Source organism: Magnolia sinica, chromosome 17 (assembly GCF_029962835.1).
Source record: "Magnolia sinica isolate HGM2019 chromosome 17, MsV1, whole genome shotgun sequence".
In the NCBI taxonomy this organism is placed as follows: domain Eukaryota; kingdom Viridiplantae; phylum Streptophyta; class Magnoliopsida; order Magnoliales; family Magnoliaceae; genus Magnolia; species Magnolia sinica.
In genome coordinates this window covers 48,809,318-48,881,406 of record NC_080589.1, presented here as the reverse complement: position 1 = coordinate 48,881,406, position 72,089 = coordinate 48,809,318, and the positions used below count along the sequence as shown (strand labels likewise).

At 41.3% G+C, this 72,089-nt stretch overlaps 1 protein-coding gene and 1 long non-coding RNA gene across 4 annotated transcripts; one reads left to right on the top strand and one right to left on the bottom strand.

Annotated features, from left to right (window-relative positions):
* Positions 1–24,062: 24,062 nt before the first annotated feature.
* LOC131230300 (uncharacterized) lies at positions 24,063–64,179 on the top strand. 3 transcript variants are annotated; one of them, XM_058226156.1, is made up of 5 exons: positions 24,063–24,269; positions 24,859–24,973; positions 25,679–25,741; positions 57,288–57,415; positions 63,849–64,179. In XM_058226156.1, exons 1-4 carry the CDS (start codon positions 24,185–24,187, stop codon positions 57,388–57,390), a joined length of 366 nt encoding a protein of 121 aa, XP_058082139.1. In that variant the 5' UTR covers positions 24,063–24,184; the 3' UTR covers positions 57,391–57,415; positions 63,849–64,179. The 3 variants fall into 3 exon arrangements, with proteins under 3 accessions (XP_058082139.1, XP_058082138.1, XP_058082137.1); XM_058226155.1 differs by lacking the exon at positions 63,849–64,179 and adding an exon at positions 58,680–58,908; XM_058226154.1 differs by lacking the exon at positions 63,849–64,179 and having other exon boundaries at positions 24,064–24,269; positions 57,288–57,612.
* LOC131230301 (uncharacterized) lies at positions 24,075–24,452 on the bottom strand. The gene is made up of 2 exons (XR_009163975.1): positions 24,337–24,452; positions 24,075–24,306 (listed from the first exon to the last, which is right to left on the bottom strand). It is a non-coding gene; the product is annotated as an uncharacterized LOC131230301 (long non-coding RNA).
* Positions 64,180–72,089: the final 7,910 nt, after the last annotated feature.

Below are 72,089 nucleotides of genomic sequence, written 5' to 3'. Positions count from 1 at the left end.
GACGTGAAAAACGTTATGGACGCCAGACAACTGAGATGGTAAGGCAAGCCGATAGGCCACAGCGCCAATGCGCTCAGTGATCTCGAAAGGTCCTATGAATCTCGGGGCAAGCTTACCCTTCGCTCCAAATCTAACTATGCCCTTCATAGGCGAGACCTTGAGATACACACGGTCCCCTACGTCAAACTCTAAGGGACGACGCCGGCGATCAGCAACACTCTTACGGCCGCTGAGCATGCGCATCCTCGCCTGATAATATCAATAACCTCGATGTCTCCTGCACAAGCTCGGGACCTGGAGACGCCGCTCTCCAACCTCGGTCCAACAACTCGGAGATCTGCACGGCTGCCATATAATGCCTCAAAAGGAGCCATGCCAATGGTCGCTGATAATTGTTATTGTATGCGAACTCGGCCAATCGCAGATGCTCATCCCAGTACCACCGAAGTCAATCACGCGGGCCGAAGCATATCCTCGAGGATCTGGTTGACCCTTTCGGCGGCCATCGGTCTGCGGATGATACGCGATGCTGGCTGCAAATCGGTGCCCATAGCTCTCTGAAAGCTCCCGAAACTGAGACGTGAATCTCGGATCTCGGTCGAAAGCGATCGAGGCCGAGTACGCCGTGCAGTCTCACAATCTCCTCAAGGAATAACCTCGCAAGCCGGTCTAAGGGCCAAGTCCCACGAATCGCAAGAAAATGTGCCGACTTCGTCAGACGGTCCACGACAACCCAGATAGCGTCATGACCTCGCTGAGTCCTCGGCAAACCCATAATAAAATCTGTAGATACGTGCTCCCACTTCCACATCGGGATGCTCAACGGCTGCAATAGACCAGGGGGTCTCTGATGATCGGCCTTGACAAGCTGGCATGTTTCACACTCGGCCACAAAACTGGCGATCTGGCGCTTCATTCCCGTTCAAAAATACTGTCTCCTCATATCGCGATACATCTTCGTCGAGCCAGGGTGGATAGAAAATCGCGATCGATGTGCCTCGGTCATAAGATCTCTGCGCAACTCAGGAATATCCGGGACACACAATCGGCCTCTAAAGCGAAGTCCACCATCAGCACCCATCTGCCAATCTGTCTGACTCTCAGATGCCGCATCTGCTCGGTAATCCTGCAACGACTCATCTGTCTGCTGAGCCTCGATCACCCTTGCGACAAGAGAGGGTTGAATCGACAGGCTCGATAACTGAACGATAGAAGACTGCAGACCAAAATCAAAGTCGTACTCTGCTATATCCTCGAGCATCTTCCATTCTTGAATCATCATATGCGCCACCAGGCCTCGTGGCTGACGGCTGAGGGCATCCGCCACCACGTTTGCCTTGCCTGGGTGGTACTGGAGGTCAAAATCATAATCCTTCAGAAGCTCCATCCAGCGTCTCTGTCTCATGTTCAGCTCAGACTGAGAGAATAAATACTTCAAGCTCTTGTGGTCAGAGAAGAGCTCGAACCTAACCCCATAGAGATAGTGTCTCCACACCTTCAGTGCGAAGACGACTGCTGCCAGCTCCAAATCGTGCGTGGGGTAGTTCAGCTCATGAACCTTGAGCTGACGAGACGCAAATGCTACAGGTCTACCGTGCTGCATCAGGACAGCACCCAATCCAATACGCGAAGCATCGGTAAATACCACGAATCCATCACTCCCAGAGGGAAGAGTGAGGACAGGAGCGGACGTCAGACGGTCCTTCAGCTCCATAAATGCTCGCTCACAGGCGTCACTCCAAATAAACTCTGCGCCCTTCCGAGTCAACCTGGTCAACGGGGCTGCAATACGGGAGAAGCCCTCCATGAAACGCCGATAATATCCCGCTAAACCAAGGAAACTGCGGATCTCAGACGCGATCGTGGATTGGCCGACGCCTTGCCTCAACCTTCGAGGGGTCCAGCTGCGACACCCTCCCTCGTCACCACGTGGCCAAGGAATCTACCTCCTCCTGCCCGAACTCACACTTCTCCGGCTTCGCATATAGGGTGGGCACGGAGGGTGCAAGGCAATCTCCGGATCTTTGCATATGGTCCTCACGGGTCCTCGAATATATCGAGAATGTCATCGATGAAGACTACAACAAAGTGATCGAGATATGGGCGAAAGACCTCGTTCATCAATCGCATGAAGACGCGGGTGCATTGGTCGATCCCAAAGGACATGACACGAAACTCAAAATGACCATAGCAGGTTATGAATGTCTTTGGGATGTCCTCCTCTCGGACACGAATCTGATGATAACCAAAACGCAGGTCAATCTTCGAAAAGAACTGTGCACCCTGCAGCTGATCGAATAAATCGTCTATCCTCGGGAGCGGGTACTTGTTCTTAATCGTGACCCGGTTGAGCTCGCGGTAATCTACGCAGAGCCTCAACGAGCCATCCTTCTTCCTAACGAAGAGTACCGGCGCTCCCCAAGGCGAACTGCTCGGACGAATAAATCCTAACTCACGCAACTCGTCCAACTGACACTGCAGCTCACGCAACTCCATCGGTGCCATACGGTACGGGGCCTTCGAGATAGGCGCAGTACCGGGCACAAGATCGATCTGAAACTCGATATGACGGCGAGGAGGCAATCCTGGAATCTCCTGGAATACGTCGGGGAAGTCGCAAACAACCGGCAACCGATCAATACAAATGGCCATAGGCTCCTCAACTGCACAGGACATCAAGCCAGACATCGGCTCTCCTCTAGGCTCGGCGATGAACTGGAACTGCGGCAAGCCTGGTATGCAGAATGTGACTGTCCTCGCAGAACAGTCCAAGATAGCGTGATACTCAGCAAGCCAATCCATGCCCAAGATAACGTCGAAATCTGTCATCGGCAGCACAAACAAGTCAGCAGGCAAAAAGATATCACCGACAAGAACCGGGCAAGATGGACAGAAATGGCCCAATACTGTGGTCCTCCCCAAGGGCGTCGATACGGTCAATCCCTCGCTAGTAGACTTTGTCTGCAATCCAGTCGATCGGCAGAAACCCTCAGACATGAATGAGTGAGAAGCGCCAGAATCAAATAATACTCGTGCGATGGATGAAGAGACGGGAAGTATACCCTCGACAACTCCTCCGGATGACTGCGGGTCCTGCTGAGCCGCGTAAAACCTAGCCTGAGCTGGCTGGGGAGGTGCCTGTCCCCTCTGAGGTCCCTGGTGCTGCTGCTGCCACTGGTGCTAGTGCTGCTCTTGCCTCTGCTGCTGCTGGGCCTCGGTGGAGGTGGTGTCATTCTTGATGGGGTCATTCTGTCTTTGGAGGCTCGAGGTCATTGTTGTCTTTGGAGGCTCTTGTGGTGCTCTCGGCGGATGTAGGTGAGGCTGCTGTGATCCTCTCGGCTGCTGAGATGAGGGCGAGGGCACTCGAACCGGCGATGCCCTGACCCACCACATCCAAAACAAGTCCTATGACGCTGGTGGTGGCGCTGGAGGTCTTCTTTGGGTCTTTGGTGCTCTAGCAGTGGGTGGCTCCTATACCTCTGTGGTCGTCGCTGCTGAGAGCTACTAGAGGGGTTTGCCTCTTTCGACCTCTCCTCTGATCTCTGTCGGCCTGCGCGCCGGCCCACTCAATCTCATAAATCAAGCCCACTACAGCCTGAAAGGTCGGAAGCTCGTGCCCAATCACACGGCCTCGAAGACCGTAACGTAAGCGGCTCTCGAAACCGGGCCTTCCGTCCCTCATCATCAACCATATATGGCGCAAACCTCGATAGCGCCACGAAGCAGGCGTATTGCGCCACGGTCATGTCTCCGCACCAAAGTCTCGAACTCTAGTGCTCTCGGATGTCGTATGTGCGGGAAAGTACTGCTCCTCGAATCGGTCTACAAAATCATCCCATGTCCGGGCGTAGTCGGAGTCTGCGACGCGGTAACCGAGGTCCACGGTGCTCGGCCTCGCCACGAAAAGAAACACGCCAACCGAACTCATTTGCTCGGTCGTACATGACATGGTATCAAAATCTTCTCCACATCGGAGCGCCACCTCTCATTTACTGGATCTGGCTCGCCCTGGAATCGTGGAGGATCAAACTGTCGAAACTCTCGAAGTAGGGCACTCGCGCGCTCCTGCTCTGCCTGGGCCGGTGAAACAACCGAGTGTCTGCTCTGCCCCTGGAGTGCGGCCGTCACAGCCTGCAGCATCTGCTGCAACTGAGAAGCACTCACAGATACGGTCGGGTCCGCACCGGTCTCTGGCGGAGGAGCAGTATCCTCAGGATGGACAGTATGAATCTCTGGTAAAGGGGCGACATCCTCAGGCTGAGCGGTAGGAATCTCTGGTGGTAGAGCAGGGGTCGTAGGTGGTAGTGCGGGAGTCGCATGTGGTGGAGCTGAAGTATCCGATGATGGTGCGGGAGTCGATCGGGTCACTCTCCTGCGCGCCATGTCCTACAGGAAAGAGCGAAGGTGCCTATCAACTTAAAGGCTCGCGAAGGCATACACGTTAAGGGTCTGGAATAAAAGATCGCTAGGCTATCCGAACTTAGGACTTAATCGTTCATAGCAGACATATAATGTTGTTCTTGGTTATTCCCGAGTTATGCTCTGATACCAACTTCTGTCACACCCCGAACTCGGAAACCGGGCTCACAAAATTCCCGATCGCCGAATCCGGCGCCGACAGCCTCCGTAGAACCCCATTTTCGGATCCCGGCACCCATTCACCAGGTTCCGATCCTGGGATACTACAAGGAGGATTTCAAATCATCAGTCTGATTCATAATGAGCATAACAAAAACATAACCCACAACTAATAACCACAAGAACACCACCACAAAATCCACTATGATCAAAAACTTTTTAGTACAATGCGATAGAAAAGGAAAATACAATGTGATAAAAGAAACAAAACTCCAGAAGCTCGTCTGCACGGTCCAACTACGGCGAGACTAAGGCTGCGACTACGCCCTGGCGTCACCTGCACGCATCAATCGTGCATAAGCTTATGGAAAGCTTAGAGGGTGGTGTAAGTGTGTGCGCAATATAAACGTGCTCAAAATGCAAGGTCAGAGTGATGCGGAATCATGGTGATGAGCACATGAATGCAATCAGCCGTACCAAGGCTATGCGGTGCAAGATATGAATGCTATCGGCCATATACAGCCATGCGATGCTAGATGCAACTCAAGCATGCCAATCCTCAACATGTATCAGTACAGTTTTCATTCTGGATAATCACCGGGGTTCAATACACTCCAAATGGCACTGTCGCTCTCCTAGCCGCACAGTCCAAATGAGCGTAAGAAACCTCACTATCCGCCTGACCAATAGTCTGCCAATACCTATCCGGCACGTCGATAGCGGACCCATTCGCGAGTGGTCAAACTCGGCCTAGTATTGCCCCTACCCTCGGGCGAGTAAGGCCACACTCCTTTCCAACCGACCACGACACGGTGGGAGACGCGGCCTCACGGTATTCGGCCCTTGTGCGCTCATATATCCACCCGGTCTCGACATTGGAGTCATCCTCAGGTACCATCGGGTTTAGGGATTTTCACCGGGGACATCTATGGTGCCGTATGCTAGAACCAAATATTTCCAGTGTTCGATCCTGCCATCCACGATGTATCTTGGAGGCTATGGCCTGATGTCGCTAGGGCATATAGTAACTATAATCACACAAATGCAAGTGCATGAGTCACATTATCAGTCATGCAACAATCTGTATGTACCATGCACTTATATGGGGCAACTCCGCCTATCAGGGAGCCCATAAACAGTTCGCCCAAAGGCATATGCTATGATCGGTCACTCCTCACACCCAGGCATACATATGATGCGAATGATCATGAACCATGGATCTATACTAAACATGCATATAGGGATGGGCTCTGCGTATCACGGAAATGGGCCTAGACGGCCTGCAGAGTATAAGTATGAACCTATCAGTGGCCTTAAGGAGTGTGACAATGCGGACATTTAACCAACATTGTCCTTACAATGTGGACGTCAAACCAACATTGTTCCCAAGGCTTAGCCCGCCATAAAGCACCATTACACATACCATAGGAAATCACACATTGCAATGGACTAATATACATCTCATTGGGCCTCGACCCATAGTGTTCAGTTACATCAAATGGGCCATCTCATATGGGCTTTATATAAGTCAAGTGGGCCGCATTAGTGGGCCTTATGTACATTGCAATGGGTCATACTCCATGAGCCTTTGAAAACATCACAATGGGTCTCGTAACATGGCCCTTATAGATATCAGAGTGGGCCTCGACATCGGGCCACCAATCCGTCGAATGGGCCTAACCTCATGGGCCTTATATATATATATATATATATATATATCATATTGTATATATAATGCATATTAAGTTATATATATTATATATATTATATAAAATATAACATATAAGTATATATATATACAAAAAAAATGCATTGGGCCCATCCAAACAGTGGATGGTGTGGATCATCACCTGTGATAGAGTGGGCCACGCCGTCTGGTGTAGATGGACGGGGGTAGATGTAGCACATATTGGTGGGATCCACACCATTACAAAGAGAGAGAAAGAGAGAGATAAAGGGAGATATACGGTGAGATAGAGGAACCCCGCCACTATGGGCCCTCTTGATTAGATCACATACATCCAAATGGGTCCCACCAACAAGTGGGCCCTCGAAATTCAAAATAATGACAAAGCACCCACCTTATCTTCCTTCTTCTTGGTCTCTTAGACTCCAATGCCCCTCAGCTTCAACTTTGATGGAGGATGATGGGCTCTTGATGGTGAGGATGAGAGATGGGAGGGTGTAGATGGATGATGGAAGGTGGGCCACACTTGAGAGGGAGAGAAAGCTTGGACGTTTGGGGCTTGGGGTTGCTTGGAGAGATATGAGAAAATGAGAGAGAAAATGAGAGGATGGGAGTGATATGAGGTGATGGAGTGATGGGTGTAATTAATGGGGCATGGGTTTGTTTGAAAAGTGAGTAAAGGAGGGATGGGTGAAGAGAGAGAGAGTTGACTTTGTGAAGAAAGAGGTATGGGTTGTTGTACTTGAGATAAGGTTGCATTTAATGATGATTGATGGGACTTATTGTGTAGAGATTCCCTCGAAATCCGCAACGCGCGGTGTTTGTTCGGAATAAACGCTGATCGGCATCTTCTTACCTGGATATCGGTTCGGTGCGCAAGTCACGGCGTTGGAACCGCGGCGACGACGCGATCGTCAAGACATAAGTTTTAGATCGAGCCGACGTCGGTGCGCGGGACCTGGCTTAGGATCGTGCGCAAACACCGAATTCGGTGCGAAGGTTGCCGAAATTTGACCGGAAGGACCGCGGAAGCTAACAGAATGATACGGATTAGGACACGGGTCTTACAGGTACTTACCATTATAGAATTATACAAAAATAATCCTTCAAAGCCACATAAGACAAATATTCAATTAAAGATACATAGGTCAAATACTAAATCAAAGCCACATAGGGCAAATGGTCCATCAAAGGATCCAATACAAAGGGACTATCCCTAAAAGCCACAAAGGTGCAAATAATCCACCAGATGGTAAGTCTACAATAACATTTCATTTAGTCTAATACACAAAATGGCCACTAGATCGAGGATCCATTGTAATTGCAATCAATTAAGTTACATTACAAATCTGGATATACGTATAAAAGTGAAGTTTTCCACTAATTGATGTAACAATTCAAGTTCATAGACAAATCCACAAGTATGAAAAGATGTTCAAGTGCAACATGTAAGTATTCATAATAGATAAATATTGAACATATGATTCAAGGATCAATTCTAATAAATAACACATGTAATCATGAAAATATAGATATTAATTATTAGTTAAATTTTAAAGGGAAACCATTACTTAAGCTAACATGAAAGCGGAAAGCTTAAGGGAAAAAGTCATCACCTTACAAGTTGAATCATCTACAAGGTTGCTAGGAAATGTGTATGCCCTTAGAGCAGAACCCTTTTAAATTGTGTCACAATCTAATATTCTTATGATGCATGTATGTTCTTTTCGATCGTGTCCTCTTGAAATGGAGTTGACTCAAATCTACTTGATCTCATGTAAACTCGAATCAAATGTAACTCAGTCTCCACTCGGCATTGACCTCGTAATTTCCCTTGTCGTGTTGACCATACACAGCTCTGGAGGATCCCTCTGGCACGACTGGAGTAGAGAAGGCCTAGATTGTTGTTGTACTTGGCAAAATGACCCCACTCAGCAAGTCGACTTAGCAGTGACTCGAACTCACTCCAATTGAACTCGCATGAGTATGATTTTCTCTTCTCTCTCTCTATTTCTACTTCTTCTTTCCTTCTTCCTTTGGATCATCTAGTAACATTCTGGACTTGAACCCAACCTTTGACTCGGCTTAGATCGTAAACTGAGTCGACTCGACGAAGTATAGACTCTTCCTCTCTTCTCTTGATCTCCCTTTCTCCTATCCTTTTTCCCTCTTCCCTTCTTTATTTCTTTTAACTGATCCATGCCCATCAAGGTGGCTGGATTAGACCAAACCCAACTCGACCCAGGTGGCTGAGCTCGAACCCTCTCTCTCTCTCTCTCTCTCTCTCTCTCTCTCTCTCTCTCTCTCTCCTCTTCTTCTCCCTACCTAACTTCTTCTATTCTCCTCCTCTTCTCCTCAAGAGACCCACCCCAAGAGCCAGACTCATACCCGATTCAGGAATAGACTCGGATTTCCTATTGAGTCAAACAGTGAGTTACGACTCAGTTATGACTTAGAGGAAATGGCGAGGTGCGGCCAGACTCGGATGCCTCCTAATCTTAACAAACTCGCTCCCCTTCTTTCTCTCTCCTCTAACTTAGGGAGGACCCTGACTGAGTCAAAACTTAGTCCAGCCATGCTTGACTTGAACCAGACTCATCGCATAACTTAGTCGACCCGTGCGGCACGAAGACATCTCCTCTCTCGATCCCTTCTTTGAATTCTTCTCCTATCTGCTCTCACCAACTCTCTCCTTCTCTTCTTCTTCTTCTTAAACACCATGTCCCTTCAAGGCTTGTTGCACCCAGACTCGAATCGGCAGTAGACTCCCAATAGCGACTCGGATCGCGTCCCTGCCTCCCGAATCCTCTCTTACTTCCTCTACTCTCTTCTTCTTATACTTCTCTCTCTCTCTCTCTCTCTCTCTCTCTCTCTCTCTCTCTCTCTCTCTATTAAAAGAAACCTAGATGAGATGTTGAACTCGGCCCGAAATCACAACGACTCGAACCAAGTCAACTCGGCTTAATGCAACATCAGAAATGGCGCTCCTTCCTTTTCTATATGACTTTCTATTTTTTAGAAAGTGTAGCCCTAAAAGACAACCCTTTAAAGGCTCTATTAACCCCTATCTAGACGATTTAGATGTCAACTAATTATTGGATTTGTTTCAAGCTAACAGTTCCGAGTCACGAGAGTTTCGAGGTGTTAACCCTGGTTTTTTATTACATGACTATAATCCACCCTTATAGATGTAATCCCAATGTTGAGGGCCACACACTGGACGTTTTAGATAAGTAAATGAGACCCACTGCCCGATTATAGGTATCTTCAGCTTGACGGGGAAGATGATCTCGCCACTAATGGTGAATCATCACCCAATGGTTGATCTTATGATCAACAACATATGGATGGTGTGGATAGGTTCAGAGATCACTGTGGGGCCCATATTTTGGAAGAACATTGTATAAATCTCAATGGTGTGTGAGATTTTGAGCAGCAACCAGTATTTCTTGAGTCGCCAATATCTCATATGAGGACTGGAAGTTGTTATGAGCGGGGCATTGATTGCCCTAAGATGGACATACTAGATACACCAATAAGGTTTTTGGCAGCTAAGGAACGATCGAGATGGCCCCAACAACCCAACAGAAAGATGCTTTCTGCCGCACTCTTTTCTTTAGTTGAGAGAGAAAACCCAAGAATGGAGTGTTAGGATATTCCGGATGGATGGTCAAGATTGAGAGAAGATTCCTCTCACCTGGACTGTCAGCAAGGCATTAAAACGGATTTCCGTTTATTTAGAAATAGCTCACGCACACTCATTCCATGGCTGGGATTGTGATCTCTCATTGGTGTACCTGTATAAACAACCTTTAGGGTTTTGGTCAGATTTACCTACCGCTCGTGATGGGCGGTTCAGATCATCAGTCCAGATGATGAGGGTGGGTCTCATTTCAAACGAATGGTCTTTGTTCACGTTGGCGGGAAAATGAAAGAAGAGGAGATTTTCTTTTTGGGTTGACGAATCAAACCCGGTTTGACCAGGTGCTATGTTCAGTGTTTTGCAGGTGTGCACTAGACTGTGTAGACAAACATGCTTAAGTGGGGCCCACATGGTTTGGTCAAGAGATCTTGTAACACCCCAGTTCCCAAAACTCGAGTACACTACTCGTTTTCCAAAAACCCAAGTGTTAACCTTTAAAGATAGCCCAAAGTTCACGTCCATTTTTTTCCTTTTCTTTATCAGAGTTAGTAATTTAGCGGAATAGAAACAAATCAAGTATAAGAGGGAGTCTAAATATACAAAACCAAATCATCGAGTGGTTACCTGAAAGCTTATAAAAACCAATGTCCTAAGTCATTACAATACATGAAAATACAAATTCAGCATAAATGAAATCTACAATCTAGAATCGCAAGGTCGTCTGACTCCTCATACTTTGCGTGAACACCAGCATGCGTATCGTTTACATCTCCTGCACTGTGAATATGGTTTGATTGCGTCAATGGCTATCACTGTGAGGTATAACCCCCAAGATTTATCAAAACATCAAGATAATTATGCATAGTTTATTAGGAACAATATATAATGAATATTTTGTAATAACCATAATAATGAGACAAAGTTCATCAGATGCACAAACATTAAATAAATTTCAAAATGGTATTATTGTTTAAATGCATGGATGCATACACATGCTCACAGACCCGGGGATGAACATCCAGCTGGTAAAAGGTCACCCAAGGAGAACTAGCTACCCAAAAAGTGCTCAAGGTACGTCCAGGGGTACTAGTTACCCGGAAAAGACCATGCAATGAGGACACCCAAGGTGAACTAACCTCCAGGAAGAGTACTCTACGGTACGTCCAAGGAGAACTAGGCACCCGAAACAGTTCATGTGAAAGGGACAACCCATGGTAGTCGAATGCACACGATGATAACTTAGGATCACTGAGTAAAGTACTTTACGATACGGCCCATAGTGACTTAAGAGAACCCCGTGTCTTATATCGACCACCCGGTAATGTCTGCATGCCATAAAATGTGATTAGGCCAATCATGCATTATTATTCCAATTACAACTAACCAAATTATGAAAGTTTAAAAGTTACTATGAGGGTTTGTCACCCAACATAGGTCAACTATTTGGTATAATATCCTATATCACCATCCTCAACTCATGGGAATCTAGCAAATATGATGTTTTAAAGGTGGCTTCATTAACTAGTGGTCAATCATTGTTCAACAAGTGAAACTTACCATCGCAAGGTTATATAAAACTAATCCATCAAAGCCATATAAGGAAATTATTCTAAAAAGGCCACAAGGGCCAAATATTCCAGCCAATGATGCATTGAGAAGGGATATTTCCCCAAAAGCCATATAGGCCCAAATTATCTACAAGATGGTAAATCCATAAAAAACATTCCATTTAATCTATTAGACAAAGCGACTTTAGTTTGAGGACTTCTAAACATTCTATCATGCAGTCATAAATGACAAATTAAATTACATGTAATATCGTGCATATGTAAAGCGTTCATTTAAAACCAGAATGGAGGTATTTAAATTTCATCACGTGTTCAAATATTTAAATTTAAATACAATTCATCAATCATTTATAAGGAATTAAATTCAATGAGAGCAATGAACAACATTAAGAAATCAATAAGAGGAATGAGCGAAGATGAATAAACAAAGCTAACTAAGATGATGTAGAAAAGCTTAAAGGGTGATCCTCACCTTGAAGTGTGGATTCTCTTCTCATTAGACTAAGAGTCTCTAAGGAGTTAAAAGCACTTGGTCTATCCTCACTAGCTTGAATTGTCTCAATTCAACTCTTAATTGAGTCCAAACTCGGGCTCAACACATTGAACCTAAAAGAGAGATTATTTCAATTTCTACTATAAGACTTAAAATGATGTAATAATAACTTGATAAAAACTTAAACAAAGATTCTAACACTAACTTACTTAAACGTATCACAATACTTCTTGATTTGGACCTGATGGACTCAACTTGGCCTGATCTGACCTGATCAACTGACTCCAAACAAGGTTAAAGGCCATAGAACAATAATTTCATGCTAGGCAAATGGCCAAAATTGGAATTTAAATCAAAATCGAATCTCACCAAATACTCGCTTTGTTAGCAAAGATGCGTAGCGATCAGGTCGTTTTTCGAATCAATTTGACTATAAACCAAGTTTTCTTCGATTCTTACAGAATCGGCAAGCTCCACTACTTACAAAACATAATCCATCCAGCTGGGCAAGGATGCACCAACAGTGGGCCAGACTCGGCCAACTCAGTGGGTTGTTGAGTCAACTCGATAATCCTGAAACAGCGAGAACCCCTTGCTTTCTCACTTCTTCCTCTCCTTTCTTCATCCTTCTTCTTGTATCATCTTCTTTCTCCTGAAAGGGTTTGGACCCAGTCCTAGCTCGCCCAGCTCAGACCGAACCTGGTCTAGACCAATGCATCGACTCAAAACGATCTCCCTCATTGAGACGACCTGCCCCACCGTTGTGATATTGTCCACTTTGGGGTCTCCCTTGCACGGCTTTAAAATGCGTCACAATAGTTAAGGGAGAGCCTCCACATATATCCAGGACTTCGAACGACTGCCCAAGCGATGTAGGACAGAGTTCCATCCACAATCACCTGCAACAGTAGCTCGCCGAGGCACCCAACCCCGCCCACATCACGCCCGCCCACATTGGAGCAGGGACCGGGGCATCACACTCATATCTTTCGATCTCCCTTCCTCCTCCTCCTTCTCTTCCTTTCCTTGCCTCTCTTCCTTCTCTCTGGAGGTCACCAGACCAGAGGTTGGGTGGTGACTTAAGGATTGGACCGAGTTACGCGAGTGAGTCGACTTGAAGCTCGACTTCAAACAAGGAAGAACCTCAAGCGATAATGGCAGACTTCCTCCCATTGCTTCTTTCTTCAATCCAATAGTGTGGGAGGATGTGGGTTGATCTAAGGAAGCTTGTGAAATGATATAATTGAAGTTCCAGTGTGATTTTTCCAGTGGGTTCAGAGCTTAAACGCTATCGCCCACAACCACAAGGACGAAGGCAACAGTCGAAAAAGCTCCCTCTCCTACTCTTGTTTTCTCCTTTCTCTTCCTCTTTTCTTCTTCTCACCCAATCGAGGCTAGACTCAGTCCAAGCTTGACTCGGACATAACTGACTCGGCCCATGGCTCGGCCGAGTCGACTCACTCTAGTGTGGCAAAAATGGCACTTTTTCTTTACTCTTTCTGGCTTTCCATTTTTGGAAAGGGATGCCCTAAAAGGCAGCCGCTTATAGGTTATATTAACATGTTTTTATACGTTTCCTTCTCAACTAATCGTTGGATTAGTTAAGAGTCAGTGTTTTAGCTTATAAGCATTTTGAAAAGATAATCCTAGCCACTGATCGCATGGGGAAATTCTAACGTTATAAATGAGTTTTTGGGGTCCTGACCCATCCAATGGACCACTCATATTAGTGATCAGGGTCCCATGCAAGGTGATGGATTTCACTAGCCAGTTGGGGAAGAAGGTTGGCTGATCATGGCAAATTCTCATCGGAGGGCTGATCTCTTAATCTGAAGCATATGGATGGTTTGGATTTGACCAGTGATCAATGTGGGGTCCATATTTTGGACAGGGATCAGCCAAATACCAACGGTTTGATTTATTTCCTCTCTCGGCTTGGTGACTCTTGAAATAGCGAGATCTCACTCTTGTCGCTAAGGAAGTAGTGTGTCACCCTTAATCTAACGTTCTTGATGAGCACATAATGTTTCTAGAAGAGGAACGAGTGGCTGTGATCATGCCAGCACACTAGCTCGTAATAAGGCGAGATTCTTTCCACCTCTCTAGTTGTGAAAGGAAGCCCTAACATGGAGGGTTGGGATTGGATAAAATTATGGGTTAAGATAAAGGGAGATAAAGTCACATGGATTGCTAGCTCGACAAGGTAAAACGGATTTCTGTTTACGAAAACAACCTCATGCACTCACCTGCTTACACTAGAGATCATGTGCATGCACACGCGTTTGCGACCCGCAAGAAGGGTGTGGGTTTGGATGGATTTGAACAATCGACGAGATGGACGGTTTAGATCATGAAAGCGGCCCGTGACGGTGGGCCATGATCGAACCTAAACGGATGTTGTTCGTTCGAATTCCATTCAATGGGAAAAGTGGGAGAAATCCTCTCCTTTTTTAACTAGACTCGGGTCAAACACGGTTTGACCTAGTCTTTTGTTTCCATTAAGTATACTTACCAAGACAAGCAGAAGTTTCTTAACGTGTCAGTTTTCATCGAAATGACAACAAGATTTAGGAAAATTGGAAAATATCCAATTCCAGCTTGGGAAGCTTGTTTTTCTTGCTTGGAAATTCGTTTAAGGATGAATTTTAGTTCATAATAAGTTTATTTGGGATTTTGAGAATTTTTCTAAAGGTACCTAAATTCATAGTATCTAAATTTCACATCTAACTTAACGTTCTCAATAGGGAACCTGAATATGGGTTTTTAATTCCTCAACTTCCTAACTCCTTTGGGAAATAATCCTAAACATATGTATTTAATTCATGATTCTATCCTAGTCGTGTAAAGCTTATGATGGTTCATGCCCACAGATCCAGTTAATCTCATTTTCATGCTCTAATACCAATTGTAATATCTCAAATTTTCGTAACCCGAATACATGCTCGTGCCTGAGAATTTCGAGTGTTAATAATATATAAATTGAATGCTTTAGAAACCGTACTATTTTTTCATTTAGATTACATCCAGTTACATTCATGAAGGTTACCATTCACAAGAATAAAATCGACTGTATTTATTATTCCATTAAAATAAAAGAATTTAACAAATTATCAAATGCCCTCTCAATAGGAGCTTATTACATTATTGAGTTTGCAGCGAAAATATTAAACTAAATCATAAAACTATCTTCTTATTCATTCAGTATAATCTTCCATAAGGAGATGGTCTTCTATGTTTTCCATCTGTACATCACCTGCATCATCTGTACGGTTGGAGAGGGTCAATGCCCTATCATAGTGATTGTTATCCTTTAAGATTAACAATAATTTAATAGATTCATAAAAGTAATGTAAGGGTTCTGATACGTCTCGTACGCCACCACTACAAGAGGTATCAGCATGCGCAACCAATATATATGAATGCATACCTAGCAAAGTGTGTGCGGCTCATCATATGCAATGATCATCACAATGTGAAATACAATTCATAGAAAATCCGGCTCACCCTGCATCTTATACTACGGAGATTCGTTGGCGTGTCCAACGTTAACATGTATTTATACGAATATCTCAAGGCGACACAATAACACGGTTGGGGGATTCACATAACACGATGTGTTTATATAGTGACTATTTGCAACATCCAATCCTGAAAAGTGATATAACCCACAGAATTATGTGCCGACCAAAAGGTCGCTACCCAGAACACATTACGTCCATGATAAATATTTGAATCACTAGTTGTGATACCTTTAACACATCACTTGCACCAAAAAGGGAATAAGTTGAATCATGGGATTTTAGAATTCCAAGACACATGCCCAAGCCATAAACAGACATAGCACAAAGCTAACATAATAAAGGAGAAGAGTAGTAATAAGTTAACTCAATGAAAGAGAAGAGTAACAATGGCTAACTCAACAAAAGAGAAGAATAGTAATGACCAACTCAACAAAAGAAGAGAGTGACAAGGGCTAACTCAATAAAATTGGTAAAGGCAAGGGCAAGGCTTGTATCCATCGCCCCATATAAATTAATAAAGATCACATATAATTAACATTATACCATAATTTCCAAAGGATAAATAATTATTAGTGGTAAATTAAACAATTGCAAAGAGAGAATCATCGTAACATGAAAGCATGTAAAAGGCAAGATAGATCATATCAACTCAAGTTAATGTAAGCTTAAAAGAATCCCTCACTTTAGCCTTAGATCCAAACCGTAGGTAGATATCTATGTAGGAAAGCTTCTACATAAAAAGCTTCCACATGAATCATGACATCGCTTGAGCAAGAGGGAGATACCATACATATGGAAAAGGAAGAGAGCGTCTAAGCTTCTCCTGCTCCTTCTCTTTCTCTTTCTCTTTCTCTTTCTTTCTTTTTCTTTTTATTTTTCTTTTTCTTTCTCTTTGTTTCTCTCCTCCTTAAACGTTGGTAGGTGTGTGAGTGGAGAAGGGCACGCGCACCCCTTTAAAAAGGAGTGGGCGTGTAAGAGGGGTGTATTTCTCATCCTACTTGGATTGGGTTTCTCTAATTTTTCCTTTTCTAATGATCTTTCTTTAAATCTAATTCGTCCATTGTATCAGGGTCGTCAAATAAGGCCAAGGTATATGATTTTCTTGGTGATCCGAAATTTGGATTGGCCTATCTTGAAAATTCTCCTAACGGGTGACAAAATGAACTTGATCTCAATTAATGGTCCGCACTTCATGATCAGGGCCCAATTTTGGAGGAAATGTGTAGTCAGGATAGTCAAATGGTTGGACAAAATTTGGTACTTGATTGATGGTGGAAAAAGCCTAAATTTAAAATTTCACTTTTTGCACCAAAAGAAATGAACTGACTTCAACCTTCAATAGTGTAGAATCATAGATCGGGGACTAAATTTTGTATAACCTCATAGTCATATGAGACCAGAGTGTGGTCTAAATTTAAGTTGCGGTGGACGGAAGTAAGTGGTTAAATCGGAAGATCCATATTTATAAGGAGTTAGTAGGCCTAACTTCGCGCCTAAAGAAAAGCCTACCAAAGTGGAGTCTTCATATTTCAAAATTGGTCCATATAATGGGTAATCCAAATTGTTCATATTAAAGAAAATATCCTACTACGACTACCCACGAGGTTTCTTAGGTCACTTTTATAATGATCTTAGTGGCGAAATTTGACATGTATAGTTAATTTATGATACATAGGTATGGTATAAAATTTTACATCAAACGGATCGTAGGAACCATATGATCTAGAATTCAGGGGTCTAGGTTAATGGAATTTTCGTAATTATTGTTGATATGAGAGTTTTGAAAAATTTGATAGTTCTACATGGGTATAAGCACGTTTCTAAGTAATTCTTACAAAATAACTTATATCTAAATCATTATGAATAAGGAATTATTCGCCAAACTAATTAAGGGAATGTACATATATCAACCAATATAATGGATGGTCAGATGATATGTTAAAAATAGAAAAAACTTCATGGTTAGTACTCTGATCATGTATGTAAGTGGGTGTATGGTCAGGTTTGTAAACGGATGATCACAAGTGAATTTTCAGAGTGATCAAGAGGTGAACATGTACACCATTATATTTAAGTGACTTGTTCACATGTGTAAGTTTCTTAAATCGTAGTTTTGATGGTGAGTTAAGCATATTCATGGGTGTTGAACAAGATGAATAGATCACAATCTCGATTTGATATGTGTATGAGTAAATGTTGAGATCAAGTAGCTAGTTTACTATGATCAGGTGGTCCAAACTCAAAGTGGACAGTCAGATATCTTTACATAGCAGTGAATAGTTAACTGAACGGTTGGTTATGATGGACAAGTGAGAATACTTGGGTATATGATGATTCTATCTCAAAATCAATAGTTAGATGGCTTGATCTATGAATGGAGATTATTCCCAACGGTCAGATTCGTGTTGAAAAATGGATGTAAGGTTATGATAACTAGATTGACATCGTACACATGTACATAATAAGTTAAATTTCACAGTAACACTCAAAAACTTTCAATGCTCGGGTATTGAAAAGTTCAGGATGTTACACTACTATCCATCCAAGTGGACTTTAATGTTTGACTAAACATTTTGATTGTTTGATTAGTGTGATTAGGTAATGGATCACTTTATAGGATGTTGTTGGCCTAATGGACAATATATTTAATGACCCAAGTCTCGATATTAAAACGAATGGTTTAATTGATGTATGGTTGAGTTACGGGCTGATTTCGACAGCAATTGCCTGATTGGACCTATTTTATGATTTTGATAAGAATTGTTCAAGTCGATTTAGGACTAAGTTGAGAGATTAGTTCATGTTTGTAACTGTATCGGTATAAAGTTTTTAGTTATGTTGTCACTTACCTTAAGTGGTGGATTTTTAGATTATGGGTTGGATCACCGTTGCTGATGTAGTCTTAGGTTGAAAAGTCAAGGGTAAATTCAAACTACCTTGTAGATATGTTGTGGGTTGTCATAGTACGAATCTAATGGTTAAGATGGACAAATTGCGGATTGCTGCCTTTTTGGATGGAGGTGTGCGTGACATAAATTTAATGTGTTCCCACAAATGCATAAATTAATTCAGGTCTCTATGGTAACACTCGAGTAGTGAAAGTACGGGGTGTTACAGATCTGCAACGATCATTTGTTTCTATAGGTCCCATTAGGACCAGTGATGGGAGAGATCCATAGCTCAGGTAGGCCACCCAAAGTGAACGTTCATTTTAAGTGTTAATCCTCGACAGTCCAACAGTTGGATCATATCCAAATTTGACCATCAACATTTTTTATGGTTCCCGAGGGAACTCTAAGTGGAATTAGGTAGTTACCTAAGTATTTGTCAGCTAGATTGCACACTTTTAAGTTTAGATTGACCATCGGGTTATTAAGGATGTAATGAGTGGTAGATCTCGTGATACAGGCATTAAAAGATGAGATGTACTACATGCATAAGTGGTTATCATAAAATGATAAAAATTCTTAGTGACGGATTTCGAAATCCCATAGTTATATTGGTTTAATTCGTTGGTCTCCATCACTTCGATGGTAAGGTAACTTCCATGCTTGAATTTAGAATGGTTATAGGGTTTTATAGTACAGTCTAGCTAGGGATCATTGGTCGGCTAATTGATCAGATGGTCAAATTATAGTAATTCGGGGTTGAATCTCCTAATACCCATTGCATATCTAATGAACGATAGATCTTGTGACTTAATCCAAATATTGATGATCTACTGATCGATTTCAAAATGACATAATTGTCCATCTTGAACATCAATGGATGGATGGTAATTGGTTCACATAATCATTAATATTGTCGGTAGCATAAAATGTTGTGTGATGATGTGGCCCAATCAAATTGTAACAAAGGGGATTTTTCTATTCATGACAAGTAGAGAATTGGATTCACTCATTAAATGATGATGCATTAAGAGAAATCATAGTTCCTATATCCTTTTTGGGCTCAGGCCAGGTCTTGTATATGTAGTCAAGGCTAGACTTTGGGCTTGTTCGGTAACACTTAAAGTTTTTACTTAATGCGGAACCCTAGAAGCACTCAACAGTAAGCGTTGTTTGTTAACTCCAAATCTAGAAAATGTTCCATCATTTTCTCAGAATATTTTCTGCGAAAGAGGTCTAATGTAATGGGGAGTACAGAATGCGCTCCACCAATTTGTCTAAAAACTTTTTTTTTTTTTGCTTCTAAAATTTCCCTTGCACATTGTCCTCTGTGTCATACATAACTCATTTTTTTTTTAATGTGTAACTTCTTTGGCCCACCATGATTTATGTGTTAGATCCATACTGTCCATCAACATTTCTAGATCATTTTAGAGCATGAGCCCAAAAAATGAGGCACATCCAAAGCTCAAGTGGACCATGCTGCATAGAGCAAGGGGAATAAAACAATTACCCTTGAAACCTTCCCATGGTCCACTGTGAGGTTTATTTGCCATCTAACCTCTTCATAAGGTCACACAGACCTGAACGAAGGGAAAGCACAAATATCACCTTGATCAAAGCCTTTTGTGGCCTCAAGAAGTTTTTAACGGTAGGCTCTCAATTCCCATTGTTTATAGTATTGTAGCCCACTTGAGCCGTAGATTTACTTCATTTTTTATCTTATGCCCTAAAATGGTATGAAAAAATGGATGGACGTTGTGAATAAAACATATAGGTCCCATGTAGCCCCCGACAGGAGCATCCATATCCATACCGGTTGGTTAGTACCCAGTCCCTATAGGATTTAGGAAACAGATTGTGCGGTGACCTCCTTGGTGTGTTAATGTCACCAAGTTTTGTGGATTCCACCATGATGTATGTGTTATATCCACATCGTTTGCCCATTTTAAGAGATACTTTTAGTGCATGGGCTAAAAAATGAGGTAGATCTAAAGCTCAAGTGGACCACACCACATAAAGTAGGGGGAATTGAACATTTACCATTGAAAACTTCTTGGGGCCACAAAAGTTTTGAAACGATACTTTTTTCCCTTCATCTTGATCTTTTTATGACCTCATGAACACATTGCGTGACAAATAAACATTATGGTGGGCCATAGGAATGTTTCAATGGTAGGAATCATTGTTCTACTTCTTTCTGTTTTGTGGCCTATGTGGCCTACTTAAGCTTTGGATCTGTCTCATTTATTGTCTCATGTACTAAAATGATGTCGCCAAATGGATGTACAGTGTGGATATAACACATACATTATGGTGGGGCTCACATAACTTCGTGCCATTGACACAAGCACACCACGCAATCCGCTTCGTGGATATGGGGGTAGGGGTGTACATCGAGCTGAGCTAGCCTCAACTCGGCTCGGCTCAGTCACCAGTCACACCCAGCTCGAACTCGGCTCGGCTTGGTGACTGAGCCAGGATCTCCAGCTCGAGCTCGTCTCGGTCAGCAATTGGACTAGTTTGAGCCGAGTTTGAGCCAGTTTTGAGCTTCGAGCTTTCGAGCTGAGTTCGACCCAAGGGAGAGAGGAGGGAGAGAGTAGGGAGAGAGAGGGAGGAAGATGGGTTATGAGAGAAGAGGGAGAGAGGAGAGAGGAGAGAGGGGGAGGAAGCTGGATTTGGGAATTGGACGAACCGAATCCAACATTGGAGATGAGATCCTCAACACTCCTCTTCTGCACGAGTTTAGTGAAGAGACCTGGCCAGTAGGATTCGACCTCGATACCAGCTGCGCTCACAACGACGGAGATCTTATTGGCCTATTGTTGAAACGATTTAAGAAAAAAATAAAATAAATTGGAAAAAACTACAAAAATACAATTTTGAGATCATATGAATACAGTGGACTAGATTGAAATAGAGTTTTTGAAGGATACCATGATGGAAATGCCATCGTCATGTAGAAGCAAGCACGCGTAGGTGCAGGCAAGTTCGCTAACAGACATTTTTCGTTGTTGCGGGAAAAGATGGATTTGTAGAAAATAGATAAACGGACGGATGGATTTGATGCAAGGTTGAGGGGATGGGTTGCGGAAAGGAGAAATGAAGGGCTGCGATAAGGTATTTTACCTCTTGGAGAGATGACAGATGGAGAATTCTCGTCAGCTGCGTGAGGGAGGGTTTTGGGGGTACGCGGTACTTATAAAGAAAGAGTCTAGGGTCTTTTTTTAAAAGGGTATTTTAGGGGCATACTGAGTCGAGCCGAGTTTGAGTTAGATTCAATCCGAGTTGAGTCAAGCTGGGGCAAGCTTGAGCTCGGCTCGAACTCATTTTCGAGCTCAAAAAATCAGCTCAGCTTAGCTCAAACTCAGTTTCGAGTTGAGTCGATTCGAGCTTTTTCGGGCCGAGTCAAGCGAGCTAACCTAGCTAGCTCGGTTCGTGTACACACCTATATGGGGGTGCGGGTTTGGTGGATCTCGGATCCAGAAGCGGATTGCCTGGTAGCCTGGTGGCTACCGGACGATGCTATATGGCCCACCATGATATATGTGTTTTATCCACACCATCTATCTATTTTTCTAGATAATTTTATGGCATGAGCCCAAAAATGAGATAGATCCAAATCTCAAGTAGACCACACCATAAGAAAACAGTGGTGATTGAATGTCCACCATTGAGAACTTCCTAGGGCCCGTTAAAAACTTCCTAGGCCCACTATAATGTTTATTTACCATCCAACCTATTGATGAAGGGAAAACACAAATATAAGCTTCATTCAAAACTTTTAACGTCACGGAGAAGCTTTTAATGGTGGGCGCTCAATCGCCACCGTTTTCTATGGTGTGGCCTGCATGAGATTTGGATCTTCCTCATTTTTTGAATCATTCCCTAAAAATATCTAGAAAAATGGATGGACCATGTGGATAAAACACACATCATGGTGTGGACAACACAACACTGTCCATCATTAGTAGACAATCTATGTTCTCGAATCCACAGAGGTAGGTGACACCTTGATTTTGGGGCCCACCATTATGTATGTGACTGCTATCAAGTTCTCCATCCATAGTGAAAGCTCATTTTAGTCCATGATCCAAAAAACGAAATAGATCCAAATCTCATATGGACCATAGTACAGGAAACAATGGTAATTGACAATATATATATATATATATATATATATATATATATATATATATATATATATATATATATATATATATATATATATATATATATATATTAGTAATTCAATTTTCTGATTGATATATGAGATTATATATATATATATATATATATATATATATATATATATATATATATATATATATATATATATATATATTTTGTGGTCTACAAAAGATTTGGATCAACATGATATCATCTAGGTTTTGTGTCCTTATGAACTGGTTGGATGGCAAAAAAAAAAAAAAAACATTCCTATGGAATCCTTGATGTTTTTAATGGTAGGTATCCAATCACCATTGTTTCCTGTGGGATAGATATGTCTAATTAATAGATTTTAGGCAATTCAGATGTTTGTTAACAAACAAGTTATTTGAGATTCAGTACTTAATTTTTCGACTTCAACATTTCTTTCAGATAGTTACTAAACAAGTTTTCCGACTTCAGATTTAAACTTTTTATTTAGATTTCAAATTCAGGCTTTTGAGTTCATAGTTAACAAATAGGGCCTTAGTTTAAAGTGTTGTGTCGCTCTAGTTGAATTTAGATGTACATTCTAAATCACGGGTTAGACTTGCAGCTTTGTCGGCCCCAACCCGGCTTGTTGACTAGAGGTGTACACGAGTTGAACCGAGTCGAGCTTGGCACAGCTCAACTCGGCTCGGCCACTAGCTGACCACAGCTCGAACTCAGCTTAGCTCGGTCCTCGAGTATGATTGGCTAGCTCGGCTCGATTTAGTCAGCAGCTTGGGCTAGTTCGAGCTAAGTTTGAGCCAAGATCAAGCCGAATTCGTCTTTATGGCATTTTCACAAATACAAAGACTGCACCTTTAAATTCTCACTATTTGTAAAACAACAGTAGCGGTTTTACAGGTATTTCACAAATACCTTGTAGGCAATATCAAAATCAATAAAAAAGGATATTTGTTTTACATACATACCTTCCTTACCACTAGCCAACACTTCGTTGGGTCATTTCATCAAACACTTGGTGAGTAACATCAATATTAAAGTACCGATTGATTGAACTGGTTTTATTCGAGTTTGATTCTAGTTGGGGTTTGATCCAAAATGAGTTAAGCCCGGCCAAGCTTAAACTCAGTTCAAAATTTTGTCGAGCCCAAAAAATCAACTCGACTTGGCTGGAACCCATTTCAAGCCAAGTAGAATAGAGCTCTTTCGAGTCGAGTTGAGCCAGCTAACCGAGATAACTCGGTTCGTGTACAGCCCCTTCACACCCCAAGTGAGGTCCGTAGGACTCCAACCCGAGTCATAGACTAGTGAGTGGCAATTGAGGCATTTCATGAACGGTCATCGGAGAAAAGTGACATTTTCCATACGTATCTTAATCGACAGATCAAAGGACACAAACGGAGGATCGCATGATTCAGATGGTCACATTTGAACACGTGGCTGCCATGGGTGAGTGCACGTCTATAAACCATCACGCTCTGCCAGACCATCTAACCACTCCCCTTTCAAAATCCCTCAACCCTCCCTCTTTCTCTCTTTCGTCTTGTTTTTCTAGGGTTTACGGAAGACGCGGTGCGGGGAGGATAGAAGAAGCAGGGAGAAACGCAGGTGCAAAAGAGAGGAAGGAAAATCAAACAAAAGAGAAAGAATGGGCGGTAAATGCCCTCACAGGAAGGTGAAGAAGCGTAGGCTCTCCCATAAATCTGCCCGCCGCGAGAAATTCCTCGTCAAAGATATCCTCTCTCTCTCTCTCTCTCTCTCTCTCTCTCTCTCTCTCTCCCTCTCCCTCTCTCTCTTTACAGAAATGCTGAGGCAGGGAGCTTGAATATGCGATTTATGGCTCATGTGCGCGTATTCTGGGCCCCTCACCAGGTGGGTCCCAGCATGGATATGCCTTCACCCCCCAAAAAATCAAGCCAGCCGACTCATCTGGTGGGCCTCACGCATCGACTGAATCTTACTGTCAGGTCCCAGCATGAAAATGCCCTGGCCTGAAAAATAAAGCTGGATTGCTCTTCAGGTGGGCCACATGTTTACATCGAATACGGACACTCGGCTGTCTCTTGCTAATTTGTGGTTTTTTTTTTCTCTTGCGTATTGGGACCCAACTGATTAGAGTGGGCCGTTGTGGTGTTTGGGCCGTGGCATATTAATGTTGGGATGCACCTGATGAGTGCTGGATCCTATATACGGTGCATGCCATGTTTGAACATGTCCCTTTTATCATCTTTCTGCAATCTGATATGATTCATGGATTTTCTTATTCATTTTTAATTCAAAATTTAGTTTCTTTAACTGAAATTTGGTGGTGACGATAATCACGCGATGACATGGTTTACTCCGAGCTTCGTAAGGTTGGTGATGGGGAGACTAATCCTCCGCGACCGTTGGATGAAGATCTCCCTGGAATGGGCCAATTCTACTGTTTGCACTGCGAGTAAGAAAGAGGAGGCATACCTCTCCCTCCCATTTAAAGAAAATGATTTTCCTTCAATGCTTAGGCTGTGTTTGGCTGTGCATTCGAATTAAATTGCAATAACTAGTTTATTTGAGAGGAAACGGGAAAGTAACTGTTGAATTGCTGCTGCATTTTTTACGGCATGACTTCCTGCTGACCTCACCCACCCACCAATCCTGCTGCTTCAAATCCATCTTGAAACTGATGTATCCCTCAATCTGATTGCTGAGGGAAAGTTTATTGCAATCTGGTCATTTCCACTTTATGGGTGTGTTTGGATATGGAGGAAAATCATGGAAATGGAAAAGGCTTCCTATTGACGTGACCTTTTTGTGTAGTTTGGATAGCAAAGAAAATGGTGGATTCCACCAAGTAATCATTAGCCTTTCCATAGTTTGGATTCTGAAGCACAAGATACAAGGTGACCATTGTGAGAGGAATATGAGATATCCACTTACCATTCAAATATGACACCTAAAAATGGAATCCATGTCTGCATGGTGCCGTGGGAAATACTCATTATACAATGATTGAGATTTCCGATCCCATACTAAGGATTCCTCCAGTCCAAACCTGGATCAAGAACTAATCATTTGAAGTCAATTTAATTGTGCATCCAAATGCAGCCCTTTTTATCATTCTGTAGGTTGAGTTTATATTTTCGTGCTAATTTTCTCCTCTCAGCCGCTACTTCGCGAACGTGTCCATTAGAGATGAGCATTTCCGAACAAAACGTCACAAGAAGCGGTATGCAGTTCCTTCCAAACTCTGGTGGCATTTTTTTAAGTTATTAGATCGAGTACGTGTTTCATCTTAATCTCCTTCAACTTAAATTGTTTACTAATTTTCTTTATTGACCTCAGCTAACAACGACTGCAAGGAGTATGCTTCAATTATAATAGACATACACACAATTGCTTGAATGTTTCTCTTACTGGAAAGAGGACAGTTGAATGGATTCAAAGATAAAAGTATCTAGAACTAAAATTTAAAAAAAATGTCGCATTGGCATTCCTCTAGGTTAGGGGAATTTTCTTTAGCAGCATTTATTTTTAGCTATAGCCCTTTTTTATTGGTGGATTTCTTTTCTTTTCTCTTCCATGTTGGTGATTTTCTTTTGGGCAAAGAAGTAATAAATTTTTAGGGTCTATTTGGTTGCATAGAATATCATGATATTTTGCACCAAACCAGACTGATCCAACATGAAATTAGAAATTTCATGATGTTTGGTTCAAACAAATGTACCCTTAAATCTCCTCACTTATAATGCCAATGAAATTACTTGGGATTATGATGTTGGTTATTTTTGAAACCACTTTGATTCAATTATGGTTAGAGGTAATCTACAATGGTTTGTGGAGAGAGAATTAAAAGACGGTTGTCATGTTACTGGATCACTACCTGGGCCCATCGAGGGTTGCGAATTATTTGAGAGAAATCTAATCATATATTCTGTCATTATCCATCTTCAGCTAGTGGCATAATTTACAGTGTTCAAGATCAACCCACACCATAAAATTGTAGCAAGAGAATATACAGACCTGATTTCTAAGTGCCTGAAACAACCCTGTTTGTCCACATGGAGCTTGGAGAGGCAGCCTCCTGACTAGTTGCATTCTATAACATGGGTGCAACTTGGGTAGGGCTCAAACTGAACCCGACTAGCCCAACTTGAAAATTTGGTTGGGTTTTCTTAGGTTGGATTGCAGTAGGGTTGGGTTTGGGCTGGAAATCCTCGGCTTAACCTCGAGTTGGGTTGGGCTTGGGTTGAGGCTTTTGGCAACCCAACAGGATTGCGGATGCTTCTAACCTTAATTTGTGGCTAACCTATCATTCTCTATGAGACGGTGTTCATGCTACTCTTTCATCAACTTCCTTTGCAAAGGACTCGTGTATTGAAGTCATTGGTGCACAATTGGTTATGCATTTTCAACTTCTACAGGAGTGGTTAGAAATCAACATGTTAGCATCCTTTACACTGTAATAGTCAAGAGGTTCCATGCCATTAGTTTCTTTTGGTGTCTTCTAACTCGTCATCTGTAATGTTCGTTGTTCACTTTATAGAAGTTGAGATTCATATATGGGTATATAGTTGTAAGGTGACATTTTCCTCCAAACTTGTAACAAGAGAAGGTGCGGCAAAATTTTTTTTTTAAATTATTTGGAAGGCAAACAAGAAATGACTATATTATTAGTAGCCCTGGGCAAAGCTTGAAATAAATATAAACCAAAAGGAAAGAGCGAATCTCTTAAAGAGAACAAAAAAAAGAAAAAAAAGAGAAAAGAAAAGCCCACAGCCCGGGCTAAGGACAAGCGCCCACACTCCGAGCTAGGGAAAGAAGGGAGAAAGGAAAAGAAAAGAAGAAGAAGAGGAGAAAGCCCACACCCCGGGCCAGAGAGGGAAGCCCACACCCTGGGCCAGGGAAGGAAGGAAAATGAAAACAACTACGATAGGTTATCTGACTAAAAGGGATAACTTGCTTACTAATGATCAAATGAGTGATGACCAATCTCATGATAAGAGTTTTCTAGCACTTTCTAATAATGCGAAAACGACATTTGAGGTGAGATATGCATGAATATGGTAAACAAGCAAACAAATGCACTTCTCATGAAGAGGTGTATGTGGTTAGATATTGCTGATAATACTTCTTCATTCTGAATTTTAACGGGGGCCTCTGAGATATAGACAATATTTAACTAAGGGATACTAACGATAAGGGTTTCAAGGCTTTTATCCTCCAACCCATGCACACCAACTTTCGAGATGACTCTCGAGGAAGAAGGGGAGCAAATGAGGCATATTCTATAATCACTAATTTTAATACAAGATAGAGTCCTCTAAGATATCTTTGCCAATGTTTTTGGAGAATGGTTGAGCTCACTTTAATGTACGGTGTAAATAGATCTCATGCATTAGAAAGAGAGCCAACAATGTTGGCAGCGATGGCTAGGCCCAAAACAAAAATGACTTGAGATCTCAAGTCATTAATGATGTCTAATAATGACTTCCTTTGAGAGGAATTTAGAATTGAAGTTGCAGTTATTTTTCTTCTTCCAAATATGCTAAGGCCGGAAAATAGAGCCTACTCAGTAAATTAAAAAAGACCCATGGAGCGTTAACAAGATTTCTAATTGATTAATAGAGGAGGGAAAAGTAGCTAAAGGAATGGAGAGCTTTAAGTGAAGCTTTTCCCAAATCCAAAGGATAAAGCCACATCTAAAGAAAAGATGATCAATTGTTTCGAGTCTAGACGAGCAGAAGGAGCATATAGTAACATCTGTAGTATTTAATTTGCTAAGCATATCCTTTGTTTTGAGATGACTCAGAAAAGCCATCCAGGCGATGATGGAGCGTCTAGGAATGCAACCCTCGAACCAAACTAGGTTAACCCAGGGGGTCAAGATCCATAAACCAGCAAGCTTTAAGAGTCAAAGGCCAAGGTAAGGGAGCCATAGGGCATAAGGTCCAAACTATATTATCATCGATGGGAACAATATGGCGATGCTTAATTTGGGTACGGAAACTACCATTCATTATCTTGGACGAAAGCACTAACAGGAGTGTCAGGATGCATGCTAAGATCTTGGACAGCTTGCGCCCCAAAACGATCAAAGAGACTTATTTTCTCCCAACCAGGGGTCATTCCCAAAATTAGTAAGATGCCCGTTGCCAACTAGGAATCTATCATGCCTTTTGGCAATGATGCGGACGCTAAGGATACTTCGCTAGGCCCATGATGCATTGGGAGAAGCTTTAAGTTGCCATGTTAATTTTGATCCAATATATTTAGTTAAGACCCATATTCCCTAGAGAGACTCTTCTTTGCAAAGAACTTTCCAAAATTGTTTAAGAAGGCAAGCCTTGATGGAGGTTTCTAACGAGGTAATTCCAAGCCCACCTTCATTCTTAGGCTTGCAGATTTGGTCCCAACCAATAGAGTGGAATTTAGAGAAACACCTAAAGAAAGTTTCTGATATGCCTTTAAATCTTTTAAACAAACAGTTAGAAATCCTGTTGACAACTCCAGGGATCATGTTTCTAACTTGCTGAGTAGGCTTTGTTTTTTTACCCTTGTTTGGTGTGTTTGGAGGGATGAAAATAACTGTATATTCAATTCTAAATCGTTGCCAATGCCACTAGTTCTCTTTTTGTCATGTGGATCTCCCCACATCATATAATAGAGCCCGCCCATCTATGCTAAAAAAAAATCTTATCAAAGTTATCTTGGATTTCGTTGGACTCTATCTTGTGCTGAAATTAATAATTCTAGAATTAATATCTTTTGCTCTCCTTCTTTCTCGAGAGCCATCCAGGGAGTTATTTTGGAAGTTGGTGTGCAGGGGCTAGGGGATAAAGCCTTGAAACCCTTTTCCTCGATATCCTTAGGTTAAATACTACTGGTATTTTAGATGCTCTCATTGAAGTTCATAATAAAGAGGTGTTCTGAATGCATCTTCATGAAAAATGCATTTGTTTGCTCTTCCGGTGCATTCTTACGTATTTTGCCCAGGATACCAGATTTGTATTATCAGAATGTGCTAGAAGTCTTTTATCGTAAAACTGGCCATCGCTCCCTTGGCGCTATCAACCGAATTATCTATTTTAGTGAGTTAGCCTATCTTATTTTATTTCCTTCCTTCCATGGCTTGGGGGTATGGGCTTCCTTCCCTGGCTCGTGGTGTGGGCTCTCATTCTGTTTTTTTCATTTTCCTATTCTCCCTACTTTCCTTGGCCCGAGATGTGGGCGCTTGTCCTTGGCCCAAGGTGCTGGCTTTTCTTTTATCTTGTTTTTTTTTTTTTGCTCTTCAGGGCTTCGACCTTTCTTTTTCGTTTATATTACTTTTGGGCTTTGCCTGAGGTTAGTAATAAGAGAGTCGTTTCTTACTCGCTTAAAAAAAAAAAAAAAAAATACAACCTCACAATCCAGAGGTAGGATCCTCTTCTTCATTCTTGTCTCTCTTCCCTCCCAAGTAAGACATAGGAGGTGAGTATTACATGTCAAATTTGCTTAGACCTATTATTACTAGTTTCTGGTGAGCCCTTTGAGCTTGAAAGGAGCGACCACAAATTACACATTATCGGTCATGTTGCACTGGCCTAAAATAATCTCCCAATGATCTTAGCCAATCGTGTAAGGCATTGGCTTGTGGCTGCCACCATTTTTCTTGTCCACTATATAAGCAATCTTAGGTGGGGACTAGTTGGTATATGATCTAGATTAATGGTCAGATCTTTTTCTTGTTATCAATCTAGATCATTCATTTTACTTGCTATTGATTGGATGATTAGATTTGTTTTATCGAAGTTATTCTTTAGTGAAGTGGATAATCCAAGGCATAGACAAGATGATTGATGTTTCAAATCAATGATTGGACATTTTCTAATGTAATCAATATAGATTGATGGTTCAAATCAATGATTGGACATTTTCTAATGTAATCAATATAGATTGATGGTTCAAATCAATGATTGGACATTTTCTAATGTAATCAATATAGACAATCAATTTTACTTACCATTGATTTGTTGATTAAGATTGTTTGATCAAGATGATTCTTGAGTGATGCCGTGGAAAGGAGCATTTGATGAATGGCTTAAATAAGTTGTTGGGCCATTTTCATTATGATCAATGTGAATTGTCCACTTTGGTCACCATTGATCGAGTGGTTAAAAATTGTTTGATAAATGATTCTTGAAGAGTCATCGTAATCCAAGGTTGGGCCACATGTTATGTTTTAGATCAATGAATGGGTCCTTTTTGTTGTAATCGATCCAGACTATCTTTTTTGTTGCTATTGATTGAGTGGTCATGATCATCGATCAAGGTGATTCTTGATAGGCGTGGGAAATGCCATTTTGGGAACAATTGATCGATGTCGTAGTTGATGATTGGACTTTTTTGTAGTGGTCAATAAGAGCTTCATTTTGCTTGCTTCTGATTGGAGCGTGTATTTGTCCAATCAAGGGTTATTCATGGGTGACTGACACGGGTCATTAGCAATGCATCCAACATGGCCGACAGTCCAATCTAATGGGAAAACCTCTTTTGTCATAATTGATTTGGACCATCAGTTTTGCTTGTCATCAATTTGGATCGTGCTTAAAAAGCTCGTGTAGCATTGTGCTAGAGATGATGTGGTATTGACGTATTGTTAGGCCAAAGTGTTGGTACAGGGAATTCATCTACAAATGCTTCTCTTGGCTCTTGCTTTCCTTGTAAGTGCCTTGTGGTGGTCGGTTGACTATTGTTGTGGCTCATAGAATCTACATGTGCTTTCAGATATAGAAGATGTTATTAGTTGGACACTTGGACACCTTGTTGCTTCCATCCTTGCTTGCAACGGAAGATGATATGCTCTGTTGCTTCTGTCATAGGGTGGCAATGGTGCTGGCGCCATTATGGATGCTTCCTAGTTGATTTAGGACCTAGATGTGCTTTTAGCTATAGAGGACGACAGCTTTAATAACTTTGCCCCCTGTAGGGGCAGTGTTGTTGCTAACATTGTGAAGGGTTGATGTCTGTTTAATCCTGATATTAGCATACGCTGGTCTTAAAGATTGAGTCATGCATTCGGATGTATCAACGACATGCTTGTTTGCAGTCCATGCTTTAAATAACAACTATTTGCAAATTTTCCTTTGGGGGCTGTGTGCACAGTTGAGCTAAGGTGCAATGTGGGGTATGACTGTGTGGCTTGTGAGTTGTGTTGGTGATCATGTTTCAATGGGTTCATTGCTGATCTGTGTAGCCAATTTATTGAAAGCGACCCTTCATGTATGCTGGCGCTTTGTGCATAGTTGTTTGCCTCGCTACTATCCCTCCATTGACCCCCCTGCTTGCTTTCTCTAGGGTGTGTGCATAATGCTAGGGGTTGATACTAGGTCGCATTGTGTTGGCATGTTAGTCATGTCAAGTTGAGCCTTTGCAATTGTCAGTTTCAAGAGCCTGGGTAAAGGGGGTTAGCTAATGTCTAGTGGGCAACTGATCAACAAACTTTCTACCAATGTGCCATTTAAAAAGGCAAGTCCAAATTGCTTGGAGAGATGCTGCTGCTGATGGTGATAATTGACATGATGGTTAGGATCATCTGGTTGAGATGAATCTTGAGAGACTTTCTATCAAAGGTGGGAACCATTTGATTAATGGCCTAGGTCGATGATTGGACCTTTTTTGTTTTAATCAATGTGGCATGTCCATTTTATTTTTCTATTTATTAGATGGTTAGAATTGTCCTATCAAATGGATTCTTGACGAGGCATGAGTAATCTATGGTGGCGGTCACACATGGTTGATGGTTCACATGGATAAATGTACCTTCCATTGTAATTAGTATAAACTATCCACTATGTTCTCCGTTAATCAGATGGTTAAAAGTCATTTGGTCAATATTATTATTGATTGGCAATTCTTGATTGGTATAAGCTGGCCTAGGTGTGGACCACTTGATTCATGATCTAGACTGGTGATTGGATAGTTTCTGGTTGCAATCAATTTGGACCATTACTTTTGTTTTCCATTGATCAGGTGGTTAATATCTTCTGATCAAATGAATTTTAGCTGCACAGACTAGTCTTATTATTATTATTATTATTATTTTTCAATAATGACAGATGATTCTAGTCTGGAAAAGGTGATTTGCTGTCTGAATCAGTGGTTGGACTTTTTTCATAGTAATTGATTTTGACCATGCATTTTCTTGCCATTGGTTGAATGGTGAAGGCCAATCAATCAAGGTCATGAGAGACAACTAATCCATGATGAGGACCACTTGATGCCTGATCTATAATAACACAAGTAAACAGCGTATCATATTAAAATGTTGGGAAAGACAGACGGCTAAATGAGAAAAACATAACATGTAAATATAGTAATTCCCATGTAATGCTAATCTACGTAAGAAAATACCTGAACAAGGATACTTGCACATCCAAATGGGCTGGATCTTTTGCTACATTTGGCACAATGACATGAGGATTTTTCATATATATATATATATTAATTAGTACTTTGTTAGGAACCCAAGATTGTAATAAACCTGTGTAATAATCTATGACATTGTGCCTGTGGGAGTTTGTGCTCTCATTGCCAATCACTAGCTCGGATAACAGAGGGTTGCGTCAGGCAGTGTGAAAAATGTTGCTGAGATTTTGAGAATCTGGCGATAATATTGCGAGATGAGAAATGCACTAAATGATATTATGGTGAGGTTTTTAAAATATTGGCAGCTTAAAATACCGGGTTTGTATTGCGATATTATCGAGAAAGTAGTAAAAATCGTAAGGAATCTGTTACATAAATATTTATTTAAAATTTAAAATTATTTCGTAATTTAGAATAAATATTTTTAAATATTTCTATTTTTAGTAGGATTTTCCAGATAATATCTTGAGAAAACATAAAAAATTTGAAAATCTCTAGGGAAAATAATAAAAATCGTAAGGAATCTATTACATAAATATATATTTACAATTATTTATTAATTTAAAATAAATATTTTTTAAATATTTCTATTTTTGGTGGGGTTTTCCCAATAATATCTTGAGAAAACATCAAAATTTGAAAATCTCCCCAGAAATTTTCGTGACGAGAACGAGATTTGTCACTATGGTGTTAGGTTGGCAACCAACATCAAACTTACGCCCTAATTTTCATCATGAATCTGACGATGACTTTATTAGAAACTCAAATGTTCCCACTTTCATGTGGACTTCAGCAATGCCCTAGTGCTTTTAAAGGGACATGTGGGACAACCAATCAATAATCCTGACTATCCAATTCTTCCGTCCATATCAATATTGACATGCGATGATTTAAAAATTGCATTAATTTAACCATCTGGTTAAGTGAAAAATGGATAGCCAAGATCTAACATATAAAAATCGTAGAAAATAGGTTCAATCATCGTCTTAGATCATCTGGTCAAGAGGTCCAATAATTATCTTAAAAAAATCTATTAAACATGGATTGGTTATAATTCTAAAGAAGCACTTAGGTCTGATCAATGTTTGCAATATTGATAATATCGGCCAATATATCGTCCAATGTTATCGGTATCACACACTGGCATTACAAAACATTCATCTAGTGTCTGTTTTCCTTGATATTGCTGAAAATATCGCAATGTATCAATAATATCATGCGATATATCACACTTATTCTTGTTAATATTTTCCTTGATATCGTCGATACCTACCGATGTCGACAGAAAGTATCAATAGCACTAGGGAGTTTGCGGCCAAGTGAAAAAAACCCCAAAATTCATTTTCCCTTCATGTTCTTCAATTATTTTCTCCTCTAATCACATTTAAGGTGGATTTTGGTCCTTCCTTTTCAATCTTTTGGGAGAAAAACAAAGATTTGGAGCCGAAATCAAGAGTTTTGTGGATTTGGGGTCAATTTTTAGTTGAGCGTATTTGCATTTCGATTCATTTTTTTAATTATTATTTATAAATCATATGAAATTATTGCCAAAAAGGTTAGAAATGCTTGATGCTTCATGTTTTGCATGGAGAATCAAGGATTTGAACTTTCGATTTCAAAATTTAAGGGTAGGTGATTTGGGGGAAATTGTGAAAAATTTGAAATTTCCACAATTTCTCCCAAATTGGTTGCAATCTTACTGTCCAAACATGAAATAAAACATGTATGAGGCTTGAGCCACCGATTCATGTAGTTTTGGAGAATTTTTAGAAAATAAAATATTATTTTTAATTAAAAATAGTTATATATATATTAAAAATAGTTATATATATATATTGAAATTCCATTTCTATTAGTGGTCAATTGGGCCCAATTTTAGAGTATGCAGGATTGTTTGACTAAATCATCATCACATACACTCTAATTTCGAGGTTTGAGGGTAGGTGGTCCGATATTGGGGGAAATTGGGGAAATTTTGAAAAATTTGCAATTTCTCCCAAATTGGTTGCAATCTTACTGTCCAAACACAAAATCAAACATGTATGAGGCCTAATCATGTAGTTTTGGTGACTTTTTGGAACAAAATATTTTTAATTAAAATAATAAAAAATTATTAAATGGTGTTCACGGTCCTGTTCGGTGGGGTCTAGTGGGTAGGTGGTCCAATATCTGGTGTTCATTCACAGTCATGGGCCCCCTCTTAATGGTGTTCATGGTCATGTTTTGGTGGGGTCTAGTGGGATAATCTCTCGAATCAATCTTCCATGCTTACATGTTTGGCACAAACCAAATTGCCCAGGAAATCCAAAGATGCTTGATCCACATCATTTTCCCTGGGTGGAGGAAAACTCAAAATGTTGAGTTCCCATCATCATTGTTGTTGCTCAAAGAATTCCTTGTGTTATTGTTTCCATTGTTATTGTTGTTTTTTTGTATGATCTCATATGGCTGAATGTTATGCTTTGTTTGCTTGTGATACTCCTTCGCAGAGAGTCGTTCTTTCGCAAGCACGATCGAATCTAACGCTTTAAATAGCTTATGCTACATAGCTTAGCTCATACTACGTAGCATAGTGTAGCCTTTACACCATGTAACTCATGAAAATAGCTCAAGTCATGCACATGTAGTTTATGCTATACACTAATGCATGCGCTACATGTCAAGTAGCCTACTTTACAAGCTACGTAGCTTACGTTACAAGTTATTATTCACTAAACATCAAAATTAATTAGAGAAGGTGATAATGAGAGATTGGAACTCGGTTTGGGAGGTGATGGATGATCGCGACTACAGCAAAGGTGAAAATGTTAAAGGAAATCATCTCCCGGGGTATGAATTCCATTCTAGGCCTGGCGGTATGAATGATACGAACGTCGATCAACGCCTGGGGGTGTCTAGGGCGGGGAGAGGTAAAGACGCATCTCTCAGAGGTAAAACGGCAGTCGTTACTTTTAGTCCAGAGGATGAAGACATTGCAGATCATGGGGGTTTCAAGTGGAACCAGGTGTCCTGTCCAAAGCGCAACTCCTCGTCTTTGTCCGCGGGAAGAAGTAAATATTCCTATCCTACTTTATTTGTCAGGGGATACCCAGAAGGTTGGCTCCCTATCAACATTTCTAGGGTTTTCGGGCGAGCAGGTGCGGTCATGGACGTCGTCATGCCGAGGGATAGAGAGACTGGTTACTATCGGGGATTCGCTCTGGTCAGAATGAGTTCTGAAACAGAGTTGGCCAGAGTAGTCGAAATGCTCCGCGGAGTCAAATATGGCCATGCTCCAATGCTCGTCCAGCGTGCGAGATTTGGACCGAAACACAGAGACCAGAACCATAAGCTAGCCAGTTCCGAACCCTTTCAGCAACCTTCTTCTCATACTCCGATTCCCCTGTCCACGCGCTCGAACAATCTCTCTTTTAGAGATGCTGTTCTCCTTCGCAAACCGTCCCCCAGGGAGCATCCTCAAAACCAACCTCAACCCGATAGGATAGATAATGCCCCGTCTGGTAAAGCCAAAGAAGACCAATGCGAAATGTAGCAGGACTATACCATTTCGGTCAGCTCGAATAGCTTCAATCGTGCCAGAGCCGAGCTTCAGGATATGGTGGTGATTATCACAACAGATGGAGCTACGCTCTCACAAGTTAAAAACTGGGTTAAGGATTGCACCGACTTCCACTCCGACAACTACATCATCAAACCCATAGGCTACAACGATTTATGGGTTAAGGTAGGTCCAGGTATTAATCACGAAATGTTAACCATGGCGGGCCACCTTCATTCGGAAGGGCCGATGGCAAGAGTCATGTCCTGGGAAGATTACTCCCGGATGGAAAATATGTGGGTCCTCATTTGGGGCATCCCTTTGGAATGCTGGAATGATGATTTCTTTATCTCGGTTGCGAAATGCATAGGCTCCCTTCTCGAGCTCGATTCGAAGACCAAGCTGGGGGAAGAACTCGGTGTCATCAGAGTTCGAGTGATAAGAAAGAAGGGCCTTCCCCTCCCCCTCCATTTGTCAGTTAACATTGATAATCGTCAAATCTTCCTCCCGTTGCAGGCAGAGATGCTCGATGCGGTGTATTTCAGGTGGGGAGATCTATGGAGGGCGAAAGAAACTTCTTCCTCGGCCTAGCTCCAGACAGAGCAGAACAGTGAAGGAGCACAAATCCCTTTCCCTTGCGGACCACCGGGAGTGGGCTCTGTCAGAATCCCTGGCCCCATCGTAGATAAAGCCTCCATCAGAGCCGTTGAAGATACAGGTGGCACATTCTTAGACTATCCGCCGCTTGTCTTTGGCACCCACGAATCTCGAGACACCTCGCGTCAACCCCAGTTGCTGGTTAAGCTTACACGTGCCTCACATTTAAAAGCGTTGCCTCGATGAGAGTCTCTCAATAAACGCTCTGACGGAGAAGCTTTTGTGCGCAGACCCAGGCACGACACGTATCCGCTCCCATCATGTTCTTTACAATCGCCCAAGGTCAGATGGCACCCTCTACTCAGGATGCCGACATGTGGAGAGATCTCCGGAATACATATCTTCAGCAATCAATTCCAGTTCTCAACATGTTACCTCCCTATCAGTTCCCATGAGAGTAGAATCGCGTGCGGATCTAGCCTGCGATTCGGGTCTGGATTCTTCTCAGGCCCTTAGTCAGCAATCTTATCTAAGCCCGGTCTGTCCCATTCCCGAATACCAACCTCTCCCTTCGATTCCTAAAACCATCTCTTTCCCTGATAACTCACTTGATCAACGCTCAACAATCTCACAAGCCCTTCTTCAGCCCTCATCCATTCAGATTCACAGGATGCATACCTCCTATGTTTCGGGTGAAATCGCTTGCAGAACTGAGGACACCGATATCCGGTTCTCAGATTCTCAAGCTTTATCATCCCTTCCTACTTCCCCTCCCAACTCCATCCCTCAATCTCTAGACTGGGTAGATATGGGGCCCATTACCCTTTTCCAGGAAGACCTCCATGACAATGTGATTGTCGTCGAACCCCTGCAGATGCGTGCTGAATTCTCCCTTCAGCAACAGGAAGCCACAGACATGATTACAGTTGTAGACAAAAGTCGGAAAGATAAGATCTACTCCTTATAAAACAAAAAATGGATTAGAGATGCTGTGGGACGTGTCGGTAGATTGCTCGGACTGACGTTTGGGGACAGACCTGAAGATTACATCTCCCTCTTTCAATGTATCGAAAACAGAGGAAGACCCCTGCCCCCTCATCACACTCTGACGAGACCCATCCCAAGGACCACCAGCAACCGGGAACTTCAGAGGCTTCAACCAAGCCCAGGCCTTCTGTCGGCCTCCATAATGAGGCAATGAAGACAGGGATCCCAGGGAAGATCGGTGCCCCAATGAGAATCCTTTCTTGGAATGTGAGGGGGGTGGGCTCCAAATAGAAGAGGTGCCCGATTAAAGACTCAATCAGCCGTAGAAATCCGGACGTTCTTTGCCTTCAGGAAACGAAGGTTCCCTTGTTCAAAGACACTCTTCTCGCTTCTCTGTGGAATGCGAAGGACGCTAAGTGGGTCACCCTCAACACCTCAGGAAGTTCTGGCGGCATTATTATAGCTTGGAAATCCTGCAAATGGGACCTTCAATCCTCCTCTGTTGGTGATTTCTCGGTTTCTATCTCTCTAAAAGATAAGTTTTCTTGCTTCTATTGTCTGATCTCGGTGGTTTACGGTCCTACTTTGGACTCTTTTAGATCGACTTTTTGGGATGAGCTAACTGCTACTAAACAATCCTTCTCAGGTCCGTGTTGCTTTGTAGGAGATTTCAATGTTATCAGATTAGCGGAGGAGCATTCTAGGTAGAGGAGAGTTTCTTCAGCTATGGAGGATTTCTCCGACTGGATCCAATCCCACGAACTGGTCAATCTCCCCCTCTCAGGGGCCAGGTTCACTGGACTAACGGGTGCCTTCATCCCTACTAATCCAGGCTCGACAGATTCCTTCTTTCCACCGATTGGCTCGAAGCTTTCCCCTCAGCGTCTCAGGTGGCTCTTCCCAGAACTACATCGGACCACTGCCCAATCTTATTGATGCTGGAAGATGATAGTTGGGGCCCAAAACCATTCAGATTCAATTCCTCCTGGATCACTCTCGATGGCTTTAACCAAAGAGTAGCCGAATGGTGGTCCTCCTTCCAGGTCGAAGGGTTTGCTGGTCACAAACTCTTATGCAAACTCAGACTTCTAAAAGAGAAGTTGAAGGAGTGGAAAGCCTGCGAGTTGGTCAAGAGAGAAGCTGAAATGGCTGTGCTTCTATCGGACCTCCAGCGGATTGACTCGGATGCAGAAGGTGCCTTGATGGTCAATGAAGGCCAGGGCGCTGCAAGACGAAACATCTTGGAAGCTAAAATCTAGAGTGAGATGGATCAATGAAGGTGACAAAAATACCAAATTCTTCCACAACATTGCCAATATGCGCGCTCATGCCAAGGCCATTTTCAGCATCACTGTCGACGACAATCGTACAGAGGACAGAAAGGAGATAGCAGATCACGCCATTCAACACTTCAAATCCCTCCTATCCTCTGAAGGTTGGCCCAGGCCTCTCCTCTATCGCATTCAATTCCAATCGCTTGATTCGATGGAAGCTTCCCTTCTGGAAATTCCTTTCTCGGAGGATGAGGTGAAATTGGCAGTTAATTCGCTGGGTAGAGATAAAGCTCCAGGCCTGGACGGCTACCCCATGGCTTTCTTCCAAGCTTTCTGGGACATCATCCATGTAGATGTCATGGATTTCATGGCCGAATTCCACAGCAGAGGCAGATTATCTAAAGGGTTAGGAGCGTCCTTCATTGCCCTTATACCCAAGGTGGCAGGAGCTAATTCTTTTTTTGATTTTAGACCCATCAGTCTGATAGGGGGTCCTTACAAAATCCTTGCCAAGGTGCTCTCTTCCTGTCTATCAAAGGTTATGGGGAAGCTCATTTCGGAGAATCAGAGTGGCTTCATTAGGGGCAGACAGATCGTTGACTGTGCTCTCATAGCCAACGAAGTCCTCCATTCCTACCACAAATCTGGAGAAAAAGCAATTTTGTGTAAATTAGATATTGAAAAGGCTTACGACCATGTAGATTGGGGTTTTCTGGAATACATGTTAGGCCGAATGGGTTTTGGCGAGAAATGGAGAAAATGGATCAGAGAATGCATCAGATTGGCTCACTTCTCTATCCTTCTGAACAACACACCTACTGGTTTTTTCAACAGTTCTAGAGGGCTTCGGCAGGGCGACCCCTTATCCCCGCTCCTATTCCTTCTCATTGGTGAAGCCCTTTTCAAAATGCTACTTAGAGGTCAGGAGGCAAGTATTCTTCGCGGAATTAAGATGCTTGGGGTATCTCCTCCTATTTCGCATATCCAGTTCGCCGACGACACTCTTATTATTTTCGTGGCGTCCTAGGAATACATTGAAAACCTTCATACTACCCTTCGATGCTTCGAGGCAGTCTCAGGTTTGAGAATCAATATGGCCAAGTCTAAACTCTATGGAGTCAACCTTTCGGATACTAAAATAATTAGTTATGCTAACCTTATCGGCTGCCATTCTGCTTCTCTCCCCTCATCTTTCGTGGGGCTTCCCCTTGCTGTTGGTATCCCTCCGAAATCGATGTGGGACAAAATCGTCGTTAAATTTCAGAAATTCCTCGCCAGATGGAAGTGCAGATATCTATCGATAGGGGGTTGCCTGACCCTTATCAAGGCAGCTATATCCAATCTCCCCACTTATTTTATGTCTCTATACAGATGCCCTCCCTCGGTGCTGTCGACCATTGATAAGTTGAGACGTGACTTCCTGTGGTGTGGTAAGGACAATCAGAAAAAATTCCATTTGCTAGATTGGCAGGAGGTCTGTAAGCATTTCCAAGATGGTGGAGCTAGCATAAAAAATCTGAAGATTATGAATAAAGCCCTCCTTGGCAAATGGATTTGGAGATTGGGTACCGAAGATGGCTCTCTCTAGAACTCTATAATTAAAGGCAAATACGGCTGTTCCCCAGGTGGCTGGTGGACCAAAGATACCATAACTTATAGGGTATCCCCCCTGTGGAAAGGTATTCTGCGCTCGAAAAAGGAATTCCTCAATAGCATAACCTTCCAACTGGGAAACGACCTTTCCATTCGTTTCTAGGAAGACCCCTGGATGGGTGACTCGCCTTTGATGTTTCGATTTCCAAACATATATTATCTGTCTCTGCGCAAAAATATTCCTGTTGCTAGCCGCTTCTCCATCATGAATGAGAATGTTGTTTAGGACGTCAAATGCGCTAGAAACCTTCATGACTGGGAGATATCCGAATTCGTCAATCTTCTTGATCTCATCTCCAAAGCTGCTCTAGATCTCTCCTCCCCCAACAAGCTGATATGGTCTCAGGATAAAAGAGGAGTCTTTTCGGTTCGCTCCTTCTACGCTCAGCTATCCCCTCCTAACTCTTTGATCCCCTCTACCCCGTTCATTTGGAAGTACGCTGCCCCTCCCAAGTTCATCTGTTTTGCTCGGCTTGTAGGAAAAAACAAAATACTTACGGTGGATAATCTGAAGAAAAGGGGCATGCGGATCGTTAATATATGCCTATGTTGCATGAAAGAGGAGGAATCTGTGGATCATCTCCTTATCCATTGCCCTTTCGCCTCGCAAATCTGGGCTGAATTTTTTTCGGTCATTTTAATATGAACTGGTGCAATCTTCCATCAGCCTGTGATCTACTTTCGGCTTGGCATGGGGTCAAGATAGGAAAAGCCACATTTGGAGGTTAACTATTCTCGCAATCTGTTGGTCAATCTGGGAGGAAAGAAACGATAGGTGTTTTAATGACAAAGCTGCTTCGGTTTAGTCCGTCTGGTCGAGAGCTAAAAATCTAATTTTTGAATGGGCAGGCATTGTACTTGGTCTTAAGGATGTTGATTTACTTTTCTTAGGTTGCTAGTTTTCTGCTATCTTAGCAGATCCTTTTCCCCCTTTTGTATCTTTTTTCTCTTATGAATGCAGTTATCCTTTAAAAAAAAAAATCAAAATTAATTGATTTTTTCAATGATTTATTTTACAATTTTCTATTATCAATCGAAATTAGTTAATGTTTTTGAGTGTTTTTTTTTTAAAAAAATAAAATAAAAATCAATTCCTTTGCTAGTTCTTTATCTTTATATTTAATTTGTCCTATTTTTCCTATTATTTTGAGGATGTGTTTGGTTGTAACAATGAAATTTCGTGATGTTTGTGAAACAAAGCACAATCTTAATTAAATATCTAGAAGTAGCATGTAGCTTACACCTCACGATTCAGAGGGGTGAATGCTACACTACATGCTATTCACTATTTAAAACACCGGGCAAAACAAAGACTCCTTTGTTGAATACTTCCTAGTGATGTCTACTCGATATATTGTCATTGGCAATCTGATTAAGAGGTTCATCGAGGGCCCGTGTGGATGTATTGTCGATCATTGATTGCCATCTATGGATGATACACTCATACACATAATATCTTACCTAAAAATCCAATGGGATTGGTTTTTGGGATCTCGTCTATTTGTCGGGTATATCATCTGGTGAGTCCCAAACCGATGACTATGGGTGGCATCCCAATAGGTTGCTCCTGATTTTTTACGTTGCCCCCAAACGGGCCCTAATATTCTGATTAGGAGGCTCCCACCACAACTTCCCTGTATGCTAGGTTATGGCTTAGAATCTTCTCTGATGGGGTAAAGAATGACTCCGATGCCATCTCTTACTAACATGTATGTGTTCTTACGACAATTATGAATCATGTTGTGATCATATTGCCATGATGTCTTAATAGGAGATAACATATGTACATTGCATCTGGGTCACATACCACTGCATCAGAGTGTTTGCTTCTAATAAAGGGTGAAAATTAGGCATCGACGGGACGCTACAATTTCAATGCCTTTAGTGAGCCATGAGAATTTGTATGGCCTTGGATGCTTCTTGACCTTGGGTTGTGTCAACTAACATGAGTCGGGCCACAATTGTGACCATCAACAAACTAAGGCCTATTGCAAGGGATCCACATTTAGATCGCTGGATTGGGGTCCAAACCAATCAACAAGATGTGTTTTAATGTGGGTCCCACTTGGGAATGGTCAATAAAGGGGTCTCTTTAGGGTCTGGACATGTTCAGGTGTGAGGTGCCAGCCAATCTGGACGTTTTAGTTGTTTTGTTGATATTTCTTGTTTGATTTCTTGCTTAAGATCTAAGCTACAATTTTGATTAGTCACTTTAGATTTTAGCTACGGTTTTGATTGGTAGCTTGTGAAAGGTGGCTTTAATTTATTGGTTGAGACTTGGGAAAAAATATTATGATTAAGTTTTAGAGATTAGTTCTGGAAAAGCTCTCTTTGAGAGATACATAGGCTTATTTTGCTAAGCTATTGTTTAAGAAATAAGAGACTGATGTTTATCCCTTCCTGTTTTATCTTCTTTGGGTACATGCTATTCACTTTGAGCTTGCCTGTGGAAAGCGTACTTAAAAAAAAAAAAAAGATTTTCCCTCACTTCCATGTTAACTCGATCTTGCTGCTGCATGTTTGTAGGAATTGAGAGTTCGATCCGTGTCATTCAGCTTCATAGGGCCAAGTGAACCATAAGGGCTTAAATAGTTGGCATCTATGTTGAATCTTATCAGAGCTGGCGATAATGCAATTTGCAGAGAGGCTGTTGATAAGTTGAATTTTACCATTATGAAATATTGATAACCTTACAGAGTGTTGTGGCTCATTAAGGGTAGCGAAATTGTCATGTCCATTCAACAGGAAGTTTTATTCTTTATGGGGAAGATCTACTCTGATGAGGTGGATTGCGACGTAGTTACAATTGACGCTTATCACCTCCTATTAAGATACCCATGGCAGTACGATCATGGTGTGATTCATGACTGTTGTAAGAACATGTACAGATGAGGCACACGGGATTAAAATGTAAAGCTCTAGTGGATAATGGAGGCTGAACAAAGCTTTTGAGTTGATCAAGGAAAAATTGTCCATTGCACCAGTACTTGTGATGCTCAATTTTTGAGAAAGTGCTTGAGGTTAATTGATGAACTTTTGAGTTGGGATTAGAGCTGTATTGAGCTAAGAATGCCATCCCATTACCTTCTATAGAAAGAAGATTAGTGGGGTAAAGACACAATACTCTACATGCAATGTCGAGTTCTACGCTATTGTTCTAGCTTCGCACTGTTGATGCAACTGGAATTTGTCCTCTACTTTGACCATGAAGCTTTGCAATACGACTGCAGGAAACTTAAGTTGAACCTTTTGGCATGTGGAATGGGCGTCCTTCCTCCAACAGTATATATCTTACAATCAAGCATGGTGCGGGAGCCCAAAATCAATTAGTGATGCCTTGAGCTGTTGAACATTCGAACCACTTTACTAATTACCTTGAAGGGAGGTGTGGTTGGTTTTGACGCATTCAAGGTATATGCATGCAGATGACCCCGATTTTGGCCATAGTGTGCAAGCAATTGAGAAAGGAGAGCACACTGAGCTTATTGTGTAGGATGGCGTCCTCTTCAAGGGAGTCCAACTGTGCATTCACTTATGTTTTTGGCGAGAGAACCATTTCAGAGTTGCATGGATAAGACTATTTTGGGTGTGAGAAATTGCTCACGCTTGTGTAGGCAAGTTACTATTGGTTGTGTTTAAAGCATGATGGTTGTTTGCTAAGTTGAAAGATGCTGAACATGCCATGCGTCAGAAAGGGCATGAAGTAAAGTTGGATTGTACATGCCCTTGACCCCACCTAACGCTGAATGGAAAGATGTTAGCATTGACTTTGTGTTTGGTCTTTCCCACTCTCAACAAGGGATGGACTCCATCATGGTGTTCATTGATAGAGTTTCAAAGATGACTCATTTTATTTTGCGTTGAGGACCGATGGATGTTTCACACGTAACCAACCTCTACTTCATGGATGTCATTCACTTGCATGAGGTTGTATTTAGCATCACATTGGACCAATATTCTATTCACGTGAATTGCTTTTGGAGATCTTTGTTGAAGAAGTTGCACATGCAGTTGTGCTTTGGTAGTGCCTACCGTCCACAAATCAATAGGTAGAGGTATTCCGTAATGGTAATGGTAGCCGTAACCTTTATGATACGAGGTGTAACGGCTCTCTCTCTCTCTCTCTCTCTCTCTCTCTCTCTCTAAATGTAAAAAAAACCAAAACCTGTATCAGCTCCGTAATGGACTGTTACGGGGTTGTTACGGCTTTTACAGTGGGCATAACGGGCCGTTAAGGGGGTTGTAATGGCCTTTACGGGTCATTTTTTCCGTTACGGCCTTTACAACCCCATAATGTGTAACGATTGGCACTGTTACCTTTATGTGACGGCTTTTATGGCACACCACTAGATGGAGGTCCTGAACCAGATCTTTAGGTAGCTTGCTACCCAGTCTAGTGGGCAGTAAACCTAAATAGTGGCATTGTCATTGAGTTAGCTTTGAACAGGTCTTGAAATCGAACTATGCATCTTAGCCCAATGAGATAGTTTATAGGGAAAATTGACTAACATGCTGGCCCTTGTGTTCATACCGAAAATGGGACTAATGCAAAGGCTAAGGACCAAGCCAAATATCTCAAGTCTTTGCAAGAGGTGCAACAGAGAATCAAGTCTGGCAATGAGAAGCATAAAACGACAGCCAATGGTAATTGCCAAAAAGTCACTTTTGACGAAGGCGATTATGGGCTGTACTAATGAAGGACTCACTCGTCCCCTGGGATAATACAGCAAGTTAAACGAGTGGAAGATGGGGCTGCATAAAATCAAGACAACACATGTCACTTATCAGTTATGACTTCCCAACCACGTCAGTACATCTGATGTGTTCAATGTCAAGCATCTCATGCCGCATACAAGAGACCCAAGCAACAAGAAAGACAAAATCACAAGGTTAAGGTTTTACCCAACCTGGGGAGAATGATGCGGTCATGGAGGCTCAAGACCATATGGAGGCACACAACAATGAGAGTCCAGGCCATGGGGCCCCAAGCCATGACATCCAAAAGTGCATCCAAATTGCTAACTTTTCATCCCATGTTTAGAAACTTGAGGTGCATGGAGGCGTGGGTCACTTAGATGCCACGAGCTGGATATGCAGAGTTGTTTTCCTCAATAATTTCCTACTCCTTAACTTCTAGTCGCAGGATTTAAGAGAGCGAGGGGGGGAGAGATTTCCTTCTTAAAGTGGTGTCTTCCTTTGAGAACAAGACAAGTGGCTTTCAGCAAGTTTCCTTTCCTATCTTTCCTTCTCCTGTAAGAGAAGCCTCTCTCAAGGCAACTCTTTGTGGTGAGAGAGGCCTACCCACATATGTAACCATTGTGGGACATTTTATGGGGGATATGTGGCTTGAAAATTTAGAAGTTATAGACTTGTGAGTCTCTTCAAATTCTAGCAAGGAACACCCCATTGTAGATTGGGTACGTGCAATCTTTGTTGAGAGTTGCTCATGGTGAGCTCATTTCTTCTTCTTGATCTTTCCTTTGTGCGGATCCTCCTGTTACTTGTTGCTGCTTCTCCGGGTGGATTGAGAGTTTTCAGGGACCTCTCTCTGCACCCTTGGATGTTAAAGAGCTGCAAAGACTGCACCCCATTTTGTAGACAACGTCACAATGAATGAAAGATGATTGATCTACTCTTCCTGTATGATTGAACAGGCTTGGCCGCAATCTTGGGTTTCGATGATGTTCTCTCTTCCCCTCCATGTTTCTCTACCTTCTCTCTACTTCATTAGTTAGGATCATGCAATTGATGCAATTTTAATTTATGGCAAATCACAGTTGTCCTATTCATTGGGCTGAGAAGTTGTGCCAATTAATCCTCTAGTGGGTAAAAAGCCAGCTCTCCCTTTTTCCTCTTTATGATGGGTAATAATGACTTGCATTAAAGGAACACCAAAGGATTCAGAAGTAATTACCAATCACAGACCTTCAAGTCCCCTCCTTGACTAGGGCGAAATCGGACTGTAAGGTAACCTTTGAGGCTACAAAAACAAGATGCTAAGCCTACCAACGAGATACCTGATTTCATTTACAGTGAAGCCCAACTATATCTGCAACCCAGTCACGTATCCAGAGGTAGCAACCCTTGTAATAAGCTGGAAACAGTTTGATGCTTTGGCTTCCACCCCCCCTAAAAAAAAAGATCGGAGAACACCCAACCCACATTACCTTGGATGTCCTTGATCATCGACCCTATCTTAGTACAACCCTTTAAAGAAGACAAGAAGCCTTCCACACTCAACTATGGCTCTCAATCACCTATCACAGTAACAATCTCTTCTATTCACAATTCTCCCAAAACCCAACCCAACAAATTGGTGGTCAACAGATTCCTCCTCTACTCTCTGCATGATGCAGATGTTAGTGAATTGAAGATCCTGGTGCTAAATGATGCAATGTGGGGATTATGTTAGCAGTTGCTGTCCGAGAAAAAGCTTGATGGGATTGGTTTGCCCTAGATGATTCCACATGGGGGGTGGACTACCTAGCTTGAGGATGATATGACAAAAAGGAAATTTTTTGCCAAAAAACTTTCTAGGAGATCATTTCAAAATCCTTTTGTTCACCTCACTACACCTAAGGGCGTGCTCATTTACATATGTAAATTCTAATTGGATTTGCAAATGGGAGTTCTTTCCCTATGAAGTTGTCTTCACATTTCTTCTTTTTCTAAGCAAATGACCATTTTATTTTCACATCCCCAAATGAGGAAACATTTTCCTATATAAAATGACTTTAAATGACCCCTGATTATGCACTTTACAGTTCTCATTCTTGTAACTCCTCCGTCCAAAGTGATTTTAGAGGGATGGGCAATCAAAGGTGGGCTCCACATGATGGATGGTCCCCATCGGGAGTGGGCTTCACATGATGGATGGTCCATAATAATGATGAGACCTTATTGAGTATAATCAATATGGTTAATCTATTTCCACAGTCATTGATTGAATGGTTAGGATCATCTGACAAAGTGATTTGAGAGGGATGGACCATCAAGGGAGAGCCCAACACATGGATCGTCGATATCAATGATCAATATAGACCATTCATTTTCATAGCCATTGATTGGATGGTTAGGATCATCTGATCAAAGTGATTTGAGAAGGATAGGGCATTAAGGGTGGGTCCTAAATGATGGATGGTCCACACTAATGATCGAACATTTTCTAGTTTTAGCAGTATGCATTTTCCCTAGCCATTGGATGGTTATGAACATCTGATAAAAGTGATTTGAGAAGGATAAATCTCTATGGGTGGGTTCCAAATGATGGATGGTCCACACCAATGATCGAACCTTTTCTAGTTTTAGAAGTGTGGATCATCCATTTTCCATAGCCATTGATTGGATGATTAAGATCATCCGATTCAAGTGATTTGAGAGAGATGGGCCCTAAATGATAGACAATCCATATCAATGATTGGACCTCTTAGTGTTTTTTTTTTTTTTGAATGATGAAAAATTTATTAGGCAGAGCAAAAATAAAAATAAAAATACAGCCACTAGAGAAAAAGAAGAAAAGAAACACAAAAGAGAAGAAGGAAACAACAAAAGAAGAAAGGAGAAAAGGAAAAGAAAAGATAACATCACTCTAAACTAAAATACAACAATAACAGTTCCATGACTGAGAATTCCCCGAGAATATAGAGAATTAGGGAGCCCAATCCTTGAAAGACAATGACTTTGTTGAAAACCCCCTCAGACGAGACATTTAAATTCTGAAAAGATCGTTTGTTTCTCTCAGCCCACACAATCCAAAGCACAAGAAGAAGAAGTCTCCATTTTTTTTTTCTTCCTAATAGATCTCTAGGATCCCCATGCCAAGATCTAAAGCAAATTCCAGCAGAAACAGAGATTCTACTCCATATATCAAAGGAGAATGGCCACTGCAGGAAAAGGTGATCGATATTTTCAACCTCTCCCAAGCAAAGCAGACACATTTGTCAAGGAGAGCTCTTTTTCGAAGATTATCAATCGTCAGCACACGACTCCTAGCCTAGCAAAAGTTGCTACTTTAGGAGGGGTCCCATAAAGCCAAAGTTGCTACTTTAAAAGGGGCCCCATAGAGCCAAATTTGCTACTTCAGAAGGGGCCCCATAGAGCTAAAGAACACTAGTGTGACAAGAACGAGCAGGAGATGGCGCTGAAGAAAGGGAACCATATAAGGACTTGACAGAGAGAGCCCGAGGTCGAATGATTCCAGGTCAGTGAGTCCTTCAGATCTAGGGAGGGAATGAATCCCTACAACTGAGACAAGAGAGCCTTGAACATATGAGATTCATAATCCGACATATTTCTCCTTGATGGAGGAAGCCACACACCACTTTCACCTTCCCTGGAAAAAACAATTGGCCACTGATATGTCCAGAGAAGAGGAAATGGTGGCAAGATTTGGATAGTCTGAAAGTAGGGGACTAGTTCCACACCAAGGATCTAACTAAAAATATATTCTTGTCCCATCACCTAGAATGAAGAATACAACATCGAAAACTTTGGGGGCCACATTAGCAATATTTTTCCAGAGATTGGATGCACAATAAAGAGTTGAAGACTTGGTCCACTAGCTGTGGTGATTCAGCCCATACATGACTGACAATACCAATCTCCACATATTTTCTTCCTCCCGCCCAAAATATGAGGCCCATTTACCCAAAAGGGCTATGTTAACGAGATCCAATCCTTTTATGCCCGCTCCACCTTCCGAGAATGGAGAGCGAACCTCTTTCCAGTTTGAGAAGCAGAAACTTCCTAAAAGAAGATCTTCCTTGCTAAAGGAACTCACGATGGAGTTTGTCAATGTGGAGAATGACAGACTTAGGGCAATGAAACAAGGACACGAAGTAAGCTCGTAAATTAGACAGAGATGCCCTAATCAAATTAATCCTTCCTCCCAGGGAAAGAAGTTGACTTTTCCACGGTGTCAATTTCCTTTCCAATCACTCTATAATTTTATCCCATAAATGTAGAGGAGTTTTGTCCACGCAAAGGGGTAGACTGAGGTAAGTGGTGGGTAGGGATCCCACATAACAACCAAAAGATTCAACCAAACGAGTGGTTGCTTCCCACTAAATGTTAAACCCAAAACATTCACTCTTAGACAGATTAACCTTTAGCCTAGGAACCACCTAAAACCAACAAATGGTCATACTCAACAAATCAACCATTGACTGATTGGCTTTGCAAAACAACAGTGTTGTTAACGAATTGAAGGTGACTGGTTTGCCGGGGGAAGTTTTCCACCTAAAAGATCCTAAACACATCAACCTCATGGCCCCTAAACATTCTACTAAGAGCTTCCGAGACAATAACAAATAGAAAAGGAGAGGAAATACCCAAAAGGCAATTTGTTTATAAGAACAAAGGAACGGGTAGAGGAAATACAAGAATGGATCTAAGCCCTCCATTTCTCATCGAAACCCAACTTGGTTAGCATGAAACCTAAAAATGGCCAATCCACATGATCATATGCCTTTCCTAGGTCCAATTTGTAGAAGATTCCCACCCTACCCGCCCGCCCTATTGCACGAGTGTAGACATTCATGGGCAATTTCCCCTAAACAAACGCACTGTGAAAAGGGGAGATAACCTTAGGGATCGCCTCTCTCAGCCTTTGGCTAAGGATTTTAGCTAAGATTTTATATGGGCTCTCAATAAGGCCGATTGGTTGAAAATCTTTAGGAATGGCAACACCTTCGCATTTTTGAATTAGAGCAATGAAAGTGCTGCCAAACTCGAAAGGCAATCTATTTGAATCAACAAAGTCGGACACAAAGTCAAACAGGTTAGCCTTGACTAGCTCCCAGAAAGATTGGAAGAAAGCCAAAGGAAAAGCGTCAGGGCCTGAAACTGTCTCTACCTAAATCATCCACCATTGCTTTAATTTCTTCAAGAGAGACGGGCTTTTCAAGCGAATCCATATCTTCTAAAGAGATGCTTGTAATGTCCAAATCATCCAAATAGGGACGAGCAACATTGTCAGATGAAAGCAACTTAAGAAAGAAATTAACCAAGGAATTGGAAATCTAGTCTTTTATCTTTATCTATAGAGATCTCTCCATCAACAAGAAGAGAGGAAATCAAGTATGTTTGCCCCCTAGCATTGGCAATACCACTAAAAAATTGTGTTACAATCTCCCTCTTTAAGACAGATGCCCCTGAAACGTTGGCGCCACTTGATTTCCTCCTCCTGCAGATGAGAAAAATAATTTGAAGATAACATATCTCTAGTTAGAACCACTTCTTCCGATAGCAACTCCCCTTCTTCCTTACATCCAACACCCGGATTTCATTATGGATGGATGGCATTTGGGCCTCTCTCTGGGCAAAGATATGATGATATCAGGCTTTTGGCTTAGATTTTAGCATATACATCTTTTTGAACAACTCAAAACCAGGACGACCATCGATCTCGAAAGATACTCATCACTTTGACACAATATAGTGGAAACCCTCAAATTCAAGCCAATCTAGTTCAAATCTAAAATGTTTAGGGTTGTAGTTGAGTTCCTTAGTTTTGAGAAGCACATGACAGTGATCCGAAATGGGTTTAGGCAAACCTCTTTGATGCAGGACAATTAACCACTTGTTTTAAAAGCTCGAACTGATAGAGCATGGTGAATTAAGTAGAGAATGATTTGATGATGATAATGTGAAGAAGAGAGGAAAATATTGAGAGAGAAGAAGAAGAAGGAGAGTTTGGGAGAGATATTGTGTTAGGCTTACTTGCCCTAACACATAATATTTTATTATAATAAAGCAAATAGTACACCGCAGGAGAAAAGGGAAGTGTGCACATGCACTTACACTAAGGGGCCACTAACCACATACACAATACACTAGCATTCTTTATAAATTAATCTCTTTATCTCATAGCCCTAGCCCCAAATCCATCGGTTAGGTCCTTGGCTGAACCCTCCTCGTGGGCCCTAAATCCATGGGTTATGGGGCCACCCACCTTGAGTATGCCCCTGCATCCCACAAGCCACCCCACTCAAGCCCGGTGGAAAAATGCCTCCGCATTAATCACCCCTGGTGAGGAGTCTCGAACATGAGACCTCCCGCTCTGATACCAATTTGACGCAGGACAATTAACCACTTGCTCTAAAAGCTCGAACTGATAGAGCATGGAAAATTAATCCCTTTAGCTCATAGCCCAGGCCCCAAATCCATGGGTTAGGTCTTCGATCGAACCCTCCTCGTGGGCCCGAAAGCCATGGGTTTTATCCTCTCGTGGTCCCCAAATCCATCGGTTCCGCCCTACACGAGCCACCCGCCTCATATGGGTTATGCGGGCCACCTACCCCGAGTGTGCCCCTGCATCTCACAGGCTACCCCACTTAAGCCTGGTGTGAAAATGCCCCCGCATTACTCTTTGGGAAGCAAACGGGAAATGTTGGATCCAGTCAAGGGAAATTAAGAACTTGTCCAACAGAGACATGGCTAGAGGGGATCTACCATTAGACTGTAAATTTAACACTGCCCATTGGCAGATCCAACAAATCGTGTTTACTTTTTCACTTAGAAAATCCTCTCGCTGAGGATGTAACTCCATTCCCATTCAATCTTTCTTGTATAAACCTCACAACATTAAAATCACCTCTTAGACACTAGGGGAGAGGCCGTCTCTTTCTCATAGCAGATAACTCTTCCCAAAAAGATAAACGGAAAGACGGTCTAGATGGGCCATAGGCTTGGGAAAAAACCTAGTGGAATCTAGGGAACCCGAAGCAATATTCAGAAAAAAGATCCACCCAACTATCTTCCTTAGACCAATAGATGGTATACCAGATAACCGGGATGCCCCTTGTTGAGTCGATCGCATCCAAAGCAATCCAATCCTTACCTTTTATATTCCTCATAGAGTTTACAATACCTCCGTTGATCGAATGGAGCTTAGATTCTTGCAACGCAATTAGTCTGGCTTTGGATCTAGAGTAGATGTTGTTAACTTGAGACCACTTATGAGGGCAACCCAAACCTCTCACGTTCCAAGATAGAATCTTCATTAGGAACCATTACTTACCCCTTTGCCCTTCCTTTCGTGCCTAAGAATCGCCTATAAAAGACCCTTCGAGTTCACTCCCAATCTTAGCAGCTCTCTGTTATTTGGGATAGAATGTGGGAACCCAAGCATCGATACCGCCTCCACTGAGACCCAAAGGCCTCCTTTTGTAACTAACTTAAATAAAGCAATATAATCTTTATCGCGGTTTTCGAATACCACCCCAAAAGTTTGCCCACATGACAAAAAGCATCCCTGACCCATTTCGCGCTCGGGGGGAGCAGCCTTGGATCAATCCACTGGAACTCCTATCCTTTTGAATGCCTACTCCAGCTGGGGGGCTCAGACTGAAAGGTTTAAGAGGGAGGGCCACAATGGTCAGAGGACCAACTTAACTAGAGAGGAGGGAAACAGAGATAAGAACCTGATCCAATAGAGAAGGGACCGCGGTGGAGGGAGGGGTATGGAAACTTTCTAAGGGGCAAAGACCTGGAGGCTACTTCAACCGGAGGAACTTCCACAACCGGATTCAACATAATCCCTCGCCTTCGTTATCTCGAGTTCAATGTCCAAAAAGGAGATATCGGTTCTCCTTGAACTTGAGATAATGAAGGCGAGGGAGCAAGAAGGCTCGGGGGATATGCCCACCTTGGGACACGTGTTCTTCAAGGGGGACACTTGTCAATATTCTAGCATTGGCCGATGCCGATGGTGTGAGGAAAGGCACAAGGGACTCACATAAGTGCCACGACTGGAAATGAGGACCGCGGGACAGAGAACCTTGTGCTATTGGGTTCATGGCTGCCGTCGTCTCTGCAAGCCGAGACGGACCATCTTCTCTCTAGCTGACTAAGCCTAGATCATTGCAGTGGCTAAACTGATCTCCCTTGACTTCATGCACCATCGGAATTTGGAACAAAAGATCTTCGATGACTACACGAAGTTTGGCATCTTCGCCGATCTCTTTCTTCGGAGATTTTCCCACTGTTCCATAGCTTGATCTATGAGAATGACTTCCCCAAAAGATGAACCTAAAGAAACGAAAAATTCTTCAAACCATAACTCCAAAGGAACACCCAACGAGGTTTGGGCGAGTGGCCATAACCATGGGTTTGCTTGCTCCCTATAGGCGTGGGTTTGACTCCTCTCCTCGGCATTACCCGAGACATGTCATTGTGGGTGATGTGTGTATCTATAGGGAATAGTCTCACCTTAAAAGGGCAAGGTCACCTTGTGCCTTAAAAAAAAACTCCAAATGAACATCCAAAAATAAGAGCTGGGCATCTTTATACCCTAAAGAAGACCACTCTACCCACTTACAGATAGCCTCCATCAGATCCACTCGATTAATGTTGCCTATAAAGACGATTTTATCAATGTTCAAAAAGGAGCAGAGAGATATCCAAAATGCAGAAGGGTTAAGATGATGAAGAAGCACACCCTCTGGGCCTAAGGAATAGTAAAATTGGAACCAATGGAATGATCTAAAATGGAAAAATCTAATCGCAAGGTTACAACCAGGCTCCATTGAAGAGTTTCCCTTGCTTTGGACATGGCAGAAGGAGGAACATTGATTGTTGGAGACCCTCCATCCTTCGGAGTTCAAGAGATGGGATCAGTATGAACTGGGGTTGGAAATGGTGGAGAAGCGGTTGCTAGGGGAGGAGGAGGAGTTGGAGGGGCAGGGCTTCCTAGAGGAGGGCGTGGGGATGCTTCCTCTTGGAGGGCTTCTTTATACAAGGACGAGGGCTTTGCAGGGATTGAGGTATCCTCCACCATCTCCGCCACATTAGAGGAAGGATGGAACTGAAAATGTACCTTTGATGGTGGCTGGTCATGGTTATGTGATGGGCATTCTCTGGGCGCTCTTGATTCACCTGCTCTAGATCAAAATGGGCGTTATTGACCCTAATCTCCTTCCCACAGAATTTGTGGCCTTGCAAACCTTTCATAGTTGTTATAAGCTCATCGTCTGAGTTCATTATGATAAAAGTGAAACCTCTAATGGCGGATGAACCTCTCTCCCTTGGGATAGCCACTTCTCTGACCTGTCTGAACTTCTCGAAAACTCTGTTGAAGTGAATTTCCATCCACTCTTTAGGAAAATGATCAACGTGTAAAGTGGGGAGTTCTCTGAGAGCGTCGAAGGCATTCAAAAGGGGTTTCAATTTTTGACCTTCCTTCGAATGGACCATAGAGACCCATCCTCTCTCTTCTTCGGGAAGATCAAAGTCAGATACCACTTCCCCAATAGTGGCTTTGGACACTGCCATTTCTTTCCCTTTTCAGGATGCTACAGAGAAAGATCTCCCTTTCGAAGAGCCAACACCTCTTCTACGTTGAGCCGAGTATTCAGGGATGAAATCTCCATTGAAACCTAAGTCTCGAGACGAGGAAGCTAGACTATTCCTGTCTTAGGAGTGCTGTGAACTCTTAGGGCAATCGCGAGAATTTGCCTCATCTACTGATCTTTGAGAAACCTTCGATAGGGCCTTACTTCTAGAAACATGAGATTTGACAACACTCGTAGGCCTTCCTTCTCTTATCCTTACCATCGATCGACCTCCGTGTGGCGCTTCCTTTTGAAGATCCATGCGACCGCCCTTTGGCTTGTGAGTTTCCTCTGGCGGGTCCGACATGGCTTCTCGAGTGTAATTCACCCCCACCCCCCACCCCCCCCACCCCCCAATCTCTTCCTGTTGAATTTCAAATTGCCATCCGCTTCACCTCCTCGATCATTTTGGAAGAGATTTCTCAAAGCAATTGACTATTTGACCTTCTCTAGTATTATCATTATGGATCATCCATTTACATAGTTGCATTGATCAAATGGTTGGTATCATCTATTCAAAGTGATTTGAAAGGTATGGGCCATTAAGGGCCCCACACAGTAGATGATCCATACAATGATTGGACCGTTTCTAGTATAATCAATATGGATAATCCATTTTCATAGCCATTGATTGGACCTCCATGTTCTTTTTTTTAGACCCATACTGTGGGTCAGGTGGTGGCAATGGGTTGTGATTGGGCTGTGTCAAGGTCAGTGCAAGCCCGAACCATTTACTAAATGGCCCAAGAATTCTTGACCAAACCCGACCAGTGACCCATATTGATCAATTCTTGCCCAAACCCTCTCACCTGACCTGGCCTGACCCACTTAAAAATTCCGACTCGACCCATTTAATTGTAAATCAGTCAGGTTCGACTGACCTGAGCCAACCCACCTTGACCCAACTCAAGTTTGAGAATGGAATATGACACTTTAAGGCTATGCACAACCCAGCCCAAACAATGGATATGTACATACATAAAAAGTCTATACTTTTCTTCTTTATTTTGTTTCGGATTTTTGGTCAGGTCATCTGGCACAACCCATTCATAATCTGTATGGGTGAGTCGTGTTTGGTAAAATTCAACCCAAGGTTGACCCATTTACTTAAATGGGTAAATATTTCTAGTCTGAGCCCGACCCACTACTTATTTGGGTTGGCCTGTTCCTGCCTCAAAAGTGGGTCGGGTCAGTTGAACTGCGGGCCAACCGGACCAATTGCTAAGTGGGTCTCATGCATGTTGGTGGGGTACATTTACTTTTGGTGCGGTGCGGTACATACAATGGACAGTGCTATGTTTACTAACGATGTGCCAGGTCAAAGATTTGGTTGGAATAGTTTTCTACACTTGTTGTAGCATAAAAAAACATGGAAAAATGAATTTCATAGGAAAAATACACGAACTGAAACAACCACGGTAAAACACTTGCATGGTAAAAACTATTATGTGCAAATGGATGCACAGGAAGATACTTGCATGTGCAAGTGCTGTTTAGACAAACAGCCCCAAAAGAGTCCTTTGGCTTCCAGTATGGTTGTAGACAGCATGAGGAACAAGCATGCATCTTTGGTGACTGAGAAAGAACACCTTATTCACGTAGCTTTTACTTCTCTTCCTGGTTATGATGTATCCATGCATTGAAAAACATATTTGCTATAAATGATGCAGACTAAGCTGAAAGTACTTCGAATTTGATACCAGGCAATGATCATAAAAAACTCTATTTGAGATTTACTCTATTTGAGATTAGTCTTGGTCATGGTTGACCTGACAATCCACATGGAAACCCTAGAGACCCTAAACTGCTGGGTGTAGGCAATGATGATGATGAGTAACTAATTAGTCTATTCTTTGGATTTATAAATTTCCTACCCTTGTGAAAGTCACAGTTTTGCCAAGCTTAGGAACTAATATAAACATTTCAAGTATTTTTCTAAGGCATATTTTCCAATGAAAGTTTATCTGGAATTCTTTGGTGATTGTGTAGCTTGAAGCTAATGGAGGGACCTGCACCACATACTCAGCTTGATGCCGATTTAGCTGCTGGAATGGGGATGCCTGATAACGGTCCTAAGCTCATGTCCACTTGAGTGACTCCGGTATTCCTTCTTGAAGGTATAGTTCCTCTTCTTCTTTTAAATGTCAGGTGACTATAGCTAGGGAATGTTGTGGTTGAGGATATTTGAATTTAAAATAAATAGAAACCGAGATTCATCATCTTGTTCCATTTTTGTTTCTTGTAAGCAGTAGGCGAATAGATTTTGTATGACAATTTAGCATGTAAGTGTGGTGAAAGCTCCAAGCTTTTGACATTTCTCAGTTGTGCTATATTCTTCAAAATTATGCTCTAAACATGAAAATGAACTGCAGACGTAAAGGTCAATTTGTCAAGGGGGCCATTTCAGGATCAAGGATTTGGTCTCATGGATTCTCTGAATCCTTGGAAAGCCCAAATCCATTGATTGGATGTGTTCTGGATTTGGTCTAAAAAATATTCCTTCGAAGTACTTGTCATTTTCCAAATCCACAAAAGCTTGGTTTTGCCAAATCCATTACATGCCATCACATGCACCAGTGTGGCGTCACCACCATGCATGCCAGTGTGAGAGATCTGAACTATTTGTTAGGTGGGCCACTCGGTTAATCTTCCATGCCCCAAAAGACACGGTGGTCCAGTCATCAACTGTTCACCATGTATTTTGGATTTGGACAATTGGTTGCTGTTGCCTCTGTAACTGTCCATTTGCTAACATGCACCAGGATGGCATTTGGGAGTTCCAGACTGTCCGGCCAGCCAGTGTATCTGCCATGGCCTGGGATAGGCTGGTTCAGTTACAAGGCGGTCACACTTGAAGGTTGGATATGGACAATTGGTCTCTCCAATGATCCATTTGCTACCATTGGCGGTGGCATGTTTGAGATCTGGATATATTTATCAGGTGAGCCACCCAATGAATCTGATATGGACTAAAAGACAGGCTGGTCCTGTGTCATACGCATACTCATGTGTGTAGGTTGGGATGTGAACAGTTGGTCCCTCTCCAGCTGCTCATTTTCTTCATATACGAATGTCCACAATTACAGGATTGACCTAATCTTGAAGTCAATCAAGGTGACTGGTAGCCCATCTGATGAATGGACCATATGTCAGAAACAAGTTACAATATGGATGGCATTAATGGCTTCGATCAATTTACTGCATGATATTAATAATTGCTGTGGTAAATATCCCCTGGGGAAGTTATTGGCAAACATTTTTGTAACTTGTTTTCAGAGCAGTAGATTTCGGGTTTATCAAATACTGTGTAGGGAAATCTATATAAATCTCAAGTTCATGTACTCACGCAATCAATATTCTCATTTCCTCGATCCCAAACAGGTCCTGAGAGAAGAAAAGGGTACCAAGTCCGAATTGTATGGATGCTGGCTTCCTGAGGATGATCAGGGACTGCAAGTTTTGGTCTTTTTTTTTTTCCCCTCTGGTTTATTTGAAGTTTATTTCAAGTATAGAGTTCTGCCTTCATTACTTGTTAATCTTAGAAGCCTTGGTAGGGAAGAGCTAGTATTTTATTGTCAATAGAACAGTGCACAGGATAAGGTCCTATTTAGATGGCGGAATCCAAGGTAACTGCATAAAGGAAATTGGTTTCTGCAGATGTGATGTTTTGCACAGATTGCAATAATAAAGTAACATGTGGAAAACCAGTTTCCTTGCACTTTTTTTTTTTTTTCATTTTCAATAGAGATTGTTTTTGTTTTTCTCAAAAAAAGCTGATAATCCTTGCTTCCACACTTTCTGAGAGACATTTCACTTTTAATCATTGATTCAACGTTTTTTTTCCTTAAAAATCATAGATTATATAACAAAGAAACTTTATAAGATTCGTTTCCCCTAAATTAGGGATTTACTTATTGTGAGATATTACATTGTTTGAGGAACCCTAAATGCTATTTAGAGTAAAGGATCATCAACAAGGGTGTTCCACAGTGTTTGTAGGTAATTTCAGCTTGGATCCCCGAGTGATGGAAGCACGGTCAGCTGACCCCTGATAGACGCCATGTCTTGAGGAGTCCAACTTTATATATATATATATATATATATATATATATATATATTCCTCTCTCTGAAGCATGTTCGGCATGCTATAGTTATGAAGTTGACGTAATCTAAAGGCGCAATACAGCTATACCTATTATGATAATGGCTCGCTTAGCAAAGCCATATTCTTGTCATGGCTTTCTTCAAATGTGACATTTCCTTTTTTAAATCTATTTTTTGGATTCCACCATTCGAAATTATCACCAAGTGAAAAAAAAAAAAAAGAATAAGAACAAAATTTTCCTTTAACAACATGTTTCAGCTCGTTGACAAACAAAGTAAAGTGTGGATTTATTGGCATAGGAAATTTAGATTTACAACTGTAAAAGAGGGAAAAGGAGAGTTTTTTTTTTTTTAAATTTTATTTCTCCTCAAAATTCTTTATTTTTAATATTTTGTTCCCAAAGAAATAATCAACAAAAACAAATCAAACAACTAAAAGATATTTGAAAGATAACTCGAGAGATACATATCAAATGGTGCTCATCATCAGAAACACAAAAGACTAGTATGGTGCTTTGCATGTGCACACAGAACTGTGTACTCTAATATTTTCCCTCAAGCTGGAATATGCACATCAAGCATTCTTTAGCTTGACAATAAGTGTGGGAGCTGCATGAGTGGCGGATGCACGTTCAGTTTCTGCCGAAGGATTTACCGCAGATGGATTTAATGACACTTTGGGTCGCTAGGATTTGAATAGTAGGCTCTTTTAATGGCTGAGACACTTCCAATAGTGGAAATTTGAATCGATTGCTCTTTTGGTGGCTTGGCAATGGCAAATGGGTGGTGGCACTCGTTTTAACTAGAAGCTCGAGAAATCTGAATAAGAGGAGTCTTCTAACGATTTTAACACTTGTGTGGTTACAAGGAGCAGAGCAAGTGGACGAAATGGTTTCTACAAGGTGGTCAAATGAGTTATCAGAACCTAAAGAAAAGCAATGGACTACTAGATCGTGATGCTGCAATTGTGAGATTTATGCCTTTGCCTTAGAGAGAGATGCTGGAACATTGTGAATTGGTGTAGTAGGTAAAGAACAAACGGCACAAAGATGGATGGACACGATCGGGTGATTAATGCTAGTGTTTTTCTCAAGTGAAGTGAGGTGAGAGAGAGAGGTAACCATTTAACCAAGGGTTGGGATTGTCTACTCAAATTTGATTTTGAAGAAATGACCAATCCAGTGAGACCCACTTTCTGGGCAGTTTGGATCTAATGCACATGCAACACGTGCCATATGGAAGCCTCCAACCGATTGCTGTGTGATATTAAATCGGATCACGTCTCATGGTCTGGTGGGTGTCTGTCTTGTCTATTCCAGGTCCAGTTACTGAACAGCAGGGCCTACTGGGTAGGCTTCTGAGCTCGGACTCGACTCAGTAGTGACCCCTCCAGTATGGAGCTCAGTACTGGTCGAAGTTCTGTGGGCGCCTCCATTATGTATGTGTTTTATCCATGCCGTTTATCCATTTTTCTGGATCATTTGAGGGCATGAGCCCAAAAATGAGGCAGATCCAAACCTCAAGTGGATCATACCACAGATTGAACGCCCACCATTGAAAACTTATTCGCCTTAATATAAAAGTCATGGACATGCTGCATGTTAAGGTACATGCCTGGAATTTATTCACCTGCATGTGCTACTCGATTTATTTGTGTGGGGACCACTGTTGACGCAGGGGAGAACGTGATGAGGTCTCATCATCTTCCTCACGGATAAAGGCTTGAATCCACACGGCTCTCTTGAATTCATAAGAGAGATTTCTTGAATCCACGGGAGAAATAAATTAATTTCTAAAATTTCTTACTGGTTAATTGATAAAAAAAGGATTTTAGCATCCTTAAATAGCTCTAAACAAACTCTAAAACATAATCAAAGAATTCTGATCAAATAAAGAAACAAATTATGAAAAAATACGCAAATTCTCACGTTTGTCTATCTATCATTGACTAGTCGAGTCGATTGGTTGAAATGGCTCAAAAAAGTCCAGAGGATAAAATTAGAAATTTTGTGAATTTTGACTTGTCGATCGGTCAAAATAGGGCCTTCGATATGTCGAAATAGACAAAAATTGTTTGGCAACAATTTTGGAATTTTTGGTAGAAGTTTGAACCAATTAAAATATGCTGAATGTTGTCGATCCTTCTTAGCTTATTTTCTTCGTTCCATCATAGCCATGAATAAATCTGCAACCTATTCTACATCAGTTCCCTCCACTTTAAAAGAACTCGTCCTCAAGTTATCTTCCGATGTCGGTTCATGATATTCATATAGATCTTTTACGTTGAACATGCGCAAGATCTCCATGTCTTCAAGAAGATCAACAACATAAGCATTGTCATTGATCTTACAAAGGATAGGTACTGGTCCAATCTTCTTGTTCTTCAGCTTATTGTACGTCCCGGTCGGAAATTTTTCTTTGCGCAGATGAACCATCACATTCTTGCCCATGGCTCGAACAACTTCGGACGCTGATGTTCTCATGCTCGGGACCTTGGGCAAATGAACTAAATCAAGAGTATGTTAGGGTGCTCATTCGTACGCAACTTCAAACGGAGACTTTTCGGTGGATTGGTTCAACATGTTATTGAACGCAAATTTCACCTGGGCTAAGGCCTCATCCCACTGCTTTGGTTTATCTCTAGAAATGCATCGAATAAGGTTTTCAAGCTATTTCAACTAGAAACAAGTGTTGGGGATTGGAATATTCATATTCAATAATAACAAAGGAAAATCGAAGAGCAAACATCACCACTATATTTCATTAATCCGAATTCTTATTAAATCTTTCGTATTTCCCTTGATTCTAAAACAAAGTACATTTAATCAACGTAATGAAAGGTAATTAAATATTAATTTTAGTAGCATCTCGGCTTGTATAACGTCCGTTGCAATGACAGAAGAGTTGTGTGGGTCCAAAACCCTTGCTTCACACCGATATATGCAAAATATGTGCATAAGAGATTGAATCGCGGAATAATTTGAAGCATAATCGTCGAGCACATATGTATCAGGGGCTCCTGTTGTGCGGCCGCGCAAGCAATCACTGTTACGCGGTCGTGTAACATGCTTGTGCTCTGTTCCTTGCATCTCCTTCCTCCTCTTTTCTTCTCCCGTGCTGCACCGCGGGATAGTTGAGTGATGCAACTCTGAATTCTCATCTCTCTGAAGCTCCTCACTTGTGAATGAATCAAATGAGAGGGGGATGGGGTATTTATAGGCTTCCACGCATGTGAATTGACAAAATTGTACAACAGAGTACAGTTGCGTGGTTGTGCAACATACCCCTGTTGTGCAGTCGTGCAACAAGTGTTCTTATCCACCCTAGGCAATTTGTCCCCAAACCAATATTTTGGAAGAATTACTGCCCTTCGCGAGGTCGTAACTTTATGGGCCATTGCGTATTCGCACAACTTGTCCTTGTTGCGTGATCGCACAACAGGGCCTATTTAACACTTTGTTGATATTTTTTTTGGTCCAACACAAGCGTGCAGTTCACCACTTCAATTTGCCTATCTGTCTGCGGGTGATCTGTACTACTGAACTAATATGGGTGTTAAATCGCTTCCACAAAATTATTTAAAAGTGACTGAGGAGCTTCGTGTACGATCGGATGTGATGTATTTAGGAACACCATTTAGCTGCACAACCTCTTAAAAGAACATGTTCACAACATGCATAGCATTGAGAGTCTTCTTGCACAGAATAAAGTGCTATCTTTAAAAATCTGTCCACCACCATGAACACTGAACCCACGATACACTAGGTCTGCGGTAGACCAAGCACAAAATTCATAGATAAGTCCTCTGAAGGACCATCAGGTAATGTATAAGTCAGTACTATGAGATTGCACCTTGGAAGACTGACATATGTGGCATCGCTGTACTAATTTTCCCACATCATGCTTCAATTGTGGCCTATAGTATCATTCCTCCACAAGAGCTATAGTCTTATCTTGCCCTAGGTGACCGCTAAGGCCACCCCCATCTAGCTCTTGGATAATGTGGTCTCACAAGGAACCCTGTGGGATGCATAATTGATTAACGTTGAAGAGAAATCCATCTTGAATATGGAGGTTGCTGGGCTGACCTTCTCTACATCTAATCCACATGTCTTTGAAGTCATCATTTTCTGAGTACAACTCTCTGAGCTAGTCAAACTTGACAACCTCATTACTCATAATGATCAATAATGATGCACGTCGACTAAGTATATCATACACCCTATTCTATTGCCCGGCTTTATGTTTCAGTACGAATTTAATTCTTGCAAGAATGAAATCCACCTAGCATGTATATGATTTACGTTAGCTTGACTATTTATAAATTTAAGAGCTTGATTGTCTGTGTAAAGAATGAACTCCCGCTGAATCAAGTAATGCCTTTAATGTCGCAATGCTTGGACCAATGTATACAATTTAAGCTCATATGTCAATCACTATTTGTAGGTATTACTGAATGTCTCATTGTAGAAGGCTACTGGCCTACATTCTTGTGACAAAACTCTCCCAATTCTGACATATGAAGCAACACATTCAAGCTTAATTAGTTTGTCGAAGCCGAGAAGTACGAGAACTGAGGTTATGGATAATTTATGTTCAAATTCAGCAAAGCTTCTATCAGCTTTGCCGGTCCGCTAAAATGGTTACTTTTTCATACAATCTGTAATCGGTGCCACAATGGTGTAGAAATTCTCCACGAACTGACGATAGAATGTCGCTAATCCGTGAAAACCCCGTACTTCATGGATGTTGGTTGAAACTCAATTCCTTGATGGATTTTACCTTCTCTTCATTCGCCTGAATGGCCGTTGATGTCACTACAAAGCCTAAAAATAAGAGGCTCTCGATTAGGAAGCTGCACTTCTTTTGGTTGAGGTACAACTTATTTTCGGCTAGCACCTGTAACAGTTGCTTGAGATGCTCAATATAGTCTACTTCATTATAACTGCATATAAGTTTATCGTCAAAGTAGATTATCACGAACCACCCAATAAATGGTTTCAAAGCTTGGTTCATTAACCTTATGAATGTATTGGGTGTATTTGAAAGAATGAAGGGCATTGCCAACTATTCATATAGTCCCTCCTTAATCTTAAAAGTTGTCTTCCACTCATTGCCCCATCGTATTCAGATATGTTGTTAATCACTTCTTAAGTCCAATTTAGAAAACAATTTTGCACCCTCAAGCACGTCCAACATATATCTATTTGTGGTATGAGAACCTGTACTTTATGGTAATCTTGTTGATTGCCCGACCGTCGACACATATATGCTAACTCTCATCTTTCTTAGGAGTTAATAGGGCCAGAACGACGCATGGACTTATGCTTTCTTGAACTAGACCCTTACAGATCAATTTCTCTACTTGTCCCTGTAGAATCTTGCTCTCCTTTGAGCTTATCTGATAATAAAGGCAATTAGGCAAACTAGCTCTTGGGACAAGGTCAATGTGGTGTTGGATATCTCGCATATGGGGCAACCCATTAGGAAGATCATTGGGCTAAATTTCTTTAAATTCATGCAACAAGGGTTTTAAATTCTCAGGGATATTCATGGGTCCTACATCTTCCCCCTTCACTGCTAATGTGTCACTTCTCCTGTCTCATTGGACTCCTCCATAAAGTCTCGTATGGTTAGGAGAGAATGCCCCTCCACTTTAAAAGCTTCGGTTTGTTCGGGCCCATAGGGGTGAGTATAGTTTTTCGGTCATCTTTGACGAAAATATATACATTATCGCATCCTCTATGAGTGGTATCATGATCTAATTGCCACGGCCAACCGAGTTACATATGACAAGCTTTCATATCAACTACATCACATAATACTTTGTCCTTATATATTTACTAATTGAGAAAGAAATTACGCACTGTTCAATTACCTTCATCTCACTAACCTTCTTAATCCATCTGATTGTATATGATAGCAGCCTGTAACCCTTGCACGACTTGCCGATCCTCTCGCTGCGCCACTTTAAAAGCCACTGCTGTTAAAGGATAATTTCTTAAAGCACCGTCCATAGGATTGTTGCTTGACCCGTCGTTAGAAATTATTCATCTGAGGAAAAACCTCTCTTTGATACCAACTGATGAAGGGAAGAACGTGATGAGGTTGATCACCGTCTTCCTCGATCGATAAACGCCTTGAATATATAAGGCTCTCTTGAATTCACAAGAGAGATTTCTTGAATCTACGAGAGAAATAAACTAATTTGTAAAAATTCTTATTGATTGATTAATCAAAAAATGAGTTTAACATTCTTAAATAACCCTAAACAAACCCTAAAACGTAATCAAAGAATCTTAATCGAATAAGGAAAAAAATTCTGAAAAAATGCACAAATTCCTGCTTCTATCAACCTATTGTCGACCGGTTGAAATGGCTCAAAAACGTTCAGAGACTAAAACTAAAAATTCTGTAAATTTTGATTGATCGACCAGATCTATCGACCTGTCGAAACAGGCAGAAATTTTGCAGAAATTTTTTAGCAACAATTCTATAATTTATGGCGGAAGTTCGACCTGTCGACCCGATCAAACCATGCTGAATGTTGTCGGTCCTTCTTGGCTTCTTTTCTTTGGTCCATCATAGTCATGAACAAATCCGTGGCTCGTTCTACATCAACTATGTTGTGTGTATGCCATTCAACCGATGCATCAAGTGATTCCTACAATGATGAGATGTCCTAAAAATCAGGTGCAGATAATAATTACATGGGCCACACCATATAAAACAATGGGCATCCCAACCAAAAACTTCCAAATTCACATGGTGGCCACATGTTGGCTAAACTTCAAAATTCATGTGGTGGCCACATGTTGGCTTGATCGGCTTTATTTTTGAACTGCTCCACTTTCCACTTTGGTGGTGGAGTGACCCTTTTGTACACAGCTACAGTGGCCCCATAAGCAGGGTTGTAGTATAAGCTTATTCTACAGATGTCGATGAATACGTGACACTTCTCCATATGACTTCCAATTTATATTTAATCTACGTGTGGGTTGCAAGATGTGATCTTGTCCATTAGTTGGGTGCTCGGATGCAGATGTTATGACTGAAAATCGTACTATACTTTTTTAGACCCGACCTAAACCTAACCTATGAAATAGATGGGTGGGTCACCCTGACCTATGAAATTGATGGTTGGTTTGGATCCTTTTATATTTGGATCCAATCATTTAAATAAATGGGTCCCTCTTATTTTATTTAAATCTGACTTGGATTTTTAAAAGTTAGGCACGAGGCAGAACAAGACCTGATTATTAAATAGGTACCCATTTTCTTCGGGAGTGGATTAGGTGAGATTACGGGCTCACCCAAGATGGCACGGGGCCCACACCTTGATGTATGCATTCAGTATCCACGCCGTCTATCTGTTTTTCCATATCATTTTAGAACACCATGCAAAAAACGAAGCAGATCTAATTATCAGGTGGACCATACCATAGGAAATAGTGGTGATTGAGCATTAATGGACCACAAAAGTTTTGGATCAAGCTGATATTTTCTTTTTTACCTTCATACATGATTATTTGATCTTATCAACAGATTGGATGGCAAATAAACACTGCAGAAACAATATGGTGCATACTGAGAAGTTTTTAATGGTAGGGCATTCATTCACCACTGTTTCTAACGGTATAGTCCACCTGATAATCGTATGGGCTTCATTTTTTGGATATTGTCCTAAAATGATATGTAAAAGCAGATAGACGGCGTGGATACTGAATAGATACATCGAAATGTGGGCCCCACAGTAAGGGACGCACCGCCTTGGGTGAGGCCAGGTTTTCACTCAATCCGCTCCCCTTTTCTTTAGACCTGACCCATTTACACTCCTAGATGTGACCCATCTAAAGTGGGCCCCACTAATTGGATGTCCCATTTACAGTTTCTATTGCTGGAGTCGTCACAATCTGCCAGATCATCAAAGTTTTTCTCCTGTCAGAGTCTTCCAGAGCATCAAAGTCTCTTTTGTTTTGTAGATTGAGATATATCATAGATGAAGCAGTAGTTCACTGGTGGACAACATCCGTTCCCACCTTTCAAAAAGAGCCAGAGAGGGAGAAAGAAATTGCATTAGAGGGGGCCCACATCTTTGCACGACCTATATGAGTTTCCAGGCTTCTAATTTCAACAAGGGGGTCCATTGTTCGGTAAGCTGGATTGGCGTCAGGACTATAGTATTTCTCTACTTGCTCACAATTCTCACATGGACTAGAAGATCCCAGCATTGATGGCTCAGTTTTATGTGGACTTGGGGCCTGTTTGGATACCACCAAATAAGTTACTTTTTCTAATTACAGTAGTAGATAAGTAAGTTTGGTTTATAATAAATCATAAGTAACCTTTTTATTTAAACTTACTTAATCACTTAGTTTTAAAAGTAGAAATCAAGATAAGCTTTTTTTTTTTCTTTTTTTGTTAGCTTGTTAGTACACCCCACCGTCAGTTGACACTTCAGTGTTAGCCACCCCACTAGGGATCTATACCAGGACCTCAGTTTTGAAACAAGGTATCTTTCACTCAGTCTACCACTTGAGCCATGGATCAGGGTGTGAAATCAAGATAAGCTACTTAAGGCATAAGTAGGTTTGTCTTAAGTAACTTAAGATCCAAACGCCCTGTATTTTTTTCCTAATCTAATGGAATAAACGCATGGGAACCTTTCTTGCGTGTGGATTATCTGGCATTTACTATCTGGACCGTTTGTTAGGTTCAGTCTAGTCTACTTTTGCTATTGTGCAAAAGGCACGGCAATCAAATGGTGCTATACGTAGTTGAAGAACTCAAAAACTAGATTTGAACTATTCAGGCCACAGAGACATGAGTGCTAAATCGAACAAGGATCCTATAAATAAGCAAAAGCAAGCTCTAGCTGACATTACCCTCCACCATGGAGGTGGGGACAACAGGTGAACAAAAGAATTAATGGAGTGAGGTAAATAACCGAGCTTCCTCCTTGAACCATTAGTACTAGTGAAAATCTTTAGACGCTTGATTTCGACATTTTTTAAAAAAAAAAGAGCAAATAGACACATAGTCCACGATGAGCAATCCAAAGATTAAGGAGCTATGAACAATTACTTATTGTGGAGTTTAAGAGTTATATCTAAAATGCCACTAGCACACAACTTGGTTAGCCCAAGTAAGAGGATTCTAATGCATTGATCTTCAAGACTTTGTTGGGTTATTGTAGAGACAACACCCCAACAAACACTTTCCAGAGGGGGAAAGCATAAAAGCCTAATCTTAGAATCTCTAATGCTAGCACTAAACAAATACTAGCACTGGGCAGAGAATTCACTGTTGGTTCTAATAAAGAGATTTGGCAAAAAAATAGAAATATTAATACAAGCAAAAAATAATAAAAATATTATCTAGAGAGACAAAGGCACCATATTGTCGCTACCTTATAGAGATATTCGCCCTCACAATGAAGATCCTCAATGCACTAGGTCATAGCAATTGTGCCCCTTTATATAACAACTCGCCTCCATAATATATCTTTTGCTTTATCCTTATCCATGATGAAATATATCTTTTTATAATCATCTACGAAGGTTATGAAATATTTCTTTCCACCCCGAGTTATAATATTTTTTAGGTCACATATATTGCCAAGAATCAAATTCAGGCCTTGAGTATTTCTTTTACCTCACTTGTATGGTCTCTTGGAATGTTTTGGCGCTTTCTACCATAGGAATAAGCTCCATATTAATTTGCTTTCAAGTGAATGATAATTCAGATGTCCTAATTTAGGATACCACACATTAAGAGTCTCAATCAATTAGTCAGAAGAACTAACACAATTTTCATTTATAACACTTGGCTTAAACAAGCTATCACATACATAACATACTCTAACAAAGGTATTATTCTTGGAGATAACAGATTTTCTAAATTTGAAAACTAACTTAAACTCGTTTTTATCGATTGTAGAGCCAAATACAAGATTCTTTCAAAGGTTTAGTAAATGAATATCATCCATAAGAGTTAACACCTTCCTTGAAATAGGCATAAGCTCACCTTATCCTTACCAATGACCTTTGCCTTGGACAAATTTTTCATGAAGATGTTTCTTTCATCATTTACTTTCTCGTATGAGGAAAATGCACTTTGGTCATAACATAGGTGCTTGGTGGCTCCCTAGTCAATATACCACTCGTTCATGTTATAAGCAACAAGTGCTTCGGTGATGACCCCCACAAATTCCTCGGTAACATGTGTGTGGATTTTTTTCATTTCTATCACCTTTGCGGAAGTAACATTCTTTGACAAAGTGATCGATTTTCTCACAAACATAGCTCCTTTCACTCTTTTTGTTGTTTTTATCCATTTCTTTATTCTTTTGAATATTTGGGTGATTTTTCTTTGGTAGCCTAGACCTTCAACTATTTTAACCCATCTGTTTACTCTCAACAAGATGGGCCGTTATTATAGATTCCAATTTCAGAAAATGTTTATCAATCCATATATGGAGGATAAGGTCATCCAAGCTCATATCTTTATTACAACAACTTGGAAAGCCTCATTAATCACCATCCATCGAATGAGATTTCGTAAGGAATTTTCTATAAATTATGCACTTGATCTTATTACGAATTTTTCATATAACATCTTGAAATCAATATAACAACTGTTGATATATTTTTTTCTTCAAGCATTCTCTGTTTTAAATTTCTTCTTAAGGTGGTCTCGTAATTCTTTCATTGACGAGTGGTGACAATAGATATTATAGTTATCATTTGTCATTGCATTGGGAATGTAATTTCGACATAGATAGTTATCGTTCTTTCATTTAGATTGTTTGAAGGATGCCGTTGGTTCATTTGCCTCAAGCGATGGAGTAAAATCTTTGATTACATAAATTAACTTAAGGGTGGTGAGATAGAACTCAATTTTCAGTTGTCACCTCTTAAAATTCTTCTTATAAAAAATTTCGATTCTAGGATTTTAAAAAATAGTTGCCATAGAGGTTGAGATTTTTTAAGAGAATTTTGTCTTTAAATTATTGGTTATAATAAAGAGATATGGTAGAAAATAGAAATATCACAAGTAAGAAATAATACAAATATATCTAGAGAGTTGAGAGTAAGAAATAATAAAAATATATTCGGAGAGTTAATGTGTCTTATAGTCGTTGTCTTAAAGATAGATTTACTCCCATAATGAAGATCCTCGATGAACTGGGTCTCATCAACTCTTCTCCCGGGATACAACAACTCTCCTCTATAATGAACAACTTGAATCAGGTGCACATATGATTTCAGCCACATAAACCAGGTGCACATATGATTTCAGCCACAACTTGAAACTGTTCTCACCTAAAAAAAAGATTTCCCAGAGAAAAGCCCAGAGAAAAACTATAGTGAAGGAGAAGAAAATAGATTTTCTCCATGTATTATAATGAAAAAGAGAAGCTTGTACAAGGATTTAAGCGATAGTCGTTGCTTTCGAGGTGTATGCAGGCAACACATTAATGACATATCAGTGCATGCCAGCTCATTAATTATTGTGTTAGTGCATTAAGGCTCTCTGCATGTGTGTGATGTCACTTATACAAAGAAAAACAAGAGTGGGTGAGTAAAAAACACCACCACACTATTATGTGCCATGTCGTGGCTCGCGCGTGCGTGCAAGGTTGCTCCCATGGTATACGCTTGGTTTCCACTACAGACAATAACTGAATGATTCTAATATAAAGCCTTTCTCTTCACATCTCCTTTCTAATATAGGACTAAAGCTAACACAAAAAATAAAGAAACAAAACCAACACTACAAAATAAAAGATAAAATAGGTTTTTCATTTATTTAAATCCCTTTATTTTTCTAACATCTACTACGTTGGTAATATATATGGGAAATAGGTTGGTCTAGAATGAGGGGTGTGGAAAGATCCTAAGCAGTAGAGAGATTATCAAAAGCATCCCTTGCAATGTTAGGACCTATTGGATAACCCCAAGTGTAGGATCATGATGTAATAATAACTCAATGAATCCGAGTTCGATCCACAGGGACTGTGAAGAATACAACTAAAGCTAGTCTAAGATTACATCTAAGATTAAGGATTCCAACAGATTAAAAAGGGATTAAGGATCCAGGGATCCACTTTTAATCAATCATAATATTTAGTTCATTGATTTAAATTTGATAACTTAATTAGAATTAAATAAAGATGCATTCCAATCAAAATATGAAATAGTTAAACCATTCATAAACATCCAACAATGTATAAATTTAATTAAATGATTCTTTCATTAAGTACTCGGCAATCGATCAGAGGAAATTCAAAGCATCTATTGTGCCCTGAGTCTATAATAGATCAATGAAATTTACAAATTGATTCATTTTCTAATCAAGCCAACTAATTGTAAATTCAAAGTATTCGATGTAACCGGAGTTCACAATGAATTTAGAAATAAACAATTCAAAACCTTATAAATTAGAATTCAAATATGACTCAATTAAATAATCGTCATGAAATCCAATGTATGAATCATCCACGTTCTCCCGCTCCCAAATCCTAAATTGATGTCTAAGATTGTATGGAATGCCTCCTTTTATAGTTAGAAATCCCACAATTCTGCACCAACTAAAGAAAATTGTAAACTCTCCAATTTACATTCACAACCGATTGATGTCCTTGATTGATCGAGAGTGATTGAAGATTCTTCCGTCGATCGAAGT

Bases quoted from the DNA above. Each gene is read 5' to 3' on its own strand.
- LOC131230300 (XM_058226156.1), top strand. From the start codon at position 24,185: ATGGGCGGTAAATGCCCTCACAGGAAGGTGAAGAAGCGTAGGCTCTCC. The intron at 24,270-24,858 runs ATATCCTCTCTC...GACGATAATCAC, and splicing joins CGAGAAATTCCTCGTCAAAG to GCGATGACATGGTTTACTCC. The intron at 24,974-25,678 runs GTAAGAAAGAGG...TTCTCCTCTCAG, and splicing joins TTCTACTGTTTGCACTGCGA to CCGCTACTTCGCGAACGTGT.